Below are 72,089 nucleotides of genomic sequence, written 5' to 3'. Positions count from 1 at the left end.
GTGAGGAGACACAGGAAGAGGCCCACGTGAAGACAGAGGATTGGAATGATGCATCTATAAGCCAGGGAATGCCAGGGATTGCTGGCAAACCGGCAGGAGCTAGGAAAAGGCAAGAAAGACTCCCTTATGGGTTTCAGAGGGAGCATGGCCCTGCAGATACCTTGATTTTGGATTTTATTCTCCAGAACCGTGAGACAATAAATTTCTGTTGTTTTGTCACCCAATTTGTGGTTCTTTGTTGTAGCAGCTCTAGGAAAGAAGTAGACCACGTGACATAGGATATACCATTTATTTGTTTAATTTCTGCCTGCCCCTACCAGGCTTTAAGTTCCGTGAGGAAAGGGAAGTGATATATTTTGTTTACTTTTGTACCCTGAGTGCTTACAACAGTGCCTGGCACTCAATATACATTCACTGGAAGAATGTAGGGATAAAATATTTTATTTTTTCCCATTCTTCTCTTTGCTACCATTTGTTCTCTCTAAAGATAAATCGAAGTCCAAGATTGATGGGGTAGGAAAAAAATTCAATAGCTGTAAAGAGTATAGCAGAAAATTTCACCTTGTATTCTATTGTGGTTCCCTAAAAAATACTCTGTGGTAGAGACTAATTCACTGGTAGGGAGGGTCTTAAACATCTCTGAACATGTCCAGAAAGGCACTGTGACCAGGATGGAGACATTGCCTGCCCAGGACACCCTGTTGGGTACTTAGGATTAGGTTGTGCAGTGTTTGTGTCAGCCTCCTGCCTGTTGATTGTGTAACTCAAAGAAAGCGACCGCAGGGTCTGGCCGGATTGCCCCATTTCCTTCCCCTTTGCTGCACTGACCTCTGCTGTCACAGAGCAGCTCCTCTGTTTGTTTCTAGAGCTGCTCTCTCATGTCCAACCAGGAAAGCATTCAGCAAGAAGTCTCATCATTCTGGAAAATAAAAATAAACCTGGGCCTCAAAGGCCGCAGAGACTTCCACCATTTCAATCCTAAAATGGCATCTTACTCTGGAAGGTCCTCTGTGAGTCCCTCACACAGGGTCACAGGTCTTCAGCCTTCAGCATACTGGGAATGGCAGATGGGAGCTGTATGTGCTCAGAAGAGAAAAGACAAGTTGAAGAGGCTTCCGCCTTCTTCTCACCACCGGATATGCCTCCTGAGCAACTTGCACAAACTCTAGTTAGTGAGGTCAGACTATAGCTTTTTTGTTTTTTAATTAAAAAAAAAATATCCATGGTTTCATTAATTCTCATCCTTATCTAATTCAACCACCTCCTCTGGCCAACTCATGTGAAGAAAAAATATTCTGTCCCTTAGTTTAGACGAACAATCTTGTATGACTCACGAATAAAACATTTTTAAGATTAATGATCTTAGTGAAGTCCTTCTGATAAGGCATAAGCATAATACTCTAAAATAGAAAGAATAAAAACAAAGAATGTGTTCGAGCGTAAATATTCCTTCTACCTCGTGAGTTTTGGAAAGTCCCGTATTTCATGAATCATTAGCCTGTTTGATCTTGATGTTATACAATCATTTCAAAAACAAGACTGTGTGGATGTTGCCATCTACTGTTTGCCTGGAAATGTACTCGTATAATTCACTTTATGTAACAATACTCTTCCTCTAACTGTATTTCTTTTCCCGAAAAGACCATTTTTGTCTTGATTCCTTCTTCTTTTAAATTTATTTATTGGCTTAATCTTCAGTACTCTGTCCACAAGGTCATTACAAGGAATTCTTCCACTGATATATTGGAAAATCCTGAGGAAGTGACCTAATTTTCCTTTCATCTTCTCCAACATGTTGAAATCAGTGTCAGGTTTGAGAAGACATACAGTATGTGTAATTGAAACCCCATTCTAAAAGTGCATTTGTCTCCAATCTGATTTAGAGGTTAAGATTACTGGATTGCTGTTAGTTTTATTTTAAGATTCAAATTCAAGATACTTATAAGACAAATATCTGCTTTTATATCTGTAAATATATTTAGATAGCAGTGATTGAGTGCAAAGTTCTTTTTCTTAGAATAAAATACTGATCACTTTACTTACCAATTGGTCTTCTGAATTGTTTACTTTGTGGTTCTATGATGAACATGTAGCATTTTTAAGTATGCTGTTGATTCAAACCAGAAATAAAATAAAATTTGTAAAATCTTCACAACCATATTTTAGGCTAGTTTAAATGCACTGAGATAACCCAAGTAACTATGACTAGACCCAGTAATAATCATAACTAAAATCTATGAGCTGTTTCACAGTTTATAAATTCCTTTGTATATTTTAGTAAATTTGGTCCCAGTAACAATACCGTGAAGTAATTAGTACAGTAACTGTTTCCATGTTATAGACAAGGAAAATACGACTGAAAGAAATCAAGGTGCTTGTTGAATATTACATGAGAATAATTCTATAAATCCAGTTCTCTTAACTCCAAAGCTTATTCACTTTTATTATTCTTTATGAGTTAGTTTAATTAGTTTACACGATAGGTACTCAACTCTTTTTCAGCTTTTGCTTGTTGAGTGAATAATTTTGAAGTGTTTTAAAATAATCAGGCCATTCACCTCTAAATCTTTGGGCAGGTCTCTAATAACTGAAATTCACTGAAATGTATCCTCATCCTGTGAAGCTGACTGGACAAACCAGTCCCCAAATGCTGCCTTCCCTACGTGTGCACTGAATACTTCATTTAGAAAAGAGCAGCTCCTTTAAAAGGGTATAAAGTAGTACTTTTCATCACGGTTATTCATTCTATTGCAGCTAACAAATTACCACAAATGTAGAGGCTTAAAATAACATAAGTTTATGATAGCACAGCTTCTGTAGGTCAGACATCCGGCATGACACGATTGAGTTCTGTGCTCAGGGTATCACAAGGTATTGGCCAGACTGAGCTCTTGTGTGGAGACTCCGGGGCACAACCCACTTCCAAACTTACTCAGGTTGTGGGCAGAAGTCAGTTCCTTTTCACTGTAAGACTGAGGTGCCCGTTCCCTTGCTGGCTCTTAACGGGGGGCTGTTCTCAGCTCCCAGAGGCCAGCACATTCCTTGCCATGTAGCCCCCTCCATCTTCAAAGCCAGTAATGGAAAATTTCCCCTTGTCGAACCCCTCTCTTGACTCTGACTCTAACTTCCCTGTCTCTGACCTCCAGGCACAGATTTCAAGGACTCATGTGATGAGGTCAGGTACTCCTGGATGATTTCTCTGCCTTAAGGTCAACTGATTTTGGACTTTAATTACATCACAAAATCCCTTCACTCAACTCCTAGGTTAGTGTTTGACTGAATAACTGGGAGAACGTGTGAGTATGCCAAGGGCTGGGAATTTGGGGGGCCTTTTTAGAACTCTGTGACCATGCTTGTCACCTGTGCATCTACAAGCATTTTCTAATTTGGCCCCTGGTCTCCAGTCTTGGCCCTAACACTCCCATAAATTCACATTACAAAGTTGCCCCTCCATCAATCTTTCTAAAGCACTGTTCTGATTAAATTTAATATCTTGCTTCAATCGAAAACAACAAAACAATCAACACTTTGAAGGCCTCTTATGGCCTGGAAGTGAGGGCTTTGAAAACCAAGATCTGAACCAACTGTTTCTCTCTACCTTCCTTCATGCATCATTAAACTGGGAACTCGCCCGTGTTCCCTGTGCACAGCGAGCTCAGTGCTTCGACGTCTCCTCATTCCTTACCCTCATCTTTACAAGTACAAAACCCAAATGCTGTTGCAAGGCTGCATTCCAAAGCTAACTCCTCCAAAGAGCTTTGTATTAACCAACTTCCCCTTTCAATGCTTTTGTTTTATTTTGTTTTGGAAATTTGTGTCTCTTGTGTAGTTAGCACTCCAGGTTGGGTTAAGGTAATTAACAAATGCCTGGTTGCTCTACTGAATGGCAGATTCTTCTAGGCCAGATCTGGATTTGGTTCAGCTTTGTCTCTCTACAACAGCTGGTAGTAATGTTACTGAACCTGAACACAGGTTCTTTTACCTGCCGCATAGTAGGGCCAATAAAGGAAAAAACGGAAACATCAGGTTTGTGGCAAGGAAAGAGGTTTACTATTATCGAAAGGCAGCCAGACGAGGAGATGGGAGTCAGTTAGAACTCAGATCCACCTCCTTGAAGGGAAAAAGGTTGGGGTTTTTATCTGGGGTTTTAGGTAGGGGAGGGAGAGTATGTGCTGGGGTTTTAGGTAGGGGAGGGTGGGCATGTGCTGGGGTTTTAGGTAGGGGAGGGGAAGCATGTGACCATGCTGGTTGGCACCTTCCCACCAGCCTGTGTTTGGCCTTGAAGACTGAATTTCTTTTCCCTTGACTGTCTAGACTTTTCTGGTTAGTTTTCATCTTCAGCCTGTGTTTGGCCTTCTGAGGCTGAATCTTGACGTCTGGACCTTGACCGCCTGGGAAAGACAGCTCACTCATATTCTAAGGAGGGACAGAAAGCCCTGGTTAGTTTTAAACAACAGTTGATATGCTGAATATGCACAGCTGCAGGTAGCAAAGCTTATCTCAAAGTTTTCATTCTCTTCTTCTAGCCGAGGGAAGATTTTTTAACTTGTTTGTGCTCGGTTTCAGTAACTTGTAGAGAATATATGTTCCAAAACATTTGTTGAGCCATTAACTAAAAATCAAAATAGAAACCGGAATGTGCCAAGAGTTCATAGATCTTCATTATGAATGCTTAATTACATTTCCACATCTTTTGCAGTTCAGGCTGAGAGTCTTTCTCAAGGTCATTGATTCCAGAGCTTCGGTCATTAAGTTAGACTATATTCTTCAGCGCTGAGCTAATATTGAATGATCAACTCATTTATGTTTTCTTCCATTATACATGAATATTCTTGTTTGTTTTTTATTTCTTGGGGAAAAATGTTTTCTGCTTAAATTTAAGAAAACTTTCAAGAGCTAGAGACAGAGTTAGTCTTCTGTCTTCTTTTCTCATTCACAAAGTTAGCCTTTTTCTATTAGGAATATTTCTTGACAAGTTCTTCCCCAGCTAGTGGACTCTGCTGTATGAGTCATGTATGACTCAGCAATTATTTTGGATTTTTTAATGAGTTACCATTTATTTAAGCAGGCTTCAGAAACATGATTACTCATTATGAGATTCAGCTTGCACATTTCCAGATAGAGACTAAAAATAAGAACAGAACAGATATTTACTTGGTAACTTTCTGAATTTTCAAAGGACTTTGGCCTTAGCGTCTTATTTTATTTCATGAAACATATGTCTCATTGCTGTGAAAAACAGTACTTTGTCTTAGAGACTCCTCTAGCCTTTAGGGCTTACAGGAATAAGTCATTTTGGAAAAAGATGAATGAATGAATGAAAGAAAACGTGAATGAACTTACGGAATAATGATGGATTATAAAATAAACTGAAGCAGAGAAGGAATAGACTTTAAAATTGCATGTCTGAACAATAATCAAAACCTCACAACTTAATTAAAGGACACAAAGAAGACTTGAATAAATAGATAATCACATCATTATGATGAGAACACTCCGAATTGTAAAGATGTCAATTTTCCCCAAATATTCTACAAATTGATGCAAATTCAAAGTATCAAATAGGTTTTGTTTTGTTTGTTTGTTTTTTTAAGAAGACAGGCTTTGAAATTCATCTGTAAGGGAAAATGCACAAAACTATTCAAGAAACTTTTGAAAAGAAACAATGAAGGAAGATTTGCCCCACGGGATAGCTACAGTACACTTTAAATTTTTGGTAAATAAAATGGTGCAGAATTAGTGTAAGAATCAACAAAGAGATCAACAGACTAAAATATGGAATCCAGAAACAGACCATTTGTTTTTGGAACTTTAGTTTACGAAAAGGATGGTCTTTCATTAAGTGCAGGAAATTTTTACATAAAAGATGTTGGTTGAGAGGTTGCTAGTTGGCCTGTCCTTCTCTGTTTCCTTAGTTACAGAACCCATGATTTCCAGCGGGGAATATGGCTGCCCACTATTAGAGACAATACTTCCCAGCATCCCTTGCAGCAAGATGGCCATGTGACTAATTCCAGATCAATGAGATGTAAGTATGAGGGTTGTGCTATCTTAAAGTGAAGGGCATGGCCACCTTTGCCCTTCATCCTTCCTGCTGGCTGAACCAAGAGCACAATATCTGATGTCCTAAAGCAATCTTGGCCCCTGTGGAAAAAGCCGTGGTTGTGGTTGGTGGAGTAATAAGATATAATGAACAGGGATCCCTGACACTACAAGCCCTGGCTTGCCTATCTTTAAATTTTGTTTTTGGAGGAAAATAAAATTCTATTTTGTTTAAGCTTCTATTATTTTGGATTTTCTGTTATCCCTGGATGAACTTACATCCTAGCAGATAAAAGACTATTGATTACGCATTTAAAAAAATAAATTTAAAGCTTACAAAAAAATACAAAGAGAAGAAATAAGAAAGAAATCACTTTATTCAAACATGTTAGATAGGAAAGAAAGAATCCCCAAGCCTACAGCGTTTATTTCTGAGCCTAGGTTTCATCTCTCCACTGCTAACATAATAATTTTTTAAAGGGATGTCTATTTATTTTTGTGGGATAATAGTGTCAGTTCCAAAAGTTCATTTGTAATTTTCCTCATTAGGACCTGGAATATACTTTCCCACAGAAATAAAGTTATGGATGAGGGTTGGTTCCCTATGAGTCAGTGCTACAGAGGACAATGGTAGGTTCTGATGAACACGTAGGACTTTGAATCAGAAGATTGGTAGCAGTATGCATTTCCAGTCCCCTATCTTTCTAATACAATCACATTGTTAAGTTTACAGTATTATATATTTTTATGTTATCATGCATATAAATGCTATTTATTGCTCAGCCAAGTATTATACTATGATTATTTTCCCTTTACTACAACTTTTTGTTTTCCTTGGGGTTAATTACAGTTTATTTTCTTCATTTGCTTGTTTACGTACTAATCATCAGTTTGACCCTAAACTCTCAACCAGTTGTCTAAATCTCTTCTTGATACATTCAGACTCACCAGGTTTTCTTACATGGCCCATCATTTTGAAGAATGTCTCCCAGGCCTTCAGACCTGCTTTGATCTGGAATGCTTTCCCTCTGGGCCTTGGGCACAGCTGTCGTCCTGGGAACTCTCTTTGTCTTGCCCATGAGTAGGCTCCCCGGTTTCTTGAACTACATGATTTCTTATTTTTTGGTTTATTTTCATTGTGCTGGGACATATCCTCTACTAGCCTCCTGAGAAAGAAGGATGATGATAAAGGATGCCATGTTTTTCGAATACCTTAGTATATCATCAAACTTTCTTGATAATTTGACTGGGTAGGTGATTTTAGATTGCTTTCCCTCAGAAATTCAAAAGCACCATTCTATTTTCTTCTACATTACAGCCTTGCTGTTGAGAAGTCCAAGCCACCTGGACTCTTAATTCTTTGTTTGAAACTATATTTGTTTTCTACTGCTGTGCACCGAATTACCACAAATTTAGAGACATAAGTAATACCTATTACTTATTTCATAGCTGTGTAAGTCAGAAGTCAGAGAGGGTTTGGCTGGACTCTCTGCTTTTAGGATCTTGTAAGGCCCAAATCAATGTGTCAGCCAGGCTGGGCCTTCATATGAAGGCTTTGAGGATGAATTCACTTCCAAGCTCTTTCAGATTTTTGTCCAAATTTGCCTTTCATTTGTAGGATTCAAGTCCCCATTTTCTTGCTAGTGGTCAGCTGGGGGCTGCTCACATTGCTTGTCATGTGGCTTCCTCTATCTTCAAGCCAGCAATAATGGCATGGAATCCTGGTGCTTTCCATCTCTGACTTTCTCTTCTGCTGCTAGCCAGAGAAAACACTTTGCTTTTAAAAGGCTGATGGGATTAGATTAAACCCACCTAGATAATCTCAGTATTTTAAAATCTGTGATTTGGGATTTTAATTGTGTTAACAAAATCCCTTCATAGCAGTACCTAGATTAGTATTTGATTGAATAACCAGAGGATGGAAATCTGAGGGGGCCCATCTTTAGAATTCTGCCTACCATAGTAACCATCTGTACTCTGCAAAAGAGCCCTCCCTCTCCCGGAAATTCTGATACTCTCCTTTGCTGCTTGATCAGGGAACACTCTCCTCACCCTGTTTATGGTCATCTGCCAGTTCCGAGTCACTACTGCCAGAGCCAAGGTTTCCATTACAGATCCTATGGGGAGTGACAGGGTCGTTTGTAAATCGAGGAATTCTGAGCTGGGTAAGCCATTTTTTGATATAAACATTTATTTAACTTACATACTTTTCACAGTTCTTTTTATAAACATAGAAATCAGAGTGATATGAACTCTTAAATGCCAGATCATATCTCAGACTGATTAAGTAGAAAATAATAAATATGTAACTGAATGCCTAATCTTTTATGGAGATTCAGGTTAGAATGTGAATAAGACTCAATTAAAAAATTATGCCAGTGTACATAATAAGTTAGATTACAGACTGTTTTCTTTCAACTATTTTATTGGCATGAAATCATAATTAACACTTTATTAAATTTCTAACTATGATATGAGTAGGCAAGGCATTATTACAATTAAAGTATAAGAAATTTGAAGACTTTTATATTAAACAAATCTTATTATATTATCAAAATCAAGATGTGAATCTGAAAAGGTCTCATATGTTTGAGAGGGAGCAATATTTTGATCAAACTAGGAAAAACTTTCAACTCAAAAGAAGGCTGAATAAGCCTGAGAGGCTGTAGGAGGGAGAGGAGATTAACTCCAGTATGATTAGCAGTCTCGGGCTGAGTTGATATCACTGTGAGCAGCATGCTTGGTGAAGAGCGAGTTCACGCTGATTGGCGCAATCAAATGGATAGAGGCCTGGGCCGGAATTTGGGAGGCAAGTATTATATCTGATTCTCAGTGCATGGTTGGTTCTGATCTTTGTAAAAAAGAGATAGTACTAATTCCTATTATTTCTCACGTGATATTTTAAAAAGCTGACTATCGAACTTCCCTATATAGGATAATGCTTCAATGCCTTTAATGTGATCCCGTGGACCATAATATAATGAAATCATTCAGCAAATTTCTGTTTGGTTTTTCTTGGCCATTGATATTCAAGTTCAATTGGTGGACTGAATAAAAAAATAGACATGTATGCAAATCTATAAGGGTCTAATATTTCTTAGACATGAAGCATAGCTATCTTCTGTACACTTCTTGTCATGTACATTATGTTTATTGAATAATAATACATGTGTTGTGACTATTTCAAACCCTCTTTGAACTATTTAAAATCACCTTTGAAATATTTTAACTCATCTATTATATGCCAATAGAGAAATACTAAAGTTTTGAATTTTAAAAAAATGCTATTACTAACATTCTTTGGACTGAATCAATTCTGAGAGTTGCATAAATGAGTATGTATCCGTTGGTGTTCTTAGTGACAAAAGTCAACTCTGATTGATTTAAGCAGAAAACGACCATGTTGTAAAGACATGGGACAGCCTGTAGAGTGCTCGGGAGAGATAAGGTCCGGCTCAGGGAATGGGGAGGAACAGCCTGCACTACAGCTGACAGCACAGCACAGGACTGGCCCTGCAAAGGTGCCTCCATCACTGAGCCCTGAGTGCTGTAGCTCATGCCCCTACATCACCCACGGGACCCCAGACTTGCCTCTTCTGCCTCTGGACACTGGATCTGTCAGCCACCGCTACCACCTCCAAAAAGAAATCCCCGTCCCTGCTCCTTTCACCAAGAGCCATGGCCTGAGAATCCTGGTAGCTCTTCTGATGGCTGAGCAGAGGACAAATGCCTGTTCCTCGACGAGGTGCACACGGGTTGGCTGCAGGGATTAGAAATTTGAGAATCTGACATTTTCAGCTTCTGTAGTGAGAGTCAGTCTATTGCTCTTACCAAGACTCTCAAGATAGATGTTTTTTCCCCCAAACATAGGAAGGGTTTTAGATGCTAGGCAGTAAGTGGAATAAAACAAAGACAAAACAAGACAAAACAAAATAAAATGGCACCAGCATCCATAATAAGGGCCAGGAGTAAACAATGCTCATTATGAATCTAATATAATTGATGAAGCAAGCAGCAAACTGAATATTTGCAATTTTAACACTCACAGATAATGAAATTTAAAATGACCCAGTTTTAATCATTTTTCTAAAAATTAAATTCCTATGTGGGATTTTGCATCATGTTCTGAGATATCTGGGGTATTCCCTTTCTCTTTTGGGTTCTTGAACAATGATTAGGTGACAGTGAGGGCCTGAAGAGCAGAGAGTTGCTATGGAGGGATCCGAAGGGCATCTCCACTCCTACCATTTCAATCACGGTGATGGAACAGTGCCCAGAAGGCCACCTTATTTATTTTTTTTGAGATAATTTGCAAAAATATTCCAGTATGTTCTTCTCCAAGCTTCCTCTTATGTTCATATGTCACCTGATTAGAGAACATTTATCAAAACTAAGAAATTAATCTTAGTACAATATTGCTAATTAGAGAATTTATTTGTATTTCACCAGTTTTTTCCACTGACATCCTTTTTCTGTTTCAGATCCCGCAGTACATTTATGGTGCCATCTTTGCTTATTATTGCAGAGCGTGTGTAGAGTTACACAGAGAAACTTTACCCTTCTTACCTGGGCTGGTCTCACTAGGTGCTTGGTAGGAATTAATTTATAAGGTCAATTTCCTGTTATGACAATTACAGCATGGGAGTGAAGGGGGCACATAAAACCTGGAAAACCACAGGGAGCATAAATAAGTACAGGAGGCTGCAGGTGGGTCTCCCTTTCTTTACTACTTTACAGAATCACAGTGTATTAGAGTTAGGAGGAACCTGAGAGATCATCTGGCTCCAAACCTCTTCTTGCCCATAAGGGAACTGAGATCAAGAAAATTAGGTGATGTGCCTTGAGGAACAAGGTTTCCTCTAGAACTCAGGTTTTTAATCTGCTGGCTGTTTCACTACAGTAGCAGTTCTCAGTGTGGTCCAGAGACCCCTGAGGACCCCAAGACACTTTGAGAAGACAGCGAGGTCAGAATTATTTTCGTAATAATACTGAGACATTATTTGCCTTTTCTGCTTCATTCTCTCGCGGGTGTACAATGGAGTTTTCCAGAGGCTGCATGACTTGTGGTATTGCAACAGAATAAATGCTAAAGCAGATATGAGGTGCCGGTGGTTTTTCTATTAATCTAGATATTAAAAAGCTTTGCAAAAATGTAAAATGGCGTCAATCTTCTACTATATTTTTTTATGTTTTGGAAAATATAGTTATTTTTCTTAAAAAATATGTTATTTGTGTTAACATGTACTATTTTCATTAACATTCTGTTTTTAAATATGTTAGATATTGATTGACATAACCCACATAAGTGAAAGATTTCGGGGTTCTCAATAATTTTTAAGCTCTCTCCCAGTAATTAGAATGATTAGGAAGAGAAGGTAACAAGGACAATGGCAACTATCAGATCTGTTGAATTAATGGTGTTATGAAAATGTATTCTGTGGTATGCCTCTTCTTTTCCTAAATATAGCTCTAGCTGTTTCAGAATAATTTTTAACTCATTATATGTGATTGCAAGCTCTTTATGTGCCTTGGAACTCAGAATTTCATGCTGCCACATTCACGATTGACTTCATTTAACTTTAGGAAGTTTGTGCTAAATATATGAATGCTTGTGGATATGTGCCAATAATTGAAAATGCTAAAATAAAATGCTTTGGACTAGTTTTTTTATTTTATCAACTTTACATAATTGTCGTCTACTTTTTTCAGCAAGTTACATTGTTTTCTACATGTTGCTTAATTAGTTTTGTAGAAGGGGAGATGACAGAAGAAATTCCCTTTCCACAGAAAATGAAAAGGACAAAAAAGTCCCTCATGTTCCCTGCCAATGTGTTCGTGCTCATGCATGAATTCACTGATCCTCTATTCAGTCCCACCCAAACTATTTTTTTAATGATGAGTTTTTAAATCTCAATGCTGTAAACAGATCTACTGTTTCCTTAGAAAATGAGCTGTTTCAGGGCAGAGCTGAGAAGAGGTGGGGCCTGGGTAGGTGGAGGGGCTTCCAGGAAGTTTTGTGATCAGGAGTTCCAGAACTACAAGGAGAGCCCAAACACTACTCTTCACATTTTTTGTGCTACATTCTCTTCAATAAAGGGTGTCAATGGCAGTCTTCTGGTTGTCTATGTCACAATTGGATGCATATATCAGAGGAGCAAACCCATGCAGCTTCTAGAACAACCACTAATTTGGAGAAAGATAAAGTGGAAATATCCTTCTGCCATTGTCCTGGCCTTATGCTGACCTGAAACCATGTTTTTGTGATTGGTGGAGGTGGTGAGAAAAACTATCCTCTTCTCTGGCCTCATCTATTATTCTCACAAATCAGTTACTCGCGTAATCCCATTGGGTATGTTTATCTTATTTCTTTGGTGGTTATTACTGGGAAGGCAAGAATGTTGTGTCTAATACATTGTTTTGTAACATATAACATATATAAACATGAAACAAAACCAGAATCATTTGATATCATTTACTCCCACTGTTTCTCCTACAATGAAAGAATAGGTTTAATCTTTTACTTAATTTGCATCCTTTGCTCCTTTAATCCTGTTAAATAATTCATCAGGAGGCAATAACTTAGAGGTAAACAACATACTGTTTCCCCCCTGTTGGTAGTTAGTAAACTTTAGCTTCTGCAATCTGTTCTCATAAAATGAATCCCATCATTCCTTTAATCATTTTAGTCACTATTCTCTGGATCCATTCAATTAGATTACATCTTTTTGGCAAGAGAAGTACTTGAGTTGAACAGTCTTCCCATATGCTGTCTCAGAAGAGTGGTAGGAAAAGACTTGAATCTTACATTCATGGCTCAATGGCTACGATCATTTTGACTGATACAGCCCTCTGAATACAGAAGGTATTGAACAAATGCTTGTGAATGAAAAATGTTGAAAATTTTGAAATGTTGAAAATATTGACAATTTATTATTTTTTACCATTTATCTCTTAAGATCTTTACTAACATTTGATTTCATGAAAACCAATTTTCAATAGCAGTAAGACATTTAGTGGATCTCATACTAATATCATGGATTCAATTATATACCATATGTCCAAGCACAACAAATGATTATAGTAGCTGCCTGCATAGTTAGCCTATGATGCAGCTATTAGCCACGTGTATACTGGACTGACGATATGAATAAAGGAATGAATGAATGAACTGGCAAAGCACCAAGAGTTTTCCAATAGGACATAAAATATATACGTATATATGTATAAGTAAAATAATTGACTTTATTATTCATACAATTTGTTTTTACTTCAATACTTTCTAGTTTAAGAGTGAAGTTTAATGTTTTATAAATTCTTAATATAAAAACATTCCCTCATCAAAATTACAATTGTTCTAGAAAATTTATTTGATTTCTTGGACCTTAAATAATACATTTTTCAATCAATATTTTAAAAAACAAATCATAAATCACTCTGAGGAAAGAAATGTATATGTCTCATAAAAGACGCAAAGTATATCAGAAGAAAGAAAACTGCTTTAAGCAAATAGTAGTTATTCTTGCTTTTTCTGACTCTAAACAGAATATGAGGCAATCTGCTAAATAAGAATTCTACCAGGAATACAGACCTTGATGAAAGGTGACTTTTGAAAAGTAAAATTATTCTGTTCATGTGTTTTCTTGAAATGTTTTACATTTATTTTCAAAATGGTAAGTAGTACTTACAGGACATATTATTACACACTTTCTTTTTATATAAAAAAATGAAAACAGAAAGTCTCTTAAGGGATATCATGAAGTATAAATGTGTATATTTGTTGATCAAATCCTCTCTATCAGAGGTTGGCAAACCGGCCGCTGTCTGGTCTATGCCTGTTTCTGTAAATAAAGTTTCATTGAAACTCAGCCCTAGTCATTAGTTTACATATTGTCTACGGCTGCTGTCATCCTCCAATGGCAAAGTTAAATACTTGCAATAGAGACCATGTGACCCACAAAGCTTAAAATGTTTACTATCTGGCCATACAAAAAACAAGGCTTGTTGATGCCTGTTACTGGTTAAGAACCCAGGTTTATTCTTTAAATTTACATGTGCACATTAATTATCTTTAAATAGTTTCTTTTAAGCATTCCTCTATCTTCAAGGATTTTTTTCTCTGCAAAATTGAGAAAAAAAATTAGCAATTTCTGAAAAAGGAGAGACAAAAATATGTGAAATATATCTTCATCTCAAATTCTCTACAAATGCCATTTAAAAATGTTTCCTTTTTTCAAACCTTCAACTATCACTCACTTTCTACAGATGGAAGGGCCATCTATTTCTTCCGTCTGGAGTCTTCAGTACTCATGATAGATAAATATACGATATCACACATCACTCCTAAAAACTAAAAATCTCTAAAATATACTGACAATTTGATTTTTGCTGCAAGTGATCAAATAAATTTCCCACTCAGATCAGGCAATTTTAGGCTAAGAAATGAAACCAACAGAATTTCCTTTAACCTGTGCAGCACCTGGTACGCTCTCACTAATGCAAAGGAACAAGGGTTAGTGAAATCTCCTCACCTACGTATTTGTGCTTTTTTGGATGCTGCATTTGTTTTAAAGCCTGAATTCCTTCACGTCTGCCTTACTGGTTGAGAGTGTGGACTCTGGGTCCAGATTATTAGTGTTCAGATTCTAGTTGTGCCACTTACTAGCCATGGGGCTTCTGTAAGACGCTTGAGGTTACTGGGCCTCGGTTAGCCCATCTGTAGAATGAGAGTAGTAATAGTAGACCATTATTAGTTTTTGGGAGACTAAATGAGTCGGTATCTGTGAAGCACTTAGAAGTTCACCTGTACACACTATGAACTATATAAGCATATCCTATTTTACCTACTACAACAATGCAGCATTGCCAAATATTTGTAAAATTCCTAAAGCTTTTATTGTAATTACAAACTTGCACAACTGGAGTAGAGGAAGAGTGTGGACACTCCAGCTTCATCTAGGTCACCGTCCCGAAGTAAAGAGATTGACACACACAATAGGCACAAGGGCTTTCATTGAAGAAGCTCAATTAACGAGCCAAGGAAAGAGGTATTTTTGGAAGGTTTTTTTCATTTTTTTTTCTAAAATGTGTTCATTGCAGCCTTATTCACGATAGCCAAGACTTGGAAGCAACCTAAGTGCCCATCAAGGGACGAATGGATAAAGAAGCTGTGGTATATATACACAATGGAATACTACTCAGCCATAAGAAACGACGAAATCCAGCCATTTGTGACAACATGGATGGACATTGAGCGTATAATGCAAAGTGAAATAAGTCAGAGGGAGAAGGTCAAATACCGTATGATTTCCTTCATTAAGTAGTAGATAGTGACAACAATGGACGGATACATAGGGACAGAGATTGGATTGGTGGTTGCCAGAGGGGGGGGGGGAGGGAGGAGGATGAAAGGGATAATTCGGTGCATGTGTGTGGTGATGGGTTGTAATTAGTATTTTGGTGGTGAACATGATGTGGTCCATGCAGAAATAGAAGTACAATGATGTACACCTGAAATTTTTACAATGTTATAAACCAATGTTACTGCAATAAACAAAAAATTAAAAAAAAAAAATGTTGGCTTAATTAAAGACATATTACTTTAAAATTTATGATCCATTAGAAATTAATTTTTTTGTGGTAAAACATAAGACATACCAATGGACATGAGTTATACGCTATTGAGGTTATCACCCCCCATCCTTCATAATAGCCAGTACATTATGGAAACCAAATTTTTCAAATGAACTTGGGATCTGTTATTTCAGAGTCTAACATCTTTATGTTTTCTTAAATATATAGATTACAATGATTTGTTTTGCAGAAAAAATTATTCATAAGTCATCTAGATTCAAGTAGAAGATACAACTTATCTTTAATCCTGTCTACTATCTATCTAGGAGGCAATGTGCTGGATATGTTGTGTTCAGTTTGTGAATCACTCTTAATTGAGCACCCCTAGAATGATTCCAACAAACCTGAAACAGGAGTAAATAATCTAGATTACTTTCTGAAATCAGCAACCTAGTCAGAGAACACTTAAGTGTTTGGTTTATAAATGTGTGAAGGGCTCTGACTTTACCTAAAAAATAATCACAAATGTAAATTGTTACTTATGGGTGAAGATGTCTGACAATAGATGTTTTCAGTCCTTTTCCTAATAGAAAGAAAGCACTTATAGTAACTTCAGTGGCTATGGTGATGGACTGGAGCATAGAGGCTATCATGAAGTCAGCATAAAAATTTGATTTAGCGTGGCATAAGAGACTATTTGTTCTTTGGCAATATGCAATTAATTCTCATAATAGAAATGTGGCATTTTTTTCTAGATAATAAGTTCAATCTCTCTCATGCATAGTTTCATTTATTCAACAAAAGTATATTAATCTCTTATTATGAAATAGGCAGTATTCCAGGTGCTCAAGACACAAAATAGAATCCAAACCCTCTAGGAATTCACAGCTTAGGCGGGAGATATAAAGACAGGTAAAATACGGTACAACATGGTGAGCACTATATAAAGCTATGTGAGAGTCAGAGCATGGAGTGACTAGCTATACGTGAATTAAATAAGACCTCTTATCAAAAAAAAGAAAAATCAAGTAAATACAACACTTGAAAGAACTGCTTTTTGAAGAAAGAATGTCAATAATTCATTCATTTCTCCCCCCCAATTTTCAAGTTTATTAAAGGTATATATGCCCATGGTTTAAAAAGTCAAATAGTTCCTTACCCCACTTTTTTTTCGCCTCCCAAGACATCCATTCTAAATTTCTATAGCTGGATCTTTTTGGTTTAACTCAATATCTCTAAAAATTGTACTTATATTACTATCATTCATCTTTAAGTTTTTAGCGTTAACTACTGACTTCTCATCTTGGATAAATGACAATTTACCTTTTTTTCCTCCCTCCTTCCTGAACACACATGCAAACTTTCAATTCCTCCAACCATCCTAATAAAATAATATTGCAATTTTGGTAGGATCAATATTTAGTACTTACATTTATTATGATTATGTAAAGCTAGTCACAGTTAAGCCATATATTATTATTATTATATGATTATTTTTTCTTGCTCATATAATTTTTTCTTTTCCATGGAGTTAATAATTCTCTTTTTTTTTAGCTGCTTAGTATCCTATGTATATATTAGAAATTCAATATCAATTATTCTCCAAACATTCAGACACAAGAAGTATTTTATTAATTTATTCTTCTTGAAAATTGTTTCTTGGGCCTTTGTCCTAAAAACATCTGACAGTACTTTACTCTTGGGATTCAGCTGTCACTCTGAGATCTCGTTTTATCAATTTTCTGGGGATTCTCTTTGCTCTCCTCCGTGCTGGATCCCCTGTTACTTGGCTTTCTGGTTTTCCTCTGTATTGGTTTCCTATTTTGGAGAAACATATCCTTCATTCATTTTCTGAGAAAGAGTATAAGAGTGGCATGTGAAACATGTCTTCATTTTGCTCTTCATTTGATAGCTTTGACTCATACAATTATGGGTTAGATATTTTCCCACAGGATTTTGAAAACTTTTCTCCATTGTCTTCCAGCTTCCAATGTTGCTATTAAGAAGTCTGATTTTATTCTGATTCCTTATCCATTGTACATGCTAGTGTCCTGAAATTTTATGATGGTGAGTCTTGATGTGTATCAATTTTAATCCATTTAGCTAGGGATTCAGTTCAGCCTTTCATTCTGGAAACTGATGCCCTATAATTCTGGGAAATTAATGTTTTCGAAGCATTCCTCCCTTCTATTTTCTCTCTTATCTTTTTCTGAAACTCCTATTATTCATAAATTGGACCACCTGGATTGTCATCTTTTTTTTTTTTTTTAATCTCTTCTATCCTATTTTCCATTTGTCTTGTTTCTCTTACTTCTGGAAAGTTCTGTGATGCACATTGCATTGGTTCTTGGTTTTCCTGATTGATTATTTAGGATTAGCTTTCTACTATCCAGTTCTTTTTTCTATTGTCCCATTTCCATTTTCTTTTCTCCTTTTTTGCTTATGCCTTTTAGTTAGTTTTTTTTTGGAACAGGCAAAAGTAAGTGCATGTATTAAATCTAACATCTTTCCCCAAAGGCCTCATCCACTTTTTAAAGAAAAGTTTATAAAGATAAAGGTGCTCTTTTATCCTGAACAATCAGGTAAAAAATTGGTTGGTTAATCAAGAAAGTCTGCTGAAATAGGGAATCATAAATAAGAGTACATACTTTAAACGCATTATTTTAAAATAAGTCATATAATTACATTAAGTCATATAATTTACCAGCCAATCTATTGATTTTGGGACAATGTCATTTTTGTGTGGGTGTACATCCATTGATTTGAATCCTATATTGTCATTCTTGCATAAAATATTATCGTAGCGCATTATGTAAGAATAATATAGGATCTTCATTTTTTGTGACACAAGATCTTAACAAAGACCATTGTAAGACAATCTGAAAGAAAATTCTAAATTTTAATGAATTTTCTTAATTTTTTACAGTTGTATCACCTGAACCAAGTTCTACAACAATTTTTATTAGACGTATACTGCTATAAACTGAATGTGCCCCCCAAATGTCATATGTTGAAACCTAATTTTCAGTGTGATGGTGTTTCGAGGTGGGGCCTTTGGGAAGTGGTTAGGTCGTGATGGCCCTTATGAAAGAGACCTCAGAGAGCTTCCTTGCCCCTTCTGCCCTGTTAAAGTACAGCTAGAAGATAGTCATCTATGAACCAGGAAGCAGGCCTTCATAAGATAACAAGTCTGCTGGCACCTTGATCTTGAACTTCCCAGCCTCCAGAACCATGAGAAATAAATTTCCGTTGTTTATAAGCCACCCGCTCCATGATATTTTGTTATAGTAGCCTGAACTAAGACATATATCACTTTCAAGTCTTTCTCATTCAGCTTAGTTTTGAAGAAATATTAAATATCTTTATTTATATTCGTTTACATAATATTTAATTAAACTGCATATTTGCAATAATCAGTGCAACTAGGATAAACAACTTTGAAAATAAGTATAATTGATTTTGAGTAAGTATATAACTAGACTGGTGGGAGAAAAAGTTGGGGGGTGCTTGTTAAAATAGCTATTCACGAGGTTTAGAGTGAAGAAAGAGTCCAGTTATAATGAGGAGGGGGCTAAAGACAATTTGACTAGGAGGTTAGAGATGACGGGGTATAGGTCCAATGACTACAACAGAATTGGACAGATGTTCAGTGGGGAGGTTTAGCACTGGAGACGAGAATCTCTGAATTAAGATCTCTCTGACTTACGATGGGCACTTGTGTCACTATTGTGCAGATGAGACTGCTCTGCATGTGACACGAAAACTCTTATAAATGAAGATGTAAAAAGATATAAAAGTAAGATTTAATTGTTTGATTTATTTGTCAGAATGTACCAACTCCATATTTTGGGATACAACAATTTTTCCATTTTATCTTGAACATTAGAATTAGGATTAATTATTAATTTGGAGGGTTAAGGAAAGAAGATGTGGCTATGGATGCAAACGGCATTTAAATGGCTGTGTTTTATATAAATAATATTGATTATCTGGAAACTTCAGCTATGATTTTTTTATTTTGTCTTGATTCTACAAAATAATTGGATGAGTTATTAAAGTTCATAAACAGAATCGGTGTTTAGATTTGGATGAAATTATGAAAAATCAATCGAGTGAATAGGTAAATAGGTCTAATTTAGTTTTTTAAATGTTAAGAGAGAAATGGAAAACTTTTCAGATACTCAGTTTTGTAATTAAGAACAGAGAACAAAATTAGTCGACAATATAGCAACCATTAAAGACAATATGTTGGAATTCAATATTATGGTTTGATTAGAAAGAGACAAAGAGGGTAAACTGAGAAGATACTCAAATTCAGAAGGTAGAAAATAGAGACAGAGAGAGGTGGAAAAATAAACAAAAAAACAAAGGAAAAAGTAGACTCGATTACAACAAACATGAGATAATGACTGTGCAATTGCAGAAATAGAACAAGCGAGTCAGGCCTGGCTGACAGGCTGAAGTGTTGGCCTGGGCTTCCTCAGGTCTAGATGTCCTGGACAGAAGTGATCAGCTATGGAGACTGTACACTCATACATGGAAAATGCTTAGAAAGGGTTTGATTTGATTCAGAAAAACGCCCATCCACCCCCCACCAACTGGACTTGAAGTCATAATTGAAGGCAGCAAACTCTCTTTGAGAAAGTGTTCCTTATTTCCTCTGAGTTAGGATTGTTCTGGGACTATGTGGGGCAGCCTGTAGATGATTCTATGCTCATTGTGGACAGCTGGGATGGGCTGGGGTTTGTCTGAGACTGATGTTCGGAGAATTGGAAAGGCTAAAGCAAGACGGTTGTAGTTATATAATGAAGGACCAGAATTAATTAGAGGCCAGAAGGGACCCTAGAAAAGAAAATAACAATGGAATTACAAATGAATGGATCTTTGCCGGTGGTAAAAATCTGGGTCACTTACAGCTGTGTTTTTCCATTTGTCTTTCTGTCTGTGGACTTTGATAGCATCATTGTCTAATAAATGTTTCGTCATCTGAGGATAACAATAGATTTCATTCTAGAATACAATTGTTATATAACAAAATTCAGTATGTTGGAGAAAGTCAATCAACACAGTTTGAAGCTTTGTATGTCCTTTGTTTGTAGGGAATCGGGCATAAATGAGCATTTGTCATTTGACTCTTCTAGCGCGTTTCTAGCATACTGTGCCTTGGGCCTGACACATCACAGTCTGGTGTTTATCTTTTGTTACCTGCCAGACCCCTCTGGAAAGAGCCTCTGTGGAATCCATCCTCTGCAGCTTTGTTTCCGGTACATATAAATACACGTTGAAGAATTTGTTGGGGATATTGTGGTTTCCAAAGCTGACTTAAAGAAAAAAGTGTGAGATGAATGATGAAGGGGACCTTCCGGAGGAGGTATGAAGTTAATAATTAAAATGTTATTTACCAAAATACTGACAGCAAAGCTTTTTATTATCCTATGTCAACTATTTGAGTGCCAGTATGAATAAGGGCAGCGTGATTATACTTGTGTTATGTCTTCTTTGGAGAAGTTTGTGAAGAAACTCTCTTCTCTACTACACATTAAGTTTATAAATATAATAAAAACTAAATTCAGAATTTGCATTGAAAGCTCATTTAGTTGGAATAATCATTCAAATAACTTCATTAGGCACCGAGTTGCAGAAGCACAAGGATGTTATAAAAATTTTCATGCCTATTTCGGTTGTTATTGAGAGCACAATCTTTGTTTTTCTGAAAGCTTTTGTCTCATTTTGATAAAAATGCTTTGAGGTTAAATGACTGAAGGTGAGAACCCATTTTCAAATTATATTTGAAATGCACAGCATTTTAAATAGTGACTGCCGCTCATTTGCTTTAGAATATATTAAAATACTCAATTGTCAACATATAGCGTTTCTGCTTAGTTCTTAATGTGCATGTACCCAACTCCTACTCTTGTGTTTCTGATAGCCCATTCTGAAAGACTGAAATGTAGACTGGGAGGCATGCTTTGGTCAAGTCTAGGAGGCTGTAGATTTCCTTAAGATGAAGTTAAGAAAATATAATGCAAGAAGCATGCCTACTATGTGCAAGACACAGTGGGAGACCAGTTCATAGTGTTTGACAGTGGCATGTAGAGAACAGACCTGATCCCTACTCCTTCTCCATCTAATGCAGAAAACAGCTAAAATACTAAGGAAAAATGGGGTCACTGCTGTGTATAGTGAGCATAAGCAGTGTGCTTTGGGATAGAGACAAGAACAAGTGTACTTTCCACAAGGAAACTGGGTAGCCCTAGGCGAAGAAGGAATTCACCCAGGAGGAACTGTGGCTTATGTAGTAGTGCCCTGTCGAAGTCAGAGGCATCAAATGATGGACATGTTTGTATAAGAGAACAAATTTATCTGAAAGTTAATTTGTAGCTGCAAATGATGCCTTAGACAGAGTCAAGGTAATGAGTATACGCATCATTAGTTTTTTGAAATTTTGATTTCTAACTATTTAACTTCTTGGACTAGGTTTTACTGCTTCTGGGCCTGTGGCAGAAGTGTTTTCTCCCCCACTTCCCACAGTTTTAGCCAAGGATTCCTGGTGACCCGGCTTTTGTAAAAATCCTTAAAACCAGTCTAGACCAAATGTTGATTGTTCACTCTTAGGAGAATAGAAAAACCAACAACATGATTTTAAAGTACACGATTTTCACAGCAAGAGTCATACTCTGTCTTTCAGGAAAAAGAGCCGCGATAACTGGCATGGAACATCATATTTAATAGATGTGATAAAGGCGAGCCTTGGCTGCTCTTGACCTGACTCTCCACTGAATAACGCCCCCCCCCCCCCACCGTGGGGTCCTATTCTCAGGAAGAGAAAGAATGTGGGAGGGGGAGGGAGATGATGTGTGACATTCCTTTTCCAGTTAACTAATGTCTGGAAAAGGACGGTGACTGTGCTCCATGCCAGATGCAGTGGTAACAGGAGCAGCGGCAGCACGAAGTTAGCTGCAAACACCGAGCAGCTGAGCAAAGGCTGGGCGGACTCAGCAGGCAGATTTTGTGTGAGGAAAATCCCCCAGGGTGTCGCTTCCCTAACCCGAATACAGTCTTCGGCAGAATCTGCAGTAATCGAACAGTTATTAATCTTAGATTTGGTATTTCCCTAAAGGATATTTTACTGAGATTCCCTATTCAAAACAATGACATCAAGTCATGCGTTCAGCCAAATTCTTAGCAGTGAACAGAAAATACATCAAAAACACATTCTTATTCCCCAAAGTAGACCCTATGGTGTACAAAGTTGTGAAATGGAGAGAAATGACAGCACATCATAATAACTAAACTCTGTTTTTTAAGAACCTGTGTGTGGCACTGAGCTGGATATTATGCCAGGAGGTGGGCACCAGCTGGTCTCTGCTCTGTAGATGCTCACGACTCAATGCAGGAAACACCCGCACAGGTGGACACCGAGGGCTGACACGTCCACACCGCGGGAGGAATGGCCGCCCTCTGGGTGGGACCAGAGGTTGTCCTGCTCTGCAGCCCGTGTCTGTGAGTGTCGGGGCCTAAGTGCAGCTCTGAGGGAGGCTGACACTGACCCTCCAGGGGCAGGACTCAGAGGCTGGAGATTACCTACCCCAATTTACCCTACTTTCTCTGCTTTATGCCACCGTCTGTGCAACTCTGTGAAGACTTCCTGGCTCTATTTAGTATATTTTAAATTCGTATAAGTTTTATCTTTTAGGATTCAGAAGTTTGTTTTCAGATTTCAAGGGTTATAGTTCATTTTATATTTACCTCAAATCGACCTCCTTCCAGTTCATTCCAATGCCTCTCTCGATGCTAAAATTGTGTTTCACATGCAGTGGTTAAGAGCACACACCCTGAAACGAGAAGGCTGTGTTTTAATCTTGGCTCTACTGCTTACTAGCTGTGTGACATGGGACAAATTATTGGACTTCTCTGTGCTTCTTTTGGATGTTAATGGTACTGACTGGAAGAGATTTTGTGGAGAGACTGAGTCACTACACGTGAAGTGTTTAGGATGGTGTTTAAAACACAGTGAGTGCTCATTAAGCAGGCGTCATTCATCGTAGGCACTTTGTTATGTTGTAGGTTGACCAGTAATAGCTCCCCTAAGTTTTCATTTTCACAGCTTTGAAGAGTTTTACACTTTTTCCTTTACACAGTAGACTTCTATTTGCCTTTCTTTATGATAATAATAACAATTATATGTGGTATACGTTTGTATAAATAAACACATACCTGTCCACTTTCAGCCCATTAAGGCTTTCCTAAGGTACAGTGACTAGAACTGTAGTTAGTATTCTAGTAATAGGCACATCACATGTTTTTTTGAAAGATAGAACACCTTCTCCTGTCTTATTTAAAATATTCTTTTTGATGAGGCCCAGTATTTTTATCTGCAGCAGCCTATATCTTCACCAACCTATCTATGATGTTGCTGGTTATTTCACACTGTATTACAGAACCCATTATCATAAATGTATATTATATACCATATGTATATTTAAATTTTTCTATAAGTTTCTTCTTTCCTTTGAAACATTTTGTTGCTTTTCAGCCCATCCACAAAGCCTTCAAAAATTACTTTTATCCTATCTACACAGATAAATATATTTTTAGATGCAAAATCTTAATTCCTCTGGAAATTTCTTTTTCAGTTCACTTATGAAAATGCTAAGTAAGACCAGTACTAGTACCAAGCTTGGGGAATTGACTGAACTTTTGGCTTCCTGTATTATTTTAGCTTCCTTTGTTATTATAGCTTCATATTATGAAAATAACATGGTGTTAGACCTCGATAAAATCATTTTTTCCCTTCTCTGAAACTATTGGCTAAGCATACTTTTCTCATACAGAATGTTCTGTTCCAGATTTTGCATTGCCTTGTCCCTGGAGATGAGATGTGCTCTGAGCTTGGTGCTGTCGTTGCATATTTTGTCATCTTGTTGGGAATGGAAGTGAGATCCAGAACTCTTCATGTGGGGAGCAGCCGCGTCGTTTGCATTGGGACACCTCTTTCACGCAGAGGCTCTTCATAATGAGAGTTTCTCTACAGTTCTTGGGGGGATGTGGGTATATTGGGGGAACCCTGTTCCACTTAATCTGCCAACTTGGATCTAGGTCATTTGACTGCAAAAGTGGTGAGCACCTATTGCGGTAGAAATGGAAACTCTCTGGCTCGTCCCTGACATTTGACTGTCTAAAGCTCCACAACTGTGCTTGAGGCTGAGAAACTCGACACATTTCCAAATGGCCCATCCCATTTTCAGCCCATTATATTAAGTAAAATTCTGATTCTCTGTAACCTCCAAGAAGTTTAGATGTATATTTCTTCTGTGCTTAGTTTCACCTCAAAAGACAGAGATACTGCTGAACTCTAAGTTGAAATATGAAGTTTTTTTTTAAAAAAAAATGACTTGAATTTCCTGCTGCCTTTTATATAAAACTGTTCAGCATTTAGTATTTTTGTTTTTAATTAATTACTTTTTTTGTGTGAGGAAGATTAGCCCTGAGCTGACATCTACCAATCCTCCTCTTTTTCGCCGAGGAAGACTGGCCCTGGGCTAACATCCATGCCCATCTTCCTCCACTTTATGTGGGACGCCGCCACAGCATGGCCTGCCAAGCAGTGTGTTGCTGCGCACCCGGTATCCGAACCCGGGCCACCAGCAGCGGAGCTCGAGTACTTAACCACTAAGCCGCAGGGCCGGCCCCAGCATTTAGTATTTTTGGAGGCAACATCTTTAGTTTTCAAAGTTTTGTTGTCTGTAAAGTTTGTAAGTAGCATGAGCAAATGAAAGAAGAGTTTCAAACCACACGTTCGGATTCTGCTGCTTTCTAGGTGTGAAGTCAGGCGAGTTGCTGTGTCTTCCACAGACTCAGCTGCCTCATCAGGAGAATGGTTCCAGTAGTGCCTTCCCCATTCATATAACACATACACATCTTTTTATCATGGATTAATTTATGTTCCAGGGACCAACAAATAATTTCTCTTATTTCTTCTAGAGCTTCTAGACCTATGACTGGTCTATTCTAGGTATTCACTAAGTATTTGTTGACTAAATGAAAGATTTCATACAAAGTAGAGTGGTCCCAGTAAGTCACTTGCTAACAAAGACTATGAATGTACTATATCTTTTCTCTTCAATTTCTATCTTTGATATATTTCAAAATGTGTCTGGTTCCAATCAGTATTGACACATTAAATGTTCGCTAGAGACTATCATTAAAGAACTTGTATTAGAAATTGAGCCATTACAAGAATTATTTGTAGTAACAAGCAACAACTCTTTCTGAAAATATTTGCTTGTCAAAAATCTAAAGATTAGGAGAAAATGAAGGACTTTTATTATTTTTTTAAATTTTCCCTTTTACTTTATGAGTTTCTGTACCTTTGAATTTTTGCAATGAGGATTATTACATTTGTAATAAACAACAAATTACAACAAAAATCTCCCGAGATTTCACGTATTCAGATAGAACCTCCTAAAATGTGATACAATTTAAGGATTAAAATTTTTAAAAAATATACAGATTAAGGTCTAGTTTTTAGGATAAGTAGATCTGTGGGTAATGTCTCCCTAAGAATATCTCATTTTCCATAAGTTGGGAAATGCTGGTCTTTTGGATCCTCGTCCATCGTGATCTCAGGGATTCTCTAGTTTAGTGGAAGACTAAAGTGACTTTGTAGAAACAGCTTGGTTGAAGGAGTGAATCACTTACTAGACCATGAAGAAGTGTTCTAAGTTTTCAAATAAGCTCCAAATGATGCTTGTTTATCTGGTTGATGAACCAGATAACTAAAAAGAATACTTTGGGCAGGGTCTTGAGTGAGACATGGAACAAATCAGAGTGTACAAACATAGTCAACTACCAGGACTATAAAAAGTAAATATTTTGTAATTTTGGTTCTTTTTAATGTCTCTGAATTTTCTCTATTTTCTTTTGTATTGTTCCTTAATGTTTAGAAAGTTCTTTTGAAATATTAGCATGTTTTAGCTATAAGATGAGGAAACATAGGAAATAAGATTTTGTCTATGTCTTAAAGGGAGTAATCATAACCCTGAAGCTATGGTGTGATTTTGAGGATAAATATAGTGAAAAAACTCTGAATGAAGGGCCTGCCCTGGTGGCACAGCGGTTAAGTGCGCAAGCTCTGCTTCGACGGCCAGGGCTTCGCAGGTTCAGATCCTGGGTGCGAATTGATGCACTGCTTGTCAAGCCATGCTGTGGCGGCATCCCATATAAAATAGAGGAAGATGGGCACAGATGTTAGCCCAGGGCCAATCGGCAAAAAGAGGAGGATTGGCATTGGATGTTAGCTTAGGGCGGATCTTCCTCACACACACACAAAAAACTCTGAATAAAAGGTGAAATTAATGGGGTAAAAGGATAAAGTCATTGGGGAGCAGCTTGTCACCAGCAGAAGCTTCTCTTTCTCTAAGTTCTTCTTAAGAAAACTTTGAAGGAGTCCATGCAATATTTTAACTAGGAAAATTGTTTTGATTACATCAACCTATTGGGTTACCATCAGGTCCTGTTTGACATCCAAAGAAATCTCATTTGGAATCATTTAGGAAGGAGAGATCTGAGTCAAATGTCCCTTCTGGCCTTCTATTTCAACATGATAGGCCTTGGTTGCCATTCATTCATTCATTTATTAGAAAATATTTACTCAATTCCTATTTTATTCTAGTCAATGTGTTAAGCACAAGGATACATCTAAAATGCCACCTTCGAGGGATCTCTAGTCCCTTGACTAGGTTCTCCCTGTCAGTCTTTCCTGATTTCACTTTCTGTTCCTTCTCTCTAGGATTCCATGTCTCATCATTTTTATCTTTCTTGTCAATATCCTCAACTTATTTTTTTCACTGTCTTCCTGTGTTTGTACCCTCACAAAACCTCGACTTTGTGTTTTTCACAAGAGAGCTTTTCACAAAAGAGCTTTGCTGGAGAAAAATAATTTATCTGTGCAGATTGGTGCCACTACACCTTTAAAGTCTCCAATTCCTGTGGGGCACTCAGCACTGTTTTTTCCAGAGTTGGCTCTGTCTCATTCTCTGTTATGACTGTGTCAAACCATTTCCATTCTCCTTACACATTCAGTCTTCCATATCCTTACTGTCTGATCATCTCCCACCTGAAAGAGAAAATTGGAAGCTCCACAGCTATCCACCTTTCTTATTGTGAATGGATAAGAAATGGATAACTTTTCTTTTCCAGAATAGAAAAGAAAGATAAATAGTTTAAAATTAGTTTAAATTCAGATTCGTCCACTTATCGGGTGAACTTAATCTTCCTGAGGCTCTGTTATGTCATCGGAAAAGCACTTGTTAAATGTTGACAATTCTCTTCGTCCTCTCCTCCTCCTAATTCTCCTCTTCCTCCTCATTTTTCCTCTTCCCTCCTCCTTCTAACATTCTGTCTTCTTTCTTCTTCTCATAGAGGAAGATGTATTAAAGTTAATCTCTTTATTTCAACTCTAGTTTCCATTCTTTCTGCCCTTTCAGGGACCTAGCTTTGTGCTTTGTCTCTTCTCTTCAACATCTTCTTCCTTATTGGCTGCTTTCATTAAGCATTTAAATATGTGTGAATCTTTTCTTCCTAAAAGCAACATAAACTTTTCTTGGACCCTTATGTACTCCCCCAGTGGCCATCCTCTCTGTCTTCTCTTCATATTTTTGAGTTGTATTTCCTGACTGTCTCCACTTGATAACAGAGGACATTTCTGATGTGGTTGCTGTGTGGAGACCCTGGGCTGAGCACCTCTCGCTCCTCCTCAACTCACCGCAGTCTGCCTGTGCTCACACTCTTCCACTGAAACTGCTCTTACCACGGCCTCTCGTGTCCTGGGTTGCAAAATGCAATGGACAAGTCTTAATACCAACCTTATTTATTATTTCAGTAGCATGGCCTATGGGTGCTCCCTTCTTTTAATACAGCTTTTGTCTCTTATGTCAATGAAACCCCACTGTCCCAGCTTTTTCTTTCACCTTCTGGTCATTTCTTCTCTGACTGCTCTCTGGGATTCCATTCCTATGTTTACTCATTAAATATTGCTGTTTCTCAGTTGTATCTTAGTCCTCTTGTTTTCTCAGTCTTTGCTCCTTCCTTTAATGATTCCAACCACTGCCGGGGCTATGCTTTTTTCCTTCCATTTTATTGTCTGGATTCAGACGCATATGGCCAATGCTTGCTGGATGCCTCCAGATGACACAGAACCTAGCAACTCTCCTCTCAGGTATCCTCCTCATTCTAGGTTTCCTAGTCAGAAGCCTGACTGGTATCTTTGACCCTTCTTTCTCCTTTACTTCCTATATCCAGTCAATCACCAAACTGCCAAAACTACCTCCTAAATATATCTGTAGTATGCTCATTTTTTGCCCATCCCCACAGCCATTATCCTAGTTCAGATCAGTGTAATCTCTACTCTAGACTGTCCAAATGGATATCGGGGGTCTAAGTAGCTCCTTGGTTTATAGCCGCGGTGGCTCAATTCTAGAAGGGGCACCTAAATACATACTTGGCACTTAAGGAACCACAATATTTGTGCTGAACTAATCGCTGCCTTTTGGTTTGGAGAAAAAAGAATGTAGATGAAAGAAAACTACTTTAATGATACTGAGAATCATTTTACAAAGCACTAAGTGAGATCTCTAAGAGGAAACTAAACAGTTTACCAATTGTGATGAAGACATATTGAGTTATCTGAACAGGCTACAAAGTTTAGTAAGGGATCTACTTTCACTGGGGATTTAAGAACATTAATCATCTTTGAATGCGGTGGTTACAGCAAATCGTTCAGGGGGTTAATTTTGAGCTGTGACCAGAAGAGTAGATAATGATCTGGGATAGACTAAATAATCAATAGGAGCCCAGCAAGAAGGAAACAATGTGGGCCAGTGGAATGATAAAGCTAATTTTGTGTAGATGGAGATGGGGTTTGCGTGCAAATGACCAGCTATGGAGCCTGGAGAGATTGGTGAGGCTGGATTATGCAGGGTCTCAGAGAATACTAATTGAATTTTTCCTGAAGGTGGTGGGAAATTGTGGAAGTACCCTAAGCAGAGCAATAACAAGACCAAAATTGTAATTTAGGGAAGTAACAAGGGCAGTAGTCTGGAGGGTGGGTAAGAGAATGGCGACACAGAATGCAGGGAGTACAGTTTGGTAATAATTGTGGTGGTCCAGGTGACAAAAGGTGAGAAATGGAACACTCATTTTCTTAAAAATTTATTTTATTGTGGTCACATTGGTTTATAACCTTATAGAAATTTCAGGTGTACGTCATTATTATTTTGGCTTCTGTGCAGACTGCGCTGTGTTCACCACCAAAAGTCTAGTTTCCATCTGTCACCATACATATGTACCCCTTTACTCCTTTCCCCTCTGATAGCCACCAATTTGTTCTCTGTATATTTGTGTTTGTTTGTTATCTTCCACATATGAGTGAAATCATTCAGTAACTGTCTTTCTCCATCTGACTTATTTTGTTTAGCATAATACCCTCAAGTTATATCCATGTTGTCACAAGTGGCACAATTTCATCTTTTTTATGGCTAAGTCGCACTCCATTGTGTATACATATATACCACATCTTCACCCATTCATCTGTTGATGGCCACTTGGGTTGGAAGCACCCGTTTTAAATGGTGAATTCATTGAACAGAATCATTGCAATGTATTTAACTCTTCCTACTTTAATCTATGCTGCTTTCAGGTTTTCACTATTATAGCAAAGGTGGCACTGGGCATGCATCTAACTTTACACATTTTGGATTATTTTCTTAGACAAAGTTGCCAGAAGTAGGAATAGTGGTGAATAGATATGGATATTTTTAGATTAGTTGACAGAAGTTTGTGATGTGTTCTTTGAAATATCTCTTCTGTAAATATTTTGAAAACATTTTCTGCCCTTTTTCTTTGATGAACACACTTTAAGGAAACTGAAGCCAAATTCTTTGCTGTTTGACATATTCTTTTAAATTTGATAATCATTGATCCTTTTTTTTCCGGTAATTTCTAACAGAGGTTAAAACTTGATGAGATTTTTGGGGCTTGCTTTCTTTTTCATGCATCCTCATCGTTGACAAAATCAGAGTGTTTCATAAATGCATTCACAATTATACCTCAGACTATAGCCAATATACATGGGTCAAAGGTTTTTAAAACGTTGACATTAAAAAGGTAAGTGTTGGAGAAAATTACAAGTAAATGAAAAAAATCAGTGATATTTAGAATCTAAATAACACTGATTAATATATTAGAAGGAAACCTATTAGGTCAAATTAGGATCTAAATTTAATGCTTGGCAGAATCCCTTTAGGTTAAGCCACTTTTAGTTAATTAGCACAAGCCACTGAGTTGAAATGCAAAATGACAAACTTGTATTAAGCCATATAAACAACTTTCAAAAGAAACTGTGTGATGAGAAAAACATGAATTATGGGGTCTGGCCTGGTGGCGCAAGCAGTTAAGTGAGCGCGCTCTGCTGCAGCTGCCCGGGGTTCGCCAGTTCCAATCCCGGGCGCTGCACCGGCGCACCACCTGTCAGGCCATGCTGTGGCAGGCGTCCCATATAAAGTGGAGGAAGATGGGCATGGATGTTAGCCCAGGGCCAGTCTTCCTCAGCAAAAAGAGGAGGATTGGCAGATGTTAGCTCAGGGCCAATCTTCCTCACCCAAAGGAAAAAAAAAATTAGAAAAAAAGAAACATGAATTATGAAAGTATCTTGTAATATGAAATATTCTTTAAGGCCATTCCTGTGTCTGAGACAAAGGAGCCATCTGATGAAATGATAGCAGAAACATTTCTGAAGTGGGAAAATCTTCTGTGGTGGAAATGTCAAAAGAAATCATAATCACCCCATTGCAGTAGAATTTTGAGAGTGTCTAAATTAAGCATGAATTAGATTTGCATATTTATGCCACACCGTCAAAATGAAATTGCATATCTGTGCTTATGCTCATGGTTCTTCCAGCCCACTTTACTTCACCCCTCTCTATCCTCAGCTCAAGTGTTCCCTCTTCTGTTGAAGCTTGGGTTCGTTTCCCTGGCTGGCTGAAGACTCATAAAATATTCTGCCTGTTTAATAATAGCAGTACTGTCGAGTCCAAGCACGAGTGCATTGGTCATGGCGCCCCCTCTGAGAACCCTCAGATGCTTGGCATACCCTGACCTCTCTGAGAGGGTTTATTGTGTTCAGAATCTAGAGCTGCTTAGATTAAGGATTAGAGTCTGACTCAATGGGAGCCATCTCCCATGAGGTGACCTAGAATGAGGTACCTTCCCAACAGAGACCCCCAGCCCTGCATGGGGCCTTGGTAATCATCACGACTAACATCCATTTAGTACTTCCTATGCATCAGGCACTGCTTGTCCAGCATAATGGTGCCACCAGGAGATTTGTCAGTTGAAACTGTATTGCTGACAGCTTGATAAATGGTGAAAAGTTTCTAAACTAGCTGGTAAACAGCTGCTGACAAGAGTCCCTTAAGGGTCTCCCACAACCCCCCTATGATTCTTTACAAAAGAAATTCTTTATGAAATTCCACACTTCTCTAGCTGTCCTACTGTTCCCCTGAGGCCTTTGGACCTCTCCACAATCCATCAGCTAAAGAGTTAGCCTCTGGCCCTGCAGGGGCCCTTTAGAACCCTGCCCCAGCTTCCCAGCACCCAACAACAATGCAGGGGCATTCTGACTGATAGTACTCATTAAGGCTGCATTAAGTACTTATGTTCTGGAGCCAACTGCCTGGGTTCAAATCTTAGCTCCACCACTTCCAAGATGTGTGATTCCGAGCTAGTTAATTAGTCTTTCTTTGACTCAGTTTTCCTCATCTCTAAATTGGGGATGATAATGTATTCATCTCAAGGGATTTTTTTAAGACTAAACGAATTAATAAATGCAAAGCATTTAGAAGAGATGTGACACATAGTAGATACAATAAAAGTGTTATTTATTTTTTGGGGGAAGATTGGCTCTGTGCTAACATCTGTTGCCAATCTTCCCCTTTTTCTTTTTTCTCCCCAAAGCCCCAGTACATAATTGTATGTCATAGTTGTAGAGTTGTAGCTCTTCTATGTGGGAAGCGGCCTCAGCATGGCTTGATGGATGGTGTGTAGGTCTGTGCCCAGGATCCAAACTAGCGAACTCTGGGCCACCAAAGCAGAACGGGTGAATTTAACCACTATGCCACCAGGCCAGCCCCAAAGTGTTTGTTATTTTTCTTAAGCTGTACTAATGGTTAAATATTTTGACTATCACCTCTCAGTACCACACTAGATACCACTGCTGGGGAAAAGACCTGTGGTGACTGCTGCCATCATTGTGCCCAGGGCCCTCCAGAACTGCTGCCTATTCTCTGAACAGCATTCCAGTCTTTTTGAGACCTAGCTATGTAGCAGTTGAGAACGTTTCTTGTCTTCTTTACTCCCTACGTTACACTTTAAATTAATTGCCAACATTTAAAAATCATAAAATTGTACATAAAAATTCAGATTTCTGGCATTCCTTGGATATTTGGAAAACTGGCAACACTGGGGTCACATTTTGTCATGGTGATGATTAGCTGGAGCCACATGTTGGCTCCTTCCTGGGCAGGGGTGTCAGCTCTGGTGTCCACCACCCAGTCTACTGTGTCTCTTTGCTATCTGCCTGGTATTTGAGTTTGCTGTCCCTAAACTAGGGTGACCTAACCATGTCTCTTTCTTTACAACACGGAAGCCTTCAACTTCCATAGCAACACTTTATTGCCTGTACTAGATTGTAAGATTCTTTATGAAAAGGACCATGTTTTATTTATTTTTATGTCTTTGACTTTGCCTTACCCACAGTAGGTTACCCACAGTCCTCCCTGTTTGGACTGATGAAGTTTAACCTGGTGGTGACTTGAGTTATGATGGTTTTAACCCTTATATGGGAAACAGTTATAAAAAGACATAAAACTGTAAAAGAACGTAAAATTGAGGAAGTTGAGTGAACAAGTTTTATGAGTCACACAGATAACATTATATAAAAGAAATGGAATTCCATCTCGTCAACCATCTGGCTATGGCAATGTTGCAAGCTTCCCAAATAATTCCTGTTCTTCCTTGGCAGTCATACAACCTTGAATAAATCACTTAACCCTTGTGGACCTATTTCTTCCTTGGCAAAAATGTAGGTAACAATAAATGTTCCCTGGATGTTGTTGTGAGTATTAAATGAGATATAAAATATGGTCTGATTATGAACATACCTGTAGAATGTTAATATACTTGCTAGGTATGATTACATTTATAGTAGTTTTTACAGATGAAAATCGCAAGGTTTCACAAGGACTTGCTACTTAGTGGAGAAGTCACAATTAGAACCTAATGGGATGAATCTTGTCTAGTAGATTTTTTACTGAAACATCATCCACACTGTAACTAAATGTAATTGAAAGATTAAGGAGAATAAAAATACTCTACTGGGGGCGGGATAAACCAGGGATCCACTAAATTTGTTTCAGCTATTATAGCTCTGTCTATAGTCTGATCACCCTCGTATATGAAAGAAAATCAAAGGATTGAACTAAATGTATTCTTCATTTGAAAAAAAAATTTTTTTTGAGCCTGTGTTATGGAGTCAGAGGCACATACTAGACTTAGTTCTTGGGTTTTTGTTGGTGAAATTCTCAGGTTAGTACCTAGGTGAATTGTCTTTGTTTTTTTCTTAAGAAACTTTCCCTTTTGGTCTGCTGTCTATGAAGGCAGGTGAATGGTACTAAAATGAACTTTCTCTGGCATTGAGTCTCTGGCATTTAGGAAGCAGAATGGCATTTTGGAAATCAGAAGACCTGTCTGTAAACTGCATCTTTCACTCACTCTTGTGGTCTTGGGCAAGTTAATTTTGAGTCTTACTTTTCTTGTTTGTAAAATGGAGATTCTCCTACTCTGAGGGTTATGCTGAGGAAATGTGCCTGACAAGTGCTCAGTTTTAGCTCGCTGTCATTCAATTGCAGGGGACAGTTTGAAGCTGGGAGACATTTTAAAGTTTATCTCATTTGATTTCTTCAATCTGCATATGAGGAAATCTCTAATAGGTCAAAGTAGTACCAATGTTAGTCTGCTCCATTTCCTTTGATATTAATATGCCTGGCCAAGTATTTCATTTTCTAAACAAGTCTTCTTTTAAAAAAACCAGGGACATGTATATGTAAAAACATTTACCAAAAATACAATTATACATTGTATATTTCTGGCAATGCAATTTTAGAAATGGTGAATATGTACAATAAGGCTAGTATATCACTGTCAGAATTCTATGAGAAACCTGTTGGGAAAATTTACACAAATATTTGAATAAAATCATAAACTACTAGGAAAAAAACACTACTCTAGCTCACAATAAGTATCATGTGATTCAAATATATAATTATCTGGAGTGAAAGAGACCATAATTTTCTAAGAAGTGAAACTTTAAAATCATAAAAAAATCCATCCTATGAAATATATCTTTGTGAATACAGCATCAATAATAGCAACGGATCGTAATTACATGTGAACACAAAAAAGTGAAATTCTTTGTTTCCTCTTTTAGCTTTTGGAGGCTAAATTGGTTTTATTGACAATGAGTAGAGCTGTTCCCCAGCAACCACTCTGGACATGGATTTCTGTAACTTGCCCCCAGATATGGCTCCTCGAAGAACCCGCTCTTCAAAAAGAGGATGGCTCAAACATTTTAAACGTAGTTTTTAACCCTAACTCTGCCATTTTCCTCTCCTCTCAAACCATAATGAGAAGTTTGTAAAAAACATTAAAAATACCAGTGTCATTTTTTTTTTTTTGAACATTTTAATTTTTTTCAGTGTTAGCTCTGTGTCCTGGGACTTCAGGGGGGATTCGGTCCACTGTGGGTGCAGGCTCTGGGCTCTCCACCCCCAGCCCGGCCTCCCTGCTCAGTTCCCTGCTGGGAATAGCCCTTGACTGCTCTATCAAATCATCCTGTCAAGGATTAGAACCAGAGTGTAGAAGTTAGCTTATTTTGTTTTAAAATGTTTTTCTTTAGGTTTTCCCAAGCTATAAAACAGTTTGCCTATGACATTTGTTTTGCACATATAAAACACAGTCACAAAATAGCATTTTATGAATGCAAGCCCTTTTTTGAAGTAAAGTAAACATTGAAGGAATAAGGATGAGGGTCAGGAAAAAGAAAGAAGAGAATCTAACTCCCCAGGTGCTTATGCCTCTGGTCAAAGATGATAGAAATCACAAAAAGAAGACTTTTTAGCTGAATTGAGTTTGGTAAAACTATTTAGGAGTAAATAATATAAAATATCCCAGAGTAAAAAATAAAGATAGAAATCTTGGCTAGTTGGACAAGATCTTAATTTATTTCATATTTTCTGTATCACGTACAAAAGGAGATACAGTAAATACAGGCTGTCCGCAGACGGTTGGCCTTAATTTTGAGTTATTCAAGTGGATGTGGAAACAACAAAATTTACTTCATTATAAAAGTCTCCTACACTCATTTTAGAATTTAGCTATCCAATCATCATACCTCATTGACATCCAAATTTAATTGTATGCATGGTCTGTTATTTGACTTTTTGTTTATTAATTATTACAGGACGCAAGAGATGAAGGTAATGATACTGAAGCCAGCAAGATAAGCAAATTAAGAAGGACCAGAAAGAAAGTCCCTAAAACACATACTTTTCCAACTGAAATAGGAGAAATGGATATATCCAACTCAAAAGGTATCTTGCTACTATGATCCCTCAAGAATATGTGGTCAACGACTCTATTTGGTCCTCCTTTTCATAAAACGTTTTCTTTTCTTCTATGGGAGAAGCAAAAACAAAGAAATAAAATTTATTACTACATAGGCAACATGAAAGATGGCCGATTTAGGCTTACAATGTAAATATATAAAAATAATCAATCAAAGTGTTCAGAATTTAAAGGGAGCAGAACTAGGATGACAGTCGTGGGGAAAAAGAGAGAGGACAAGAGAAGGAACATGTGAGTAAGACGAGAGGCCCGTTTCTGCTTTGAGAATGAGTGCACAGATGATTACTAGGATTTGGGGCAGCCACAATGAGGCTGTGGAGCAAGTCTTCATACTGTATATTGCAATTCCAACTAGACTGCAGGGGCTTTGAAACGGTGCTGAAACTAGGAGTTAATCTGGACAACAGACTCAGACCTAGGAACAGTGGTGTTCCAAGGCAGGGGCAGTAGGAATGGCGAGTGCATGGCAACAGTAAAAAGCAGTCAGATCTTTTATAGATTTTACCATTGTTTTTAAATTCTCTACAGATGATGCACCCCTTATGGCCTGCAGTCATACTACTCCCACTGCCCCTTATTTGGTATGTCACTGCCTAGGCATCAATTGTTTTCTCGAGTATTCCTCTCCATATCAGATTGAAAGACAGTTGAAAGCAATGGCATCGTTTTAACGTTTTTCTTTATTACTACAGAAACAATCAGAAACCAAATGGTGTGCCACAAATTGGGGGATATGAGCAGAACAATAGTGGGACCCAGCTCTGCTGAATCTCATCCGCAACAAGACGACAAGGACTCCCAGGATCAGACAATAGTGATAAAACCATCGCCCCTCAAAACACCAGCCAACGCTCCTGGTGGCAAATTTAACTCAAACTTCAGCTATACTGGTAAGAACTCTGGGACAAACTGCTGCATGGTTCTAGCCACTAATCTCAAATTTGTATGTGAATTAGAGATAACGTGATGTTGGTCGAGGAATGCTAGCCTGGGAGTCAGAATACTTAGAAGAATTTATACACCTATCATTTATAAAGTGCTTTACAGATTTCTTTACCCAGTAGGCTGCTCATCTGGAAAACAGAGGGGCTGCAATGCACGATCTCTCAAGTCTTTTCTAAAGTGAAATTCTGCTATTCTAAATTTATGGCTTATTAATAGTGATATAGCTATTTTGGTCTATGTGTGTATTGGTTAAAAATCTCTGGGATCCAAGTGATAGACACTAGTTCAAAAGAGGCATTTATTCCACGAAGGAATCCATGATGAAAGAGGTGAACAAACAAGGTTTGGAAATACAGCAGGGTGTGAACTTAGAGGGACAGTGTCCCCCAGGCTACCCTCACTTCTGACACCAATTGCAAGTTTGGGAGTTCCCAAGACTAACCTTAGTTTTGATAGTTAGCTATAAGGACTCACAGAACTCACTGAGAGCTATTATACTCAAGGTTATGGTTTATTACAATGAAAGAATACAGATTAAAATCCACCAAAGGAAGAGGCTCATGATGGAGAGTCCTGGAAAGTTCTAAGCACAGAGCTTCCGCTTGTCTTCTCCCAGTGGAGTCGTGGACAGCACTATTCTCTTGGCAACGATGTGTGACAATCTGAATGGAGTATTGCCAACCAGGGAAGCTCCCCTGAGTCTTGGTGTCCATAGTCTTTATTGGGTCTCCGAGGTCAACTTGACCCTTGGCTGACCTCGGTCTCCAGCCCCGCTGGCGATCAAGCCAATACCACATGACTCAACAATAAATGACATTGCTAAACCTTCTAGTGTGGCCAGATGCCCAGGTAAACAAAGACACTCTTGTCAGGCAGGATATTCTGAGGGCTTGGAGATTACCTCCCAGGGACCAAGGGTAAAGGCCAGAACTCAACTTGGTCAAGGTTAAATTCTTTACTAAACATAGGCCTGAGGAGGAAGTAAAGCCTGGGTGTGAGCACTATTAGGACTCCATATGTATTAATTTTCTATTGCCACCATAACAAATTACCACAAACTTAGCATCTTAAAAGAACACAACTCACTCTCTCACAGTTTCTGTAGGTCAGAAGTGTGGGTTGGCCCAGCTTGTTTCTCCTCCTCAGGTTCTGCAAGGCCAAAATCAAGGTGTTGGCCATCTGGGTTCTTAGCCAAGGACTCTAGGGAACAACACATTTCCAAGTTCATTCAGTTTGTTGGGAGAATCCAGTTCCTTGTGGTTGTAGGACTGAGGTTCCTATTTCCTTGCTGGCTGTGAACTAGAGTGGCCCTTGGATCCTGGAAGCCTCTCTCTGATTCTATATCTCAGAGCCAGAAAATGCTTCAAATTCTTCTCATGTCTGGAATTTCTCTGAATTCCTCTTCTTCCACACCTCTTTTCTGCCTACAGCTGGAGAAAGTTCTCTGCTTTTAAGGGATCACCTGGATAATTCAAGACAATATCCCTATGTTAAGGTCCAAACACTGGCAAGAATAATAAGAAAACAGCTGCTGGCCCCATTGGCTCTTCCACAAACCGCTTGAGACCTTTGTTTTATATAGTTTCAGTCATAAAAGAAAGATGAAATTTACCGTTTCTTAGTCTCAAGTCAAAAAATCTAAGGAAAGAACTTGTGTCATGAGCTCCCTTTGCACCAATCAACTATGACTAGGAGTCTGGGTACCATTATTGGCTCTACTTGGTTCATTCAGAAGCTCCCTCTTTGGCCCAGGACTAGTTAAGTTTTTTTACAGGCCCTAAGCACCAAAAAGTTTACAACCCCAAACAAACCACCCATACTGAATTTAAAAATAAATACAAAAATCAACCCCCAAAATATGTGTAAGGAATTTCCACATGGTATTTTCTTCTCTGTGATGACTACTCTGAGTTTTTAAAAAATAATATATTTTTTTCAAAGCAAAGCTCCCCCCCCACACACACTTTTTATTGTTTTTGTTTTTGTCCCTTCTTTGAACCAGTTTGCTCTGCCAGCAGGGTTTTCCAACCCTGCTGGGCTAACGTGATGTGGCCGGAGGGTGAGGTCCTATCTGCACTAACAGGGTGGTTCTCAGAGTAGCCGTGTGGATAACAGAGGGCGGGCCTGGGAAAGGAGTGTGGCAGATCATCCCCGTGTCCTGTAAGCTGAGTATGTTGCACAGCACACTCTCCAATGCACTGTGCCCTTTGTGAATTGATATTTCTGAGAGCCCAAATGCCTATTCAATCTGCCTTTTGTAAATGACCGTAGCTTGTTCACTATAACTGAAATATGTCCTCACTGTCACTGAACACAGGCAACATTTCTCCAAGGCCTTTGAGTTGCTGTAGAGCTTTGAGGGTTTTTTTTGTTTTCTTATTATTTCCCCTAAACACTCACGGCAGTAAAACTTCCTCTATAAAAACACATTGATTTAATTTATTAGTCCTCTGAGGAGATGGGAAAGGAGGACACCTCCCAGGAACCACACTGTAAGAAAAACAAATGAGCCCCCGAACTGGCTGTTATCTGCCTGCTATTCATCATGCGCATCGGGGAAGGGCTGACCAAGAGGTTTAATTGTAACTAACAAGGATGATTTATTTGAAGATAAGAAATTCAGACAATGATGCAGCAAGATTAGTTGATGCCTTGAAAATGAAATTGGATTGGATAGGGTTCTCCTATTTGGTGAAAGAATTGAACTTTTAAGTAAAAAACTGATACTTAGGAGACATACCAAAATATGTGATGCCAATTTTTACTTGTTAATTAGACAAGGTCAAGTCACACAGGCTGTGTTAATTAATTAATTAAATCACACACCCACTTACAAAAGGAACAGTGAGTGGGTGCCTCTGATATGCCTGTACTGCTGCCGGTACCGGGAATACAGCAGCAAGTAAAGATAAGGCCCTGCTCCCCTGGAGCTGACGTGCAAGTGGGGAAGACAGAGAGTGCTCATGTGATAATACAACATGGCAGGGGGCAATAAGAAGAAAATGGAAACAGGATCATATATTGTTATGGGATTAATTGTGTCTCCTCAAAATTCGTATGTTGAAGTCCTAACGCCTAGTACCTCACAAGGTGACTGTATTTGGAGATGGAGTTTTTTTTTTTTTTTTTGTGAGGAACATCTGCCAATCCTCCTCTTTTTGCTGAGGAAGACTGGCGCTGGGCTAACATCCGTGCCCATCTTCCTCTACTTTATATGGAACGCCACCACAGCATGGCTTGCCAAGCGGTGCGTCTGTGCGTGCCGGGAATCCAACCCGGCGAACCCCGGGCCGCTGCAGCGGAGCGCGCACACTTAGCCACTCCAGGGCCAGTCCTGGAGATGAAGTTTTAAAGGAGGTAATTAATGTTAAATGAGTTCTGTAGGGCAGGCCCTAATCCAATAGGGCTAGTGTCCTCATGAGAAGAGGAGATTAGGACACACACACACAGAGGGAAGACCTTGTGAAGAAAATGGCCATCTACAAGCCAAGGAGGGGGCTTCAGAAGAAACCAACCATGCTGAAACCTCAATCTTGGACTTCCATGCCCCAGAACTGTAAGAAAGTTAATTTCTGTTTAAGCCACTGGGTCTGTGGTATTTGTTATGGCAGCCCTAGCAAATTAATACATATACTCACTGTCCAGCCATAGTGCAACTTGGTGATCTTATAGAGAGTCAATGGTTGGACCCATCCCCATTGTGATCAAATCTCACAGAATTAATACTCCAGGTGATTATTTATTTATTTATTTAATTTATTTTTTTTGTGAGGAAGATCAGTCCTGTGCTAACATCTGCCAATCCTCCTCTTTTTTTTTTTGCTGAGGAAGACTGGTCCTGGGCTATCATACGTGCCAATCTTCCTCCACTTTATATGGGACGCCGCCACAGCATGGCTTGCCAAGCGGTGCATCGGTGCGCGCCCGGGATCCGAACCAGCGAACCCCGGGCCGCCACAGCGGAGCACAGGCTCTTAACTGCTTGCCCCACTGGGCCAGCCCTTATGTTTTATGTTTTTTTCAGCACTTTTCACTGTGGTAAATTATCCCACCTTTGCATTTGATGGTGTGTTTACTGTCTATAGTTCCCTCACTCAATAATATAAAGCTCTATGAGGGCAAGGCTTGTTCTGGCTGCTCCCCAGATATACGTCCAGTGTAAATAGTAAGTGGTAACTAAAAACACTATCTTGAGTGGATAAATATTTTTCTTATTTTAAAATGACTCATATTTACTGTAGAGATTTTAGAAGACACAGATAAGGCAAAGAACTAATAAGATTACCTGTGATCATATTACTGGTGAACCAAAAAAATGACCTTATTCCTTTAACAGGAAATGCTTTCTGTTTTTTTTTATGTTGTTAAAATATTTATAGCTTATATATGATTGCTTATTATGTTTAGAATACTTATTATCTAACATTTTCCATATTTTAAAATGCTTATACATTTTATCTTCTTTAAGGAGAATTATTTAACTTGGGCAGAACACCCAATACCTCAGAATAGGTTGGGAACTCAGCAACTGCTAATTTAGCCTGAAACATTGTAATTGCTACAGTTTAATTGTTTGTGTGAAATAGAAGGTAGTTATAAGCCTCAGGAATCTCAGAGTGGCCAAAGGTATCAGTGACAGGATATTATCTCTAATACATTTGCATTGGTGGAACCAGTAATTTGTTTTCCTCATGCTTCATGTACTTAAAATCTACTTAATCTGTGTTTTTAAACTGTCAATCTTTATGCTTGTTTTTAAAGCCTAATTATATCTTGAAAGAGGATACTCAGGTATCACTTTAAAATTATAGCTGCTCAGGTCAGTGATGCGACAGATTGATGGGTATTCAGATTCAGACGTGACCGTGGCACCATTACCATGGTAGAGTAATTGCGCTCACGGTAGGAGCTTAAGAAGCACTTATATGGTGCTTACTGTCTGTCAGGATCTGTTAAATAACTTGTTTAATGCTCATAACAAGTCTATGAAGTAGATAATATTGTATCAACGAGGAAGCTGAGGCCCAGAGAGGATAAGAAAGTCACCAGGGCAAAGGCAGGGTTTGGAGAGAGGCAGATGGGCTTCAGCGTTTGTGCTGAATCACTCCAGTCTGCTGCTTCTCTGAAAAGTTCAGACAGGAGCTAACACTTAACGATGTGTGCTGTGTGCCTGACCCTTCTATATGCGTTAGATATATTCGGTCATTTTATGGTGAGCCACCATCGGGAATCAAAAAGTCTGGGTTCTATTTCAGTTTTGGCAAGGAACTGAGGGTGTGATTGGGAACCTCACTGTACTCTGGGGCTCAAGCTAACAAGTTGGTTGGAGTAGATGACTTATCTCCGAAGTCTCTTCTAACTCTAAAGTTTTAGAATTTGAAGACTATTTAAAAAGTCTTGAAAAGAACATTTTTTTTTACATTTCTAATATTAAAATTGAGTATTCAGTCTAGATTTTTCATCTCCTACACTCTAATTCTTGAAAAAACGCTGTTGTTTGCTTATTTACACAAATGTAAAATTTAAAATTTGACAGAGATGTAGATGTCTTAGATTAAGATGCCGTTATGAAGATATAAAGCCCCTTTGGCAAACAAAAAAACAAAGCAAACCCACAGAAAATGAACCAAAATAAACAAACAATTTTACCTTTAATCATACAGGAACTTTTAATTTGGGGATTATCAGTTCAAGAAACTCAGAGTCTTTTCAATGATAGTCATCTACATACAGACTTATATGGTGCCAAAGCTGTCCAGTTATGCAAATATATTCTAATTTCCATAAGCAAAGGCATTTTCAGTAAGTACTTACATATAATATTGCTATATACTTACGCAAATAATGTCAACTTCCACCTAGCCCCATGTGATAAACCATCTGTTAGGCTGTTTCGAGACGATGTCCTTGGGGATATGGTACAGGCAGAGTGAGAAAGGTAAGCTCTCCAACCCTAAGCCAATGACATGAATAGATGAAGCTTTTGTTAATAATCAGAATGACTAATTCCCTACTCTCTAGCCTCCTTTTGCTTCTCAGTTCATCATGGTCCAATGATTTAGAACCATTCTTTATTTTACAGATAACACCAAGGACAGCACTCAAATTCTCACCGCACCTCAACTCTCCTCTAGAATGAAGCACATTAAACAAGAGATGGCCAAAAATCACCTTCAGTTTGTGCGATTTGAAGCAACAGACCTCCACGGTGTGTCCAGGTCTAAGAGTATCCCAGCACACTTTTTCCAAGTAAGTTTTACAAGTAAAGTTATGATTGAATGTAATTTCATGACCATTAGCAAGTAAATGGTCCTGATTACTCTTTCGTATTTTATTGTAATCCATACAGCAATTCAAGCTGAAAACCAATATTTTATTTTGTTTCTTCCTTTGTCCCTCCACAAACACATTATTGTTCCCCAAGGAGCTGGATATATAATTTCAGCTCCCAAACTGCAATTCCTTTACACAATAGAAATATAAAACTAATTAAGACTGGCAATTTTAGCCCTTCTGCCTTGAATAATTTCCCTCCACAGAATTATCTTTTCTCTCTTACTGCAATTATGAAGATTATATTTTGTTTGACATGGGAAAATTGTAGCAGGAGACCCAAGAGCAAATATAAAAAGAAAAAAAATGATTAAATAGAAAGAATTTGCTAGATAAAAAGCATATCCCTTTTAGTTTCTAATTCTGTTAAGAAAATATTGTTGTTGGATGACTTAATGAACACTATTAGTTCTTGAAAATAGTGATATCAAGAAATATCGTATTTTTGGATATGTTTTGGGACTTTCTGAGATTTTTTTTCAGTTTACGTCATATACTTATTTAAATGACTGATTTATTGTGTTACTGAAACATCATTTCTTAGGAAGGGATATCAGTCAGTATTATATACAAAAGTATAAAAGTTATGTATCCTCCAAATTTACTTTTTGAATATATCTTACTTTTATCACTTTAATATCAAATTGTACTTTTTCTTGTTTGCTTTATGTTGGGAAAAAACGAGCATCTTCAAAACACTTTTAAAAAGAATTCCAACAGATTCAAATGTGTTTCTTAAGAAATTCTTTAGATCTGCCTGTAGATATTGTTCCCTCCTCCTCCAAGCAAGAACACATGTTGGTTAATTTTGACAACAAAATGTGAAATTTGCTGTGGACAGGCTCACAATCTAATTCACATGAATTTCTTTCAATCAATAAGAAAACATAACGGGCACTTCAGGCATTTGCCAGACACCTCAATATAAAAGTCTTTGCTACTCAGTTTTTGTCAAATTCTAATAATTTATTCTGCTAATGGCATCTCAAAGCTACATGTTTAGAACATTATTCTGTTCCTCAGAGGAATTCCTCTACAAAAATATAATTTAATATGCTCCCTACATTTGCTGAGGATTGACACAACTAACACAAAGAGAAAAGGTCTGCATTATTTTTTTTTTTTAAGAAAATGCTTTTGAAAATATTTTCCATTATCTTGTTCAAGGTCCCACATATAAGAACCACTTTTTGTTCCCCTGGAGTTTAGCTAGGGAAAATTTTCTCTATCATGAGAATTTTAGTATAACTCATCATACTTCCTCTCAATTGGTGTATTTATTCTTAGTTCCAGTTTTCCAGTACATTTCGTTACCCATTTCCTTGTCTACTTATTGTTATTTTATTCCCATTTAATGATCATACAGTATTTATGTTTATATATTTTTTAACAAAACACTTTAAATTCATTTTGGAATTTGTAAAGGTGTAAATAGTAATGAGTATTTGCATAATGAATATTTGTAATTTAAGATTAGATAATTCGTTTTGGAAATCATTGTGAATAGACATTAAAAATAGATTCATCTGTGCAAATCAATCTAAACAATATGTGTTTATATATATATATACACACAATTCCATATGGGAAATTCATTAGACAAAGATTGGAGTCAAGGTGCTGGCCCCGTGGCTTAGCAGTTAAGTGTGCGCACTCCGCTGTGGGCGTCCCGGGTTTGGATGCCTGGCACTTACCTACACACCGCTTGTCCGGCCATGCTGAGGCGGTGTCCCACATACAGCAACTAGAAGGATGTGCAACTATGACATACAACTATCTACTGGGGCTTTGGGGAGAAAAAGGGAAAAAAAGAAAAAAGAGGAGGAGGAGGATTGGCAATGGATGTTAGTTCAGGGCCGGTCTTCCTCAGCAAAAAGAGGAGTATTGGCATGGATGTTAGCTCAGGGCTGATCTTCTTCAAAAAAAAAAAAAAAAAGATTGGAGTCAAGTCAGTAATTTGAATTTGCCTATGGCATAGTGAAAAGTAATTTCAATCTTTATAAAATAATTTTTAAACTATTTTTCTATTTGTGGAAAATAAAACATCAATTTGAAAATTGTTAGACCATGAAGGGATATAAGAGATAATATGATCCATCGTCTTCACTTACAGATGAGGAGACTGAGTCTCAGAAAGGTTAAGGAAGGCTTCCTTAAAATTGTACCACAGTTAGTGGCAGAGCTGGCGTCAGTCTGTGATTCCTCACTTCCAATCCCAGTGCTTTTTTTTTACCGCACCTTCTGCCTCCAGCTCAGCTTTTATATTTCCTTTTCTTCTTCATTTGAGCTAAGAGTTCTTTCTTATTAAATCAAAAAATATTGATTTTTTAAAACAAGCATCTACTAAGAATAGAGGAAAAGACTGTTTCATAATTGGAAAAGGCCAAATGGGGAACCTCTGATATGATGGTATCTCTCTTTTTTTTAGAGAACTTACCATGTGCCTGGCAGTGTGCTGAATACCTTACAGACATTAGTTTATTTAAACCTTACAACCAACCCGTACTGTCTCTGTTCTCTCAAAGGACTGGTTTTTATTTAAATTATATGCAGATCATCTGTGTTCCTTCTATCTGTGATCTAATCAAAACATGACATATTGCTGTAGAACTCACAGCTAATTCTTTGCTTATTTCAAAAGGTGACCTTTACTGTGGTCGAAATTTCAGTTATTGTGGAGATTTGAGCTATTCTGCAAGAATTTTTATTCAGTCCCTGGTGATCTGCATTGGAGTGTGAAGTTGTCCTAGTGCTTTATATTTCTAAACACAATTTAAGATAACTTAATTTGTGGTCAGGAACAAGATATGTTTCTATATATTTATATATTTTCTGCTACTAATAAAGAGTATTTCGAATTCAGAACGTCCAAAAAAGAATAAAGAAAATGACAGTGTTAGAAAAGAGCACTCAGAAAAATACATTAAATAGCCTGAAGAATAAAGTGTGACTTTTTACTATTCTTTAAATTTTTGAAGGGCCGTTGGAGTGAAATGGTAACAAGCTGTCCTCTATTATTCCCAACCAAGTGAATACAAACCCAGACTGACACTGCAGAAACGCTTGGAAGCCTCTTGAATAAAATACTTTACCCCTCGTTTTTAGATACACACAGAACTAACACACAGATTTTCAAACTAATAAATTGACAAGTAGGGAAATAACACTATTTCTTACAGTGAAAATTCAAATTAAAGGATTTCGTACTAAAGTACTTTAAAATCCCACAATGTGTGTGAGTGTGTGTGTGTGTGTGTGTGTACGAAGTTTATATAAACAGATCCTTGAGTGAGTTGAAAAATTAAGCAGGCACTGAACAGTGCTCAACTTACTCAACTTTATCACTGGCAAGAGTTGATTTGGACCAGCCAAGTCAAATGGCATTTGAAAATATGTGTAGAGATGGTGGCAAGTGAAGGAGGCAGTGGCCCACAGTCAAAGGCAGAAGAGTGGACCAGTAGATTGCCCCTACTAGCGCCAGCCCCTGTGTGGTAGCCATGCTCTTTGGGATTTGGAGGTGACATAAGAAACAATCTGGCTTGTGTAATGTTAGTAAGTTTTATTAACCTCATGATGCTCGCTGACATCATGGGAACCCAACTTTATAGTCAGCTTTGTCTCCACCCATTAATGTAAACTCCAACACATGAAACCTTGTTGATATTCCTATTACACAATTTCTAGAAATTGTTTTATGTGTCTGTTCCATTTTACAACCTCACCACTTCCTTGTTGTCTGGCACACTGCAAAAGTTAAATAGGTGACCAAGTCCATTGAGCTCAAGAGATATATGGCTAGGGAGTGCTGCAGCAGTCGTCTAGTCTAACACTTTTGTTTCACAGACGTGGAAGTCAAGGCATGCAGTCTAACAACTTGCCTACCTTCACGCAAGTAATTATTGAAAGAGTTAGGACTAGAAGTCAGATTTGGTGACGCCCAGTTCACGCTGACTTGAAGCTACAGTATTTTGGAAACTTTGGAGATATAATGTCCACATTCATGGGCAAAGTTTCTGGGACTCTGTGACTGTGAGATAGTTCATTCTTAGGTGGATTGTAAGAGTAAATGAAGACAGGAGAGCAGCTGTCAGCAGACCTGGCTCCTCTGGCGTTGGGACAACTGTTGTGTGTGTCGTGTGTCCTAGGACTGGCCACAGTCAGCTCTCTGAGAAGGACTGAGGATTCTTTACTGCACACTTTTGAAAGTCAGTTAACTATGGGGATTACAATAGAAATAAGCCAAAATAAAGCCTTATCTGAAGTATTAGCAACTATGCCCTTCAATAAGATATGTTTTAAAAAGTAGTCTGGGTTATGATCATTTCAAATAATTCCATAAGGGTTTACCTTTGTCATTTGCTCTAAAGACATTTTCTTTATTGTTATCCCTTTTATTTATGACTGCTATTTCCAGATCCAAGAGCATATAAAGCCTTCAAGGCTAAAAATACTAAGCGTTGTTTATAAAAGTACCTTTGGGGGTTCTATTTTAAAATATTTAAAATTGATCTGATATGAAGCTAGTGGTAACTAACAGATGTTAAACACATTTGTTTCTCATTAGTAAGGCTGTCTCTGCCACCTTTTGTTTGTTTTCAAGTTTCAAAATCTGATTGCTCTATCTTCTTTAGGAAAAAGTGATCCATGGCGTTTATATGCCCAGAGGTTATCTTGAATTGATACCGCATCCTAAGGACAATGAAGTGGATCACATAAGAGCAACATGTTTTAATAGTGACATAGTCCTGATGCCTGAGCTATCAACCTTCAGAGTCTTGCCATGGGCTGAGAGAACTGCAAGAGTGATTTGTGACACCTTCACTGTGACCGGAGAGCCTCTGTTGACTTCCCCCAGGTACATTGCAAAGAGGCAGCTGAGCCAGCTGCAGGACTGTGGCTTTTCCCTGCTCTCTGCCTTCATCTATGATTTTTGCATTTTTGGTATGCCCGAAATTATCAATTCAAAGACCATATCTTTTCCTGCTTCAACACTGCTAAATAATCATGACCAGCCCTTCATCCAGGAACTCGTCGATGGCTTATATCACACTGGAGCCAATGTCGAGAGCTTTTCCTCCTCGACGAGGCCTGGTCAGATGGAAATCTGTTTTCTGCCGGAATTTGGCATCAGTTCAGCTGATAATGCATTTACCCTCAGAACAGGTGTCAAGGAAGTGGCAAGGAAATATAATTACATCGCCAGCTTTTTCATTGAGACTGGATTCTGCAATTCAGGAATCTTGTCTCATAGTCTCTGGGATGTCTGTGAGAAGAAAAACATGTTTTGCAGCAGTTCTGGAATTGAGCAGTTCACAATCACTGGGAAAAAATGGTTGGCAGGACTCTTGAAGCACTCTGCTGCCCTCAGTTGCCTGATGGCTCCTGCCGTCAGCTGCCGAAAGCGCTATTCCAAGGAGAGCAGAGACCTGAGGGAGAGTGTGCCCACAACGTGGGGCTACAACGACAACAGCTGTGCTTTTAATATCAAATGTCATGGCGAGAAAGGCACCCGTATAGAAAACAAACTGGGCTCAGCCACAGCAAATCCTTACCTGGTGCTGGCTGCGACTGTTGCCGCCGGCTTGGATGGACTTCGAAGCAGCGAGGATGTCTTGGTTGGTCCAGATGACAGCACGGACCTTTATCAATTACAGCCTTCCGAGATCCCTTTGAAACTGGAAGATGCCCTTGTGGCCCTGGAGGAAGATCAGTGTCTGAGGGAGGCCCTAGGAGAGACTTTCATTCGATATTTTGTGGCCATGAAGAAATATGAATTGGAAAATGAAGAAACAGATGCTGAGAGAAATAAATTCTTAGAGTATTTTATTTAGACTGGAACCCTTAACATTCCTCTAGAGATATGATTTTTACTTAAGTAGCTGATCTACCAAAAAGAAAAGATTGGACTTCTGTAATTAACAACTACAAGACTACCAATGCTTTCACTTTTTTTTTGTCCCTGTAGAATATTTGACAAATAAGGGGGACTGCTGAGGGGATTGTGATAACAGAAACAAACAATAAAGTTGCAGTGAAGCTGTAATATGCAAACTTACTGGGTCTTGTCAGTTAGTCATCATTTCCTCTGTGTATGTTGACCTAGATAGAAACAGTCAATTTTTTCAGGCAGCAAATATATTCACACAATAAAAAAGACTTAAGAATTAGAGAGCAAAATTTAAATGACTAAGAAAAAAAAGAAATAATTTTAATTATACGCATAGGTTGTGACTGCCAGGGAGACAAAAATAGTTACTAATATAATCTCACTAATCAAGACATATTGAAGATCTATTTTCCAAGCATCATTGTGATGTTTCTAAATAACTTAAGTTTTGCAAAAATACATCAAGTCAGCAGAAGTTTTCACAAAGGTCTCTTGTCTTCTTACCCTTATTCACTTCTCTTTTTACCCTTCTTCACTAGCTCCTGAAAGGCTTAGGAACTTCAAGCCTGTAATGTCCCCAAGAAACCAATCCACCAGAAATGGAATTTGGGCTGGGCACAATGAGGTCAGATATTTAAAAGTAGTCAAAACCTTTCTTTAAACAACGCCTCACTTAGCAGCTCAGTACACGATATAGGTGGAATGGGTATGTGCCAAGGGGCGGGTGGGCTCTGCCTGGTTTGCTCCATTCTTTGAAACTAGAAATTTCAAAGATAACTCGAGTGCTTTGTGAAGTGTGAGAACAACTGCCTAGGTAACCAGGGCTATGTTTCCAGCTCAAATTTGTATTTAAATTACTGATTCTGTTGTCCCTAGAGGTTGACGTCTCCCCAGAGAAGATTAAATGTTCCAGACCTTTGTTTGAATGAGATAATATTGTAATTATCACTAAAGTTTAGCTTCTTTTGGGAAGAAATCCAAAATCCACTTACTAGCAAATGAAAACCCTATTCTACTGCTTAGGATCAAACAGGAGATTTTATGTTCAATTAAAGCTGACTGTGGTCTCATTTTAGATAGCAAACAAACAAGCAGAGGGTGAGAATTTGGCTCAGATCCTCCTATTCAAATCCGTAGTACTCAGTATCTTCAACAGTGAAAGTCTGTCTGTCCTTCACTAATTGCTCCCCTCTCTTCTTCTTTGAGCAGGAGAAGTGTGTTTGAATCCATCAGAGTAAGGTTTTTGGTGCAGTAAGAGATAGAGGAAGAGGTGCTGTAGGGTGAGTGGAGAAGGAAAGGAAAGTCTGAAACTTCCGAGAATGAGATCCCCCACATTGTATCAGGAGAGGGATGGGAGGAGGACCCCCTCCTCCCATCCCTCCCCTGAGGGCAGCTTGCTAGTTGCGTCAGTATTCGTTCTCCCTTCTGTTCTCAGTCATAACACCCAAATGTGTCAGCTGGGAACATACTATGAAAAGTAAAAATGACATTTTTGAGCTTCCATTGTAGCTGAGTGTCGTCATATATTAGGTAGGTTCAGGCCAAAGAGATGTAGGTAGACGTCCTATGTGGAAGCTCTAGGAAACTTCCTTGAAGGACAGATGCTCTATTCCCTGCCCTTTCTCCATCTTTCTCCTTTGCCTTTCCTGCTGGCTGCTCTGCAGATAAGGTGGTGGGAGTCATGCCCTCGGGAATGGAGTCCACACGAGGTGGAGTAACATGTGGAAGCTCTGCTTTGTGGATTTGCCTCCATCCGGATTTTTACCTGAGAGAGAAACAAACTTCTATCTCCTTTAAGGCACAGTGACTTCGGGTCTTCGTTACTTGTGACAAAACTTACCTTCCTTCTCACTTGTGTGTGAGTGTGACTGTGTGTGTATGAGTGCATGTGTCTGAGTGTGTGTAGGGGAAATTTGAGGGATTTGGGGGTGAAAGAATAAAGATATAAGAACCAGGAAAAGATCATTTCTTCAATCTTTTCACTTTTAGAGAGAAGAATCTGAATTAGAGGGATCCACACATGCAAAAAATTGTGTTATCTCTCACCTTAACAAAGCTTATAGTCCCCTTCATAGCTCGTGGGTCTTCATGAAACGTGAAGGTTTTACCAGAACGGGTAAAAGATGTTATAAAAACTGTGCTAATTACAGGATTTGTAGCCTCTAAATTCTTTTCCTTACATGTTATGTTAGTATAACTTAAAAAACCACAATATCTAGTATGCCAGTGTGAGGGAATTATGTAACTGGGAATATTGTCTTTGATGTTAAGTATACCACAGTGAGTTGACAGAAAATATTCAGCCGTGTGTTACCAATCACTATATAGCATAAGCTGGTGTGGCAGTCTTCACAGAGATTTCCCGTAGGTGTGTGCTACGTTAATTCTTGATCTTTAAGGCAAATCCAAGGTAAGCATTGGCTGAGGGAGTTTAGGGCTAAAGAAAAATTGAGGTAGATGTAAAAATTCAGTTATCTGTTTCTTTCCTATTTCTTTTATCTGTTCACAGGCTTTCTATTTTTGAGGGGACTTTCCGTTGATGCTTCTACCTTCTTTGTCTAGGTAAAAGGGTCAGACATTCATTCACCAGCATTTCTCGTGTACCTTTTGTGTGCTAAGCCTTCTGCTGGGAGCTGTAGTACCATGCGAGACCAAGACAGAGAAGATGAGCAGACAATGGATGAGTTTTGGATCTGTGTATTTTAAGCAGAACAGAAAGATTTTATTTTTTTGTAGGCCTAATGCTGAGAAAAACTACTTAGAAGGCTGCTTTATGGCTTGAAAACGATGCTGTATGAATGTCTTTACAGAAATTACTTTCTTATTTTCATTTACTATAATTGTTCTAATCAAAGCTTAGGGGAAAATGTGATTACTGAATTTAAAGTTGGTTATTAAATGAATATACATAAGAAATATAAATTAAAATCTATAATGTTTTAAGACTAGAAAGTAAAACATTAGTATCATAGTAAGAAGTTCCTGTTTTCAAGGAGATTTTATGATCTAAAATTTCATTTGACAGGGTCTGAATAACAATAAAGCCTGAAATGATGATTTGAAGGCAATGAAAGATCTAAAAACTTTAACATAAATAAAAATTGAAAGCACACAGTAAACTCTGAACTTATCAACAACACACAACAGTCTATTGACATATCTCTAGCCACATGTTTAACAAAATAGAGTTACCAATACGTTTGTGATATAGGTATTATTGGACAACAATCTTGGATTTCCTATTAACAGGTGTTAGAACTTGTATCTCTAAGCATTACATAAGTACACAGGGCCTGGCCTCTTCCAGGTTAAATCTCCTCTCCTGTTGCCTGTAATTAGTGGTTTACATGACAGATTTCTAATTAGGATGTGAGTTCCATGATGAAGATCACAGATCTTATTCATATTTATATTTATATGTCTTATTCCTTGCAGATGTCTGGATTCAATAAATGTTTAATCAATCGATTGATCGATCAACATATATAGTGTAAGCATAATATGATTCTATGCTTGTACAGTATAATACTCCCACACACTTTCAAATACTCAGAAAGAGCGAGAAATAGGGATGGAGACAACTGAGAGAATGGATGATTTGTGGTATGTTATTGGCCCTAAAATTTCTGCCACTAGATGAACGTTTTCAACTTCTCTGTTTCTAGAAACTCCTGAGCAAACACGATTTGATCTGTTTTATGGGGATCATAAAAAACTGAGATCAGGGTGGAATGGTTATGCTTTTTGGCCACATGGAATCCTTCAGCAGCTTTCTTATGTTTGTGGAATTCCTGTCCTTTTGTCTCCTTTTGTCTCCCGAGGTAGAAGTCAGAATCTCACCTTTCAGTTTCTCTTGTGGCTGTGGTGCCGACTCTGCCACTCAAATGCAATCATTCAACCCTCATGGACTCTGCTCTGGGTAAGCCTGAGGGAGGCAGCAGCGACAGGAGTCCAGTGGTAGCGTCCTAGGGTGGCACTGGTGGTACTGTTGGCCAGTGGCAGTGGCTTAGGGTCTCTCTGGAGCAGTCAAGTGAGCTTCCAGATCTGATTTTCTGACCCTCCCAGATTCTGTGAATTACCTAATATCTTTTAATAAATTCATTTTCTGCTTAAACTAGCTAGAATTTGCAAAAAGTAGCCCGACTGAAAAACAATATATAAAAGGACACACAAAGAGCGAGAAAAATTTACTAAGAGGAAAGGAGAGAGAAAGTCAGAGAGTACTCCTTCGTCAGAAGAGTGAGAACAATTTAATGTTCATATTAGATTTAGATTAAGCAAAGTTTTATTAAGTTGCTTATAAAGAGCATCTATCCTGCTGGTGCTTCTCATTCATTGCCTTATTTGAGGCTCTACAATTTCATGAGAAATGTATTGCTCATTGTTTTAAAAGTGAAAGATGGAAGACTCAGAGAGGTCAAGTGTTGAGAGAACTGGGAGTCCAGTCCAGGTTTCCACGCTTTGCCTCTCATCGTCTCCATGCTTTACCAACATGCCACTCACAATAGCTCCCGCCGAGTACAATGCAGGAAACCATGTTACACATTATAGTTCAATTTTAAGGCATCTGAGCACCAAAATGCACATAAATAGTTAAATAATTGGACCTTTCTTTTTTGTTAATATGCAGTTCAATTTAATGTAGTTTCACTGAGTTTTTGTCAATATGTTCGACTACAAATAAATCTCAGCACACCAGATGTGGAATTGTTCAGGTAATAACCACCTGCTTGGTAATTCCATCCAGGCCAGAAAAATCTCATCATGAAGGAGTATCATGCCGTAACGGCATTCATTTCAGAACTTTTCTCAGAGAAAAATAGCAATTCAAGCCTTAAATAGTTTTATAATTTTTTTGAACATAAAAAACACCTGCTTGAAATTTCTGACAGTCCTTGAAACTTGAACTGAAATTATTTTGTTCCATCTTCAGAAATATCCTTTGACAAGTACTCAGCATTCACCAAGAACATAAAAGATTTGATACTGCTCTCTAGCTGCTTAAGGAATAACAGATAAGAAAGCACATTGATTTTTTTAACACAGCCAGCCCACACGAAGGGAAAAGGTATACATTAAGGGGAAAAGAGAATCAATTTAGAACTTGGCACACGATGAGATAATATGGCTTTTTCTTCTCTTTCCTTCTTAGGATTTTTTCCTTATAAGATTAATATGATAAGTTAATCAACTGGAAAGGAAAGAAATGTATAACTTTAAATTAACAACCATACAAGTTTAATTGTTGTAGAACTACCAATATATGGTTCATTGAAAACGAATGGATATCGACTTATTGGGCACATACAAGAGATTTATTGAATAAATTGTTACATTGTAGAGAACTTTTCATACATGAGCTAGAGGGCAGCAGCGTACCATGAAACAGTCAGGATTGGCGGCTCAGAATTCATCACAAAACAGAATATTAAACATGAAAGTAACCAGATCTTAAATGAATGGAAATTGAAAAAATGTATTAGAAATACTAACAGCAGAAATGCATTTCCAATCACATGACTTACATTTGAATATATTTAGGTGAACAGATATTAAGTACAGGCTCAGTATCTCGGGGGAGAGGAGAGAGGAGCATTGGAGGGATGCAATATCACTGATACTGAAGGGTATGTTCAAGAGCCATTAGAAACATGAAACCATGGAAACATTAGCTGCATTATACGATGCCTGAAATTAATCCAGGTTTTCAAAATTCTGGGTGACTCTGCAATGGATTTGGAATAAATAGTTGTGAAAAGGACTAAAGAAGAAATGTTTAATATTTAATAAACTGTAAAAGGAATGATAAAAAAATCTAGCTATAATTTGTTAATTATTTGGAGGTTCATTTAAATGAATCGGATTCTAAAAGCCTCTAAAACATCTACAAATTAAATTCTACAAAGTGCTAGTTTTCTTTCTGAGATCACTAGAAAATATATATGCCAGAAATTACGATACGTTGGGGTCCGAAGTGAAAAAGAATGGTCAGATTTTAAATTGTTATTGATGTTATATACTAAACAGCACTTCAATTTATTAAATAATTGTTTTTGAGAGCCATTTGTATGTAAGTTACTGAAGATTCAGGAAGGTACAAAACTGGACAATACATGTTTCTCTCCCACAAAGAGCTTTCAATTTAATTGAGGGAATAAAGTATATTTATAAATGTTTATGGATTGAGGACAGAATATATGTGTTGTGGAAGAGAACAAAACAGCACACAGGAGGATGATTTGATCAAATAATAATCAACTAAGGTCTCATCTGTATCACAGATTTCCTTGGCTCCAACCTCGTTCCCCCAGGAAGGCAGGGGTTATCAGACCCCGTGTCTCCAGGACTTGAAGAAGGAAAAGAAGTGTGGCTAGGAAGGAGGGTAGAAAACCGACAGTAACAGCCAGCATGGCAGGCTGTCCCACTTCCTTAAGTCCCTGACAGGGAACTGGCATCTTAGTTCAGCCTCATCACGGCCACTTGCAACGCAAGAGGTGTCCCTCAGGTGCTCTCAGGATCCACTCTTCTGGTCTTCTCAGGCTGGAATGCTACCAGTCACCCCATTCTCTGCTGCAGCTCCAGTATGTCTCTCTCCTGATGTTTCTTCCCCATCAGAATTTAAATATGTTGACGTGTTTTCAATGTGTGTAATACACACACATATCCCAAGAGGAAGAGAGAAAACCTGTATTAATCCCAAATACCCTTCATACTCTCTCCTCTTCAGAATCCAATTTATTGATTGGATTACATATCCTGTTCTTTCTACTTCCTTTTACTATTTACTCCTCACAGCTCCCCACCAATCCACTCCAATTGCTCTCACCAAGGTTAACAGTGACCTTCCTCTTGTTAAATCCATTGGCCATGTCTCATTCTTTATGTTTCATGCCCACTGGGCAGGCAGCACTTAACACAGCTGACCTCTGCCTCTGTGTTGAAATGGATTTCTCTTGACTAGTAAGACACTCTAGATTCTAGGTTTTCTCCTCTCTCTGGCCACTTCTCAATGTCCTGTGAACTCCTCTCTTCTGTCTGATATTTAATGTTAGTTATTATTCAGGATCCTTATCTTCTCTCTAAAAAGTCTCTTCCTCATTCTAAAAAGTGTCCCCATAACATCTTATCTATCATCAATGCTAGCTTTCATTGATTGAAACTCTTGATTTGAAGTAATGGAAATCAAATTGAACTTGATTAAACAAATAGAAAGATTTTACCTTGGTAAGGGCGCCTCAAGGACCGTAAGACCTTAGATGCATCCAGGTTCTAGGGATGGATCTACTTGGGGACCAGAACACTGTAGATGAACCACAACATCTTTTCTCTTTCCTCATCTCAGTGTTTCTCTTCATGTTGACATTATACTTTCACTCTTGCTGTCGACTGGCTGTCTCTGTTGCTTTCTCTATACAATGGAAAACGGCTGCTGAAACAGACCAAATTTACATCTTTTATGTCCAGTAAGCAGCCTGTCTGAAGCTGGACTTTCCTAGTTCCAATTCCAAAGTGCCTGGTCCAGTTTGGGCAACGTACCCACCCCTCATCCAGTTAACTTTGGCCTGGAAGGGAGGAGCCACATTGTACAGTTATGGCTGCTTTCTCTATGCCCATGTGGATGGGACAGAGGAGGAGAATGTTTGCGGGATGACATGAAAACCCAGTGAGTGTTCCTGGTAAGTCCCATACCTTCAGTTTCCATCTACCAGCAGAGGATTGTTAAATTGATTTCTCAAAATGCACCTCCACTTGAATGTCCCCCAGGCATCTCAAACTCAATACATCCAGTGTTTAACTTATGACCTTTTGGCCTAAAAATCTAGATATTGGTTCTCTGTTATTTTTTAAGTCTTCACTGGCTTCCCTCTAAGAGAAGTCCCTTGTCACATTATTCAAGCCCAGGAGGGCTGGTGGGATGCGTGCTCTCTTGTCTTCACATAGTCAGGGCATCCCCCAGATCTCTCTCATCTGCCGAGTCAGGCCTACTTCAGCTCTTCCTGGCACTGTAGGCGCTCTGAGCCTTAGCCATGTGCTGTGCTCACTGAAGGACCCACTTGGTTCACTAGGCAGCTTCAGCTGCGGCTTCCCCGCACCCCGCACATTGTGGCCTGCAGCAGGCTTGCTGTCTCTCTCTATGTTCTTGGCACACGATCTCGGGCAAGTAACCTAATTTCTTTGTGCCACAATTCCTCTATTGATAAAATGAGCATATCCCTCTTATCCACAGCAGCAAACCTATTACAATAATTCCTCCCTCCCTTTTTTTTTAACCTAAGAATACTACACATAAAGTTAGATCACATTGCTCTGAAGTTTCTCAAATGTATTGTGCTAAGCTCCTTTGGATATTCTTTGAAAAATGTGACACTAAACAAATGATTGTATGATTTTATCATCTAACAGTTATTGAAAACCTGCTATGAGTTGGATTAATAGAAACCTAAAGCTGAGTGGAGAATAAAGAAATGTCTTGACTGAAATCTGCAGGGAGCGTCTGAATTGGACACGTATGCTACTTCAAATCCTCTTGGCTTCTCTTTATAGTATGAAACAACACTCTAAGGATTTAAACGGCAAGGTCACCTGTCACACCTGAAACTCACGGAGAGGGTGGGAAAGAATGGTTCTCTCATTTCAGGGGGACTCATTTTTCATACGTACCCAGTTGAGGAAGCCCTATGCTGCATGGTGGCCTTATGGTTTGTTTTTGTTTTCTAGTCAGGGGACAGCAATGGTTTTTGCATGTCCTGTGGTTGCCAGAGCTGTATCTCTGTCTCACTGGTATGAGAGAAGAGACAAAATTAGTGAGAAAGTGAGGCAGCTTCTGGAATCACCGTGGCTACAAGGATGCTCTAAAACAGCACTGCTCAAAGCTGCTCTAGCATCACCTCTGAGCTCTTTAGAAATGCAAACTATCAGGCCCAGGAATGTGAGTTTTCAGGAGTGCTCTAGGCAATTCCTCCGCATGCTTGAGTTTGAGAAGCAATGCCCTGCAAGATCAAGACCTGTCCAATAGTTCACAGAGATTTCCATAAGCCTTGAATCTAAGGGAAAAAAATACACACAGGCTTCCTCTGCTTTCAACATGCTACGCCCATGCTTCTAGTTTCTTGTGCCCCTGGGGCTAACATTTGCTATTCTAAACTGCTACAGAAAGAAGCCAAACAGCTGTTCTCACACCTAGGATAGCTTCTTAATGCCCAAGGAAGGCTTTTACACGCTTCAGAAAAGTATGTTATCTGCTGTGCTATTGGGTCCAACATGATGACTATTAATCAAGTTTGTAGCTAAGACAGTTAAAAGCTTCTTGACGTGTGAATGATCTCACTTCACTTCATCACTTACTCTTCTAAGGAAGGAGAGAGACTCTATAAAGAATAGTGTCTGATTGAATGGCTTCCAACTTATTGCATTTGGGATATTTTTAAGAATAGAATTTTGGCAGCACGTTTAACCTTATTGAGCTGTCTGGTATTCCCGGGAGGCAAAAATTCTTGCACGATCAAGAAGTCACCTGGTTTTTGTTCGGTACTGGTTAGGGTTATGCAATGCCACTTAATTGTCTTGATGCCTCTTAATTCTCTCTAATAATAAGCTCAGTTTTTCATAGGACAGAAACAACTATGTCAGGATATATACTCGCAGTAGGACAGCACATTGTCCATATTGCATTTGTCCACATTCTTGTAAAGGATTCTGAAACTGATCATTTATATCAGATTCACACACAGACACACACACACACACACACACACAGACACACACACACACAGGTAATGGGAGAGAGAAACAATGAATTTATCCATAATAGATCTAAACATAAAACCACAGACAACTGTACAATTTGAAAAAGTACAGTCGTTATGCCCATTGCGGCGGTCCCGTGTAGAGTCTCACATAGCTCAGTCTCTGCAATTAGACCACCTGGGTTGGAGTCCGAGCTCCACTATTTACTATCTCTGCGTCCTCGGGAAGGTTTGGTAAACTTCCAGTGCTCAGTTTCCTCGTCTGTAAAATGAGGTTCATAATAAAACCTCAAAAGTCAATGTAGAGATGAAATCAGTTAAGGCATGGAAAGCCTCCAAAACAGTGCTTATTTGTTAAGCTTGCATTAAATATTTGCAAGCAAACTACAGTATTATTTATTTTTTGTGACAAGAGAAAACATGGATTTCCTTTTACCCCATCTATATGGTTTGAGACCTCCCCAGTGGGGGGATATAGCTTAAAACAGGAGCTCTCTTGGAGACCTTTATGATGGGGGGTGCATAGAGGAAGCAAGTGCAGGGACAAGTTTTAGGCATTCAACCTGCTTCTAAGTGTGTTTTCCTTCTTCCCATTACAGGTAATTCTCATTTCTTTGGACAGATTAAGGGGGCACTTTTTTTTTCTTTTTGAGTGTGTATGATTTTTAAAAACTTACTTTATGACTTGTAATACACTTCAGAGGTAGTCTTTGACTGACAGAAAATATAGTAGGGTATCAGAGTCAAGCAGTGCCTCAAACATCACTCTTCACAGTTATATTCTATACACATGTAAGAAGAAGAGAACATTTGCAGGTGGAACTTTCCAGAAGAAATCTCATGTAGCACGGATTTTCGTCTGCTTGTGAAGTTGAAAGGAATCTTTCTAGCATACCAAATCACAATACATTTCTTGAACTACACGAAGGACTGAAATGCAAGACTATTCACTCATTTTCTTACTACTAAGTACATTTCTCATGTTAAGTCAAAGACGAAATATACAGGGTTAAGACAAAGGCAGATTTGAACAATTTATATAAAGCACAAAAACCTAACATATATAGAACATGATGTTTGACATTGGGGTTTCTTCTGAAAAAAGCTCATTTTATTAGATTTCAAGGAAAGTAAGCTGATTCTAAATAGTAACAGATTTATGATAACCTTTTAAACAAAAATTCTTTCCCAATGAGGAGTATCTATAGTTAAATTTAGAAATAAAATATTATAAATTGATAACAATATTTACCCCAAGAAACATCATACAATTTTATACATTTTATGGCTTCTTCTGTACCATTTTCAAATATGAAAATCTTGCAAGACTTTTTTTCCTGAAGACTTTAAAAATCATCCCTAGAATAATAATATACTTTATGTTGTGTTACCTCATTTAGTTCCACACAGTTCAAATAATGATTAACAGACTTTTATAAATAGAAAATAAAATATGGGCAAATTAAGATATTCACAAGCCATCTCAAAGTATTTATAAAATGTGGCTAATCTTAAAATGAATGAACCCTAAAGATTATTACATTGTTATTTCTCCTGTCAGATTGGCATATTTATACTTTGAACTTTGGTTTAATGATTTTTTGGTGAGGGTAAAATCCTTCATCCTTTTCGCTAAGAGGAAGAGTACTAACACACCTGTCTCATGCCAGAAGCTGTTCTCCTGAGGCAGCTTTCTCGAGAGTTCCATACAGTAAGACTGTGCCCGCCATTGAGTGGTTGGATAGAACCGCATCTCAGGCTACCGAAGGGCTTCTATTGAGAAATTCACAATGAATTAATGAAATTTCAATTTTTGTTACCATAAAGTGACACAATAAAATCCTCTGGGATACATATTAAATCAGAGAGTGTCACCATCAAGCGACTCACTTGGTTTCATGCTGCTGCACGATGAATAAGAGGCTCCCAATAAAGCCACATCTTGAGCTTCTATATATCGTACAGTAAATCAATAGCATTTTACAACAGAATTACACTGTAAGCTTCCCTGTGCTTTACTCTAAATCGATGGAGATCCACAATAGGATTCACCTTCTGGCTTCTATGAATCATACGGTAAATCAAGTGTCTTTATTTACGTTAAAACTGGGTAGTTGCCATCACATTATTCAATAAAGCTATAGGCGTACCATTGCTAATAAGAATGAAGTCCTATTTCTAAAGACTTGTCTCAAGACAGCTAATGGCTTTCTCAAGAATAAAGGTAATAGCTCCTATGATGTCAGGTATTGGAGTCACTTGGAGGAAGGAAGCAAAACTTACTGGAAGGGACAAGACAATTTTTGGAACCACAAACTCGAGAGGAAATTGCAGGCTAAGAGAATTCTTTCTGTTGGTGGAAGGCAAGATGATGGTGGGAAAAAGGATTCAGAGAGAATAAGGCAGTTGCAGGAGGAATGAAGATGGGATGCTGGCCAAGCATCGATTGAGAAATCCCATCCACCAATTAGTAAAAATTTTATTCGTTCTTGCCAGAGAGAAATAGTTACTTGATTCCATGATCTCTCTCTCTCTCTTTTTTTTTTTGAGGAAGAGTGGCCCTGAGCTAACATCTGTTGCCAATATTCCTCTTTTTCTTTTATCTCCCCAAAGCCCCAGTACATAGTTGTATATCCTAGTTGTAGTTCCTTCTAATTCTTCTATGTGGGACACAACCTCAGCATGGCTTGATGAGTGGTGAGTAGGTCCGCACCCGGGATTGAACCAATGAACCCCGGGCTGGCGCAGCAGAAGGTGAGAACTTAACCCTTATGCCACCGGGCCGGCCCCATCATGGTCTCTTTTAATTCTAACATTTTCAGGATTAAGGAAAAAAATTCTAGAGGAAATATCTTATCAACTTCAAAAATTTTTCTCAATTCTGGAAACTTCTTGCCTTTTCAGTACAACACTATTAATTTTTTATAAACTAAATTCAAGTAGAGTGAATTCAGGCTGAGTTTTAGTCTACTGTAGGGGGAAGGAATTATAAGTATCAAATTTAATTTTAAAACAATTTTACTCATGAAATAATCAAACGGTGTAGACCTTTTAGACAACCTAAAGGGTGAGGTTTCCAAGAAGATGCAGAACCAAGCATTTTGGGGATGTGAAAAATATCAATTATTCCTCACCTTTCTTTTAAGGATGAGGAACCTAAGGTCCAGAAAATGTTCTATGACTTGCCCAGGGCTGTTAGTTACTGGCAGAGCCAGAACTATATCAGGATCTGCTAATTTCCAGTCTGGTGCCTTTTTTTTTAATCCTGCACAATTTCAGCTTCCTACTATCTCATATTTAAACAGACTTTTTGTGCTGTCACTGGAACTTGTAAAATATTTTTACCCTTGAATCTGCCCTTTCATTTGCATTTTACCATGTTTTAAAGTCCCATTGGTTTTCCGCCCAGAGGAATTTTGAATTAAACTGCCTTTTTGGTTCTCAATTTGTTTTAAAACTCATTTTGAATTGGCCCATAAAACTGCGAGCTTGGTCTGCTCGAGTTTGAGCCCATCCTCTGATTTAAATGGACTTGGACATAAACTGGAGATAATTTCCAATTTTTCTCTCCTTCCCAATCATCAGTCAGACTCTTGCTGTCCTGTTTTACATTCTTGTGACAAAAACTGAGGAAAGCATCCCGACGCTTAAGGTGATTTTAGAGCCCCTTGGACCAGATTTAAACACATTAAGGAAAGAAAAACAGGAGTGGTGGTAGATTTTAGATAAAAAGTATATTCAAACCTGTTCCAGAAAACAGTGCCAGCAGGTGTCGATGACTCATAGTCCTCCAGTGCTTGATCACCTGATTAGCCTTTGATTGCCTGACCCTGCGTGCCCACAGCCGCGTCACTGTCAGCGGCTAGCTTCTTGTTTTCTCTCAGGAATCTGAGTGACCCCCCACTCAACTTAAAGCTTTTTTTGACAAAGCCCTTTGAGAACTGGAATAGCAGAGAAATGCTATGTAAACATATTGATTCTGTTTTCCGTACCTTTACCTCTCGCCTTCTGTAATCTTTGAGAATTGATCCTCTCTGTGTCCAGTCTTACACTGGAGCCTGGAGCGCCTAAGACTTCTGCCTTCTTTTCTTCCCATCACAGCCCTGAAACATACAAGGGGACAAAGTTTTAAGCAAGAATTTGCAATGGAGATTACATGAGTAAGTGTGTGTGTGTTTCAGAGTTTGTGTGTGGGTGTGTGTAAGCAAGTTAGAAAATCATGCACATTTCTTTAAATGAGTGAAAGGTAATGCTTACATTCAGCTTAAAGATCTATAGGGTGAATGAATGAAATTAGGGTATATTTTTCTTTCACTTTTCAGTTTTGGACACTTCAATATTTTGACGCGGGGCAGATGGGCCAAGTAGAAGCTGCAGGCCCAGTTGCCTGCTCCCCATCGGAGCTACACTCCAGCTGCAGACAGATGTTCATGTCACATTCAGGGTGACAGCTCTACAACTGCAACCCGGAGATTGGAAGAAGGAACAGAGCGAGGTGAACCGGGGGAAAACGAAACAGAACAAACTCAGACTGATTATCCCACCCCTCAGAGCAGTGGCTCTCAGCCTGGGCTGCACCCTGGACCTACCTGAGAGCTTTAATCTTGATGTGACTGGTCTGGGGTGGTGCCTGAGTGTCAGGATTTTAAAAATCTCCCAAGATGATCCTATATGAGGCGGAGGTGTTCTTAACCTTGGCCCTAAGGAATTATTGACTACCAATTCTGGTTTTGATTTAGCCAGTAGTTCTCAAACCTGCCTGTGAATAAGAATCACCATGGGAGGCTGTTAAAGACACAGATTTCTAGGCTTGTCCCAGCTCAACTAAACAGAATTACTTGAGGGTGGGTCCCCAAAAACCTGCTTTTTCTTTTTTTGTGTGCTGAGGAAGATTAACCCTGAGCTAACATCTGTTGCCAGTCTTCCTCTATTTTGTATGTGGGATGCTGCCACAGCATGGCTGACAACTGGTTTTGGTCCATGCCCAGGATCTGAATCCGAGAACCCAGGCTGCCGAAGAGGACCGTGCTGGATTAACCACTATGCCACGGGGCCGGCCTCCCCCCAAAATCTGCTTTTAAGAAAACATCTCCTCAGTGATGTTTTATGCAGCCAGCTATTTGAGAAGTAGAGAATTATTTGTCTGCTCTGACAATTACGAGATAATTTCTACTGGCTCATGTCCTTAGCATTCCACAGGAACTTCTGGGGACAGTACTAGTCACAGCTGAGGAGGGGAGGGGTGTTTGCAGAGAAGGGGAAGTTATGCTGGAAAACACCTTCAAAGTGGGAAGAAGAATAGGAGGAAATATAGAAGAGGAAGAGAAAATTGTAGTGCAAATTTAATACTATTTATTGATGAGCCTATCTTGACTTAAGTATAAATCAATCAAGTGACTCTCTAATGATGCAGAAGGAGCTGGATTTGCATCCTGGAGCTGCCACTTACCACTGTGTAAACTCGAGAGATCTGTGTTTTCAGCTATGAAGTGGATCATAGACCACCTTTTTCATGGGGTTGTTGTGAAATAATGTATGTAAGGTGCCTAATACAGTCTTCATGGGGAAGATATTCTGTAAGAGGCAGCCATCATTTTTATAGTATATATATAATTTTTTTCTGAGCAATAATACATGTAGAGAGGATGACAAAGAGAGAAGGATAATTAAGCAGAAGCATATTAAGCCTGGAAAAATCGTAAAACTTAATTGCCACCTATTATGAAAAACAAAAATTTCAAGGTTGTTTTTTATTTTAGACTTGCTTATTATATTGCTTTTAAAAATGCAGGTGGTCTCAAAAATGCAATTTTATTTTGAAACATTTCCTTTTAGGATCAGTAGTGTCTTCTATTTAATCATCCAAGAACATTTGCAATTATCACCAGTATTATAATCACCCACAGAATTATTATTTTTCTATTTTAGATATGCACAAATAGCCTAAAATATCAATTTTGGTCTCATGATGTTGAGTTTTCTTTTCTCTTCCCCAAAACACTGTAAGTTTTTTAAATTATAGGAAAACATAATAAGTGAATATGACTTTGATATTTATTAAACAGGGTATGTACTTGATATGATATATCAATTTTAATATATTCAAGCCCCTGAATAACCTAAATTTATAGAAAATATAGACTATGTGAATATGAACAACAGGCTGGCTACATTTTTTTTTTCTTCATTGGTAGAGCCTATGATTATAAATGGCAAAAGACTTAATATATGTCGTGATCTGGCAATAAAAAAATCATCCCATCTACTATCCTTGTAGCCTAGTTTCAAGGAGAGAGAGAGAGACCGAGGAAGATATGTTACTATTGCAGAAGTTCCTTTCTTTCTTAGTATGAACCTCACACACAATACCCCCAAGACCTGCAGGTGAGTCATAGTACAGTTATCCCTTTATAAAAAATATGGTATTGTGACCTATTTCAAAAGTATCATTGGTAACTATGACAGGCCCAGAAAAGCACAAAAGAAGAATTAACAGAGAAAGAAGTCTGCCAAGGCCCAGTGGTAAAAGGGATGTGAGAAGCATGACATACATTCCCCGGGTGAGTAACTCCAGTAGGAGAAAGGACGAAAGACGTAAAATTCACACAATAGCTTCAAGTTATGGGGTGAGAGCTTCAAGTTTCGAGAGACACTGCAAAGCAAACATAAGAAATTAATGGTTTCAAAGATAAGGAGAGAAAGGTAGACTTCCAGTAGACTTCTATAATAAAGGAAATTTACAGTGTTGTATAACATTATAATGCTGATGGGGGATAGCTTATTAAAAGTAATTTGCATTTGATCAAAACTGTAGAGCAATTAGCTTCAATGTGTGGCTTCTTCTCCAGCCGCTCACACTATTTCTGAGAGACCACCAGAGTGGGCTGGACCAGAGCAATTATGCATTAGGATTTGCTAAGAGTGCCAGGCATTCTTCTCACTATCCGAATAGCAGGTGTTGGTGAGAGCTTCCCATTATTAACACAAAGTAGTAATATCTCTGAGGACTGGACTCATATAATTAACAAAAAGACAGATTCTTCCAGGCTGGAGAATTCAGGTCTTCTCAGTGGGTGGGTTCTCCAGAGAATTTTTCAGGCAGAATAATGAATAATTCAAAAGCCTATTAACACTTGAGGTCTGGCAGGGCAGCATACACCCAGTCATTCTTCTTGAAAAGAGGAGGTAATTTAGGTAACCTATGCACAAGTCCTGTCCTATGTTCCCTATTTTGGTTCTTGGATGCCCAAATAAGTATATGTCTTCTCATAATGAGTTTTATGTGTTTATGTGTTGACATCTTATACACAGAATATCTTTTTCTCACTATTTATTTTTTCCACTAATAATATGGATATTTAACTCTTCTTACACCCAGATTAATCTTTTTGAAACATAGTTCGGATATTGTCACCCCCTTAAACAAAAAACAACAGTGGCTCACAGCTGCCTGTAGACCAACATTCGTATTCCTTAGCTTTTATTCACAGTCTGCGTTCCCCTTCCAGGACCCCATAGCCCAGCTAAGCTGAACTAAACACAATGCCTATTTTCACTTGGTATTTTCACACCATTGTGCCTACTTTTGCTCTTGGTGTTTCTTTCACTTAAACTGCAGTTTATCCACATCTCTATCTGCCCAAATCTTCTATCCTTCACAAGATAGCTACAACACTCTTCTCCACCCCATTTCTTATTTCCTTCAAGCCACACGCTAAATTGAAAATACTATTTTTTTTTTGGTGAGAAAGATTAGCCTGAGCTCACATCTGTTGGCAATCTTCCCCTTTTTTGCTGAGGAAGATTGGCCCTGGGCTAACATTTGTGCCCATCTTCCTCTACTTTGTATGTGGGATGCCTGCCACAGCATGGCTTGATAAGTGGTGAGTAGGTCTGTGCCCGGGATCAGAACCTGTGAATCCTAGGCCGACGAATCGCAGCTCGTGAACTTAACCACTACACCACCAAGCCGGCCCCCACTGTTTTTTTTTGAACTCCTTGTCTAGCTTGCACATTGGGAGGAGATTTTATGGACCTCACAAACCCAACCAAGATCTTGTGGGTAATCAATGTGACATCCAGACCTAAAGGAGTAAACATTTTCTGACATCTAATACAGACAATTCCCATGTCTGTGGTACAGTGTCTTTTCTGAAAGACTTATTAATTCAACTCCTTTCTCATAGCAGAAAAACCTTGTTTTGACAAGGTCTGCTATTAAGAGAGTCAGAGGGGATGCAGATGGAGGAAGTATTGATATTTCTCTTCAGGTATTTCATCTGGTGCTCTTATTTTTTAATGTCTTATTGTCTTAGTCAACTCGAGCAGCTGTAACAAAATGCAATAGACTGGGTGGTATTTAAACAACAGACATGCATTCATTTCTCACAGATCTGGAGGCTGAGAAGCCCAAAATCAAGGGGCCAGCAGATTTGGTTGTTGGTGAGAGCTCGCTTCCTGACTTGCAGATAGCAGCCATCTCACTGTGTGTGCGCGTGACCTTTCCTTAGTGCATGCCAGTGGGGAGAGAGAGCACCCTGTCTTCCTCTTATAAGGGCACTAATCTCATCATGACTGTCCCACCCTCATGACTTAATCTAAACCTAATTATCTCCCAAAGGCCCCAATTTCAATACTGTCACATTGGGGGGTTAAGGCTTCAACATGTGAAATTTTGAAGGGTCATAATCATTCAGTCCATGACACTTGTCTTAACATATTTGCACCTGCCTTGTTTCCAGTCCCAGTTCTAGATGCTTTGGAGAATGGAGAATTATTTATTCTCTTCATGTCCACATTCCAAAGATCAAAGAAAAATGAGAACCCATCTTATGGAAACTCTGCAGAATAGTACGATAAGGGTAATGGAAGCATATCTAACTACCTGACTCTCCTCTAATGATAGGCTGTAAAATATTTCAAGACAAAATAGAATTCAGAGGTCTTGTCATTTTCTCAGATGAAAAAATATAGGATATTAGAGAAGGTATTATTCATGCTAAAAACTTCCTACCAGAAACCACAAAAGGAGCTGAGACAGGTTGGTCAGGGTAAAGCTTAAGAACTCTGCGTGTTTAGATGGATAACCAGATGGATTCTATCCCACTCTTTGACTGCTCTCATTTAAAAATCCATCAGGCAGTAAGCTCTTTGAGGACAAGTTCCAAATTTTATTCTCCTTTATAATTCCTGCAACATGATGCTTTGTACTGCCTAGAAACTCAGGAAATAATTATTGAATTAAAGAATATAAGCTGGTTTAGCTGTGTGGTATGTTGGAAAACGTTTAAGACTTTGAGTTGAGTTTCAGCTTGGTTATTTACCAGCTATAGGATGTGGGTAAGCCATTTAACTTCTCAAGTTCTTAGTTTGGCCATCTATAAAAATAAGTTAGTAATGATGTCTAATTTACAGTATATTGCAAGGATTCAAGTGTTTTAAAAATTCCTGTCCTCAGTTTTTACTCATTTATTCCACATACAGTTAATGAATGCCTGCTCTGTCTCAGGCAGGGCTTTATGATCTTGGACACATCTGTAAATAGAATGGACTAAAACTCCTGCCATCATAGAACTTATATTATTATTATGTATTATATATTATTATATATTATTACAGTGCAGGAGAGAGAAACAATTAAAAAAATAAAGTTAACCAGTCAATCACTCCACTGATCATTCAGTTGTAGAGGATGTTGGAAAGCCACCAGTGTCATGGAAAGGAAAACGACGAGTGAGGGAGGGCATTGGAACGGGCGGGGGTGGTGGGGCAGGCGCCATATCACAGTGTTGAAGAAGGTGGTCAGAGGAGGCCCCACTGTGATGGGGAGATGGAAGTGAAGATCTGAAGGAGGTGAGGAGTTAGCTAAGCGGGTGCCTGGACAAAGAGGGTTCCAGGGTTGGCCAACGTCGTCAGGCAGGAGCCAGCCTGGAGGTTCTCTGGTGAGGCTGTCCTCAGGTGATCGGGCGGGGAGAGGAGCAGCAGATGACGTTGGAGAAGCAAGAGGGTGGGGCGACAGAACATTCCAGGCCTCATAGGCCCCTATAAATATTTCATCTTTTCCTCTGAGTCAGATTGGGTGCCAATGCAGAGTTTGAGCAAAGACGACGTGATCTGACTTCCATTTTATTTGCATTTAGTGCATAGAACACAGTGGACACCCAATGCACGTCTGAAGATGCTTATAAATTGAAATTCATATTTTTTAATGATTATTTATGATTTCCTTTAATCAGAATAAAATTTTGGTTGCATCTCTAGTGTGCCAAAGTGGTCAACAAAATAAAACAATAAACAAGGGAATTTCTGTCAGCTTATTGCCAACCTTCTAGGTTGACTGAATATTATTCATGAAATGTTTAGATTTGTATTTTCCACAGAGTTAGTTCTTAGAACGTGAACACTCTGGCTTTTATAAAAGTCAGAATACAATTTCCTATCTTCTCTTCTTAAGTTCTCTGGAAACATATGAGAAATTTTTGGCGAATTTAAAGCACTTTATTTTTCTTAAAAATAATACTCTTTTCTATGAGGAGGCATTTTTCTGACCATATCTGGTAGAAATGACAAGACAGACTTCCGTTCTCTAGTCGCTGAGGTGATTTTATGGTGCTTATTGTGTTGTTCGGGTTCCATTGTGTTGCTTGTTCCTTTAGTTCAAACGACGAATCCAGGCCTCTCTGTTACCCATACTGCTTGGCACCATCAGGAAAAAAAAAATCAGATTCAGCATAAAACCTTTCCAGAGCTTTTAATTTTCTTCTCTACTCTCTCCCAGCAACTTCCTTACTTCTAATCAGATGAAACAATTTGAGTTGCTCTTTTCTTATTTTCAGAGGGTCCTGAGGGTACAATCACAACAGCTATACTAGCTACAATTTAATTAAATGACACTCTTTGCTGAATAAATTACTGACATCCACATTTAGTCTTCAAATTGTCTTTAAAAACTCAAAAGGAAAAAGCCCTTTACAAATTTAGCAAATGCTCACAAAAGAAAGGTTTGAATACCTTTATCTTTATAATCATTTAATGCTCTTTATTGACATATCTTAGATCCATCAAATGACAAGATTCTCTAAAACTTATTTTATGCTGTTTAAAAATATTGACAGTGTATTTGATTCAGTGAAAAGAACATTAGATTTTCCTTAGTTGTCATTATAGTTATAATCTTGTTTTTATCTCTGTAATTAGTTTCAAACAGATAAATACTAGTAAGTTATCTGGTAATACTTATACTACACTGTGGTGGACAGAATAATGGTCTTCCAAAAATGTCCACATCTTAATCCCTGGAACCTATGAACATGTTCCCTTATATCACAAAAGGGAATTTGCAAGTGTGATTAAGCTGTGGATCTGGAGGTGGTAAGATTATCCTGGATTATCTGGGTGGACTAAATATAATTACAAGGATCCTTATAAGAGTGAGGCAAGATGATCAAAGTCAGAAAAGGTGATGTGATAAGAGCAGAGGTTGGAGTGATGTGACCACAAGCCAAGGAAGGGTGACAGCCTCCAGAAGCTGTAAGAGGCAAGAAACCGATTCCCCCGCAAGAGCGTCCAGAAGGAACCAGCCTCGTGGACACCTTGACTTTAGCCCAGTGAGACTGATTTTGGACTTCTGATCTCCAGATCTGTAAGATAATAAATTTGTGTTGTTTTAAACTACCAAATTAGTGGTAATTAGTCACAGCAGCACTGGGAAACAACTAATGCATAGCCATATAATTAAAACAAATCTATATTTTAAAAAGTTAATAACACACCGATATATGTGTTCAACGTATTTGATAGTACAAAAAACAGAGTAAGAAATATCATTCAGTTTTGTTTTTATGTACTTAATATAAATGTAGAGCTGAGGACTACTCGAAATGTCTTTTTGAATACTTGATTACAGGCATAGCCAACAGTTAAGCAATCTGTTAGGTCATCCTGGAGGTTATGTTTGAATGAGATATCAGAGACAGTTACAGTTAAGATTGGGAAGAAGCAAAACTCGTTGTTGATGTCCATTGCTACACCTGTCTGGGGTCGTTTATCATTAGCATTGCTTCCTCCATCTCATCTTTACCTCTTTATGTTCTACCCATCAAAAGTAAAACATCTGGTAAGTTACTACTGTATTATCGCTCAGTTTAATTTGTTTAATATAAGTAGAGATATTTATCCTTTTGGAGAGATATTCATATATTTTGAAGAAACCCAAGGGAAGAAAACACCAGTGGGAGACCTTTAGGCACCATGACATCTTTCTGGAAGAGAAAATGAGTAGGACTGGGGGGAGGGGAGGGGAGGAGTTCTCAAGTCACAAGATGTGTTGGTATCTTACCATGCTTTGCATAGAATATAAATTTGAAGTTGATATATTTTGAGGTTTTAAAATTTTTCAATAATAATTTTTTGCTTAATATAGAAAAATTTAAAATATAGATAAGTATATGAAAGTAAGTATTTTTATAATAAGAAATTATATTAACAATTGCTAATAACTGTGGCATTTTTTCTGATATTATTTCAGGTATTTTTTTAATACATCTGCTGCTACAGTTTACATTTTTAATCTTGCTTTTTTTCCACTTAACATTATATCATGAATATTTTTGCATGTCATTGAGAACTCATAAGTATTCCGCTATAATGGAGAAGTCAAATTCTTCCTTGTTTTCTTAACTAGGAGTCACATTTCATTAGTTGTTTTTACAAGAGGAAAACCTTTAGATATATTTTTATTTCTAAGATCTGAAAATCCTTGCATGCTGATTAAGCATAACTAGATCAGTGTGGTCATATTAATTATCACTAACTCAGTAAATAAAATC

At 38.2% G+C, this 72,089-nt stretch overlaps 1 protein-coding gene across 1 annotated transcript; it reads left to right on the top strand.

Moving 5' to 3' along the window:
* Positions 1-36,195: 36,195 nt before the first annotated feature.
* On the top strand, positions 36,196-49,655 carry LGSN (lengsin, lens protein with glutamine synthetase domain). Its single transcript, XM_014782584.2, has 4 exons — positions 36,196-36,317; positions 37,044-37,241; positions 43,379-43,545; positions 48,261-49,655. Exons 1-4 carry the CDS (start codon positions 36,296-36,298, stop codon positions 49,458-49,460), a joined length of 1,587 nt encoding a protein of 528 aa, XP_014638070.1. The 5' UTR covers positions 36,196-36,295; the 3' UTR covers positions 49,461-49,655.
* Positions 49,656-72,089: the final 22,434 nt, after the last annotated feature.

This window comes from Ceratotherium simum, chromosome 13 (genome assembly GCF_057802395.1).
Source record: "Ceratotherium simum simum isolate JZ-2026a chromosome 13, ASM5780239v1, whole genome shotgun sequence".
In the NCBI taxonomy this organism is placed as follows: domain Eukaryota; kingdom Metazoa; phylum Chordata; class Mammalia; order Perissodactyla; family Rhinocerotidae; genus Ceratotherium; species Ceratotherium simum.
This window is presented reverse-complemented; position numbering and strand designations above follow the sequence as displayed.

Bases quoted from the DNA above. Each gene is read 5' to 3' on its own strand.
- LGSN (XM_014782584.2), top strand. From the start codon at position 36,296: ATGGATATATCCAACTCAAAAG. The intron at 36,318-37,043 runs GTATCTTGCTAC...TTATTACTACAG, and splicing joins GGATATATCCAACTCAAAAG to AAACAATCAGAAACCAAATG. The intron at 37,242-43,378 runs GTAAGAACTCTG...TTTATTTTACAG, and splicing joins CTCAAACTTCAGCTATACTG to ATAACACCAAGGACAGCACT.